This window comes from Natator depressus, chromosome 19, assembly GCF_965152275.1.
Source record: "Natator depressus isolate rNatDep1 chromosome 19, rNatDep2.hap1, whole genome shotgun sequence".
Classification (NCBI taxonomy): domain Eukaryota; kingdom Metazoa; phylum Chordata; order Testudines; family Cheloniidae; genus Natator; species Natator depressus.
This window is the reverse complement of record NC_134252.1, coordinates 17,469,306-17,540,396: the sequence shown is the minus strand read 5'-3', so window position 1 is coordinate 17,540,396 and position 71,091 is coordinate 17,469,306. Positions and strand designations below refer to the sequence as shown.

General features: G+C 49.9%; 1 protein-coding gene across 1 annotated transcript; it reads left to right on the top strand.

Annotated features, from left to right (window-relative positions):
* The first annotated feature begins 33,325 nt into the window (after window positions 1-33,325).
* On the top strand, window positions 33,326-67,512 carry SERINC2 (serine incorporator 2). Its single transcript, XM_074934392.1, has 10 exons — window positions 33,326-33,459; window positions 51,434-51,595; window positions 54,168-54,355; window positions 55,624-55,703; window positions 60,027-60,164; window positions 60,606-60,775; window positions 62,122-62,212; window positions 63,265-63,400; window positions 63,879-64,091; window positions 65,983-67,512. Exons 1-10 carry the CDS (start codon window positions 33,421-33,423, stop codon window positions 66,119-66,121), a joined length of 1,356 nt encoding a protein of 451 aa, XP_074790493.1. The 5' UTR covers window positions 33,326-33,420; the 3' UTR covers window positions 66,122-67,512.
* Window positions 67,513-71,091: the final 3,579 nt, after the last annotated feature.

Genomic DNA, 71,091 nt, shown 5'->3' with positions numbered 1-71,091 from the left:
GGATTGTTGTGTAGTCACAAGAGGTATAGTAACCGCATCACATACACCAGGAGATTAGGGTTTGTCATTGAATACAACACTGGGTAGATGCAGTAGTGGGGACACTTGGCATCAAAATCAAGGGCACTTGTTTCTGTTTGAAGCTCAAAAGCCCTCTCAGAAAGGGTATGGTCAAGGACAGAGAGGTGATCCTGGTTCCCAGGGCACAGCAGAGCTAAGCAGGAACCAGAGAATTCCTGGGAAATTTCACAATTTCGAGGTTTGTTTTCATTCTGAGGTTGAATTTTTAAAAATCTGGAAAAAAAATAATTTGGGGTCAATTAAAATGTTTTGTTTTGATTCGGCTATTGGAAAAATGTATATTATAATCTGTAATTTAATATAAAATAAATTTCTAAATAAAAAGTCATTGTGATACAAAAATCAGATTCCCCTTTGAAAATACAGAATGGACATTAAACGCTTGGCTTTGATTTATTTTTCAAAATGAAATTCCATCAAAACTGTCACATTCCACCACAAGGTTTTGATTTTGATAAGGTGGCATTTCCTGATGGAAAAACATTGCCTCTGAAAATTTTTGACCAGCTCTAGTTCATGTTATGTTTTTGACATGAACACATAGTAGTAGGATATAAAATATAGAGTATTGGGGGTAGCTGTGTTAGTCTGTATCCACAAAAACAACAAAGAGTCTGGTGGCACCTTAAAGACTAACAGATTTATTTGGGCATAAGCTTTTGTGGGTGAAAACCCCACTTCTTCAGATGCATCTTATAAAATATAGAGTATTCCTGCTGGAAGGTTGCAGTGTAACACGACTTTATTTCTTAAAATCCAGAACTGTAACTCACAAGAACCAAAATCAGAGAGAGACAAAGCAGGCTGCTCCCTAAGGCAGATCTTCACAACTCATCTACCTTGCTGTAAGCTGGTTGTCTGCAAACTGACTACTTTTGGCACACTTCCCTACAGAGGCCCCTAGCCTGCAAGCAGGACCAGAAAACCCCTGAGGATTTTAAATAACTTACACTTTTTAATACAGTTTTCCATACACTATAGTGCATAGCTCTCACCTTGCAAGGAAGGATCAGTTCTGCAAATTTCTGGGTGCCCCTCACAGCCACAGAAGACCCTGCCTCAGGGCTGGTGGCAGGATCAACCCCTAAGCCGTGCTTGGCTCTAAGAAGCTAAATTACAGACCTGAAGGTAAATTCATTCTTAAACCCTCAGCTAGAAGCAGTTCCACTAACCAGATTCACCCAAGCAATCTTTCGTTTTTCTGGTGCTATGGAAAATGATAGATTTGGTGCATGAATTGGAGTATAGGCCTCCACTCCCCAAACGTTGTTCCCTGTTCACTTCATATGCAACACGATCAAAACAAAATATAGCTCAGGTTTCTTTTTCATGCTAAAACAAAATCTATAGCTCAGTGGACCCTGTTCTCCCCTGACTCACAGCCCCATTGCTGCTGGTTGCTTCCAGGAGGCCGTACGAGGTGCAGGTTGGCACAGAATTTGCCCCAATAGCCACACACTAAAATCCAAGCAGCGGCAGGATGTGGCTGTGCAGACGGACTCAGCGCTGGGAGGGGATTTCCGTACATTGACCTTTTCCCGAGTAGAACACCCTGAGCCAGAGACCCTGCTCTGAATGTGGAGCCCCTGCCACTAACACCTCCAGAGACCTGGAGTCACTCGTCACTCCTCACTCCTGGACTTCTTTCACAGCTCACAACACACCAGCAGCGACCACGCCTTTCTCCCACTCGGTGACTCAGCCACTTAGTCTGAAGAGAAGTTCCCTAAACTCTAGGCAAGACCTGGCTTCATCTCTCTCTGTCACGTCTCTCTAATCGCCTCCCCAGTTAAATCCTCTGCAATTTGCTAAGCAGCAACCTGCTTCTAGTTGCGAGGCGCAGGATGCCAGCTAATTGCTCTCCTTCCCTTCCACTTAATGTCATCCTGTCAAGCATGAAGGCTGGAGGTAGGCTCCTTCCTGCTGCTCGTGTGGAGTTGGCCCTGCCTAGGAGAGGCCCCATGCTGAGGGCTCTCCATTCTGCTGTGGGAACCACAGGGGGCTGCCTGGAGAAGCTGATCCTTTCCCTGGCATGCTGGTAACTACAAGGACCTCTCTGGAGAGGTCTGTAATCACCAGCTGCTTTGACTGTGTGCCCAGTGGGTCTCCAGCCCTGGGGAGGCACTGGGCAGGTGTAGGATGCTGCTTTGATTGCGCTCATGCTGCTGGAGCAATAATCCAGATCAAAGGACGTGGGACAAACAGTCTCCCGCTTTGCATCGGGCCGTGGCTTCGAGGGCTTGATCCAGCCCAGCGGAGGTGCCGAGCACAGGGGCAGAAGCACCAGGCCCTGCAGAGCAGGGGAGCACAGCAGACTCTGAGAGCATTGCTGGGTCGCCTCCAGGTGACGGCTGCCTAGCAGCTGGAGTGAGGCCTACGAGGGGAGCAGGTAGCTAAGGACCCTTCTCTGTTCAGACAGGCCCATTCTCCACCCAGCCTGCCCCATGACAGTGGGGGAATGAATGCGCCGGGGGCTGGAGATTTCTCCCCACTCAGTGCCCAGTGCTTCACCTTGCCCCCGCGCCCACCCCTGCTCCCCCTAAGCTGGAGCGCTCGCTGGTGGTTATGGGAACGAAGCCATGGGCACTCACACAGAATGCCGGTTTTACCAGCTCTCCTGTGTCTTGGGCAAATACCTCCATAGGAAACAAACACATCCCCGGCTGGCGGGGCTGGAGGGAGGCAGGTCAGAGAGAGGCCGGCTGGCTGATCCCTCCATTCCCAAGAGAGGCTGGTGGGAGCTGGTAGGGTACATGGGAAAGCAGAGGGGACTGGCCGTGTCCCGGAGGTGAGGAGCTGGTTAGGGTGGCGCAAGGGGAGGGAATGACGCAAAAGGCCAATAGCAGTGGAAACCCATCTGAGGAGCGAGATGCGCTCGGCTGTGAAACGGTCTCCCCATTGCTTGAGAAGTTAAAACTTGACTGGACAAAAGGCTGGAGTACATGCTGCAGGGAACCGTCCTGCCTTGGCTGGGGATGGGCCTAGAAGGCTGGAGAATCATAGAATCATAGAATCATAGAATATCAGGGTTGGAAGGGACCCCAGAAGGTCATCTAGTCCAACCCCCTGCTTGAAGCAGGACCAATTCCCAGTTAAATCATCCCAGCCAGGGCTTTGTCAAGCCTGACCTTAAAAACCTCTAAGGAAGGAGATTCTACCACCTCCCTAGGTAACGCATTCCAGTGTTTCACCACCCTCGTCCCTTCCCAGCATCTCTGACTCTACAAGACCGGAGATGTCGCTGGGAATCCAGCTTGCACTAAGGGGTCTGTCCCTCCCTAACAGCCTGGGGAGCCTGTGTGCATTGCTGCCCTCTGCTGGCTGGAATAAGATCTGCTGCAGTACGTCTGCACTCTCAGGTGGGTCGGAAGCAATGCCCAGTGGTTAGGACACTAGCCTATGACTTAGGACACCAGGGTTCAGTTCCCTGTTCTGCCACAGATTTCCTGTGTGACCTAAGGCCAAGTTATACTACAGACCTCTATGGGTATAATTACATTGCTCAGGGGTGTGAAAAATCCACACCCCGAGCAACGCAGTTGTACCGACCTACCCCCCGTGTAGACAGAGCTATGTCGCTGGGAGAAGCTCTCCTGTCAGCATAAGAATGTCTTCACTTAAGTGCTACAGCAGCACAGCTGCATTGGTGCAGCGTGTAGACCTGCCCTTAGTCTCTCTGTGCCTCTGTTCCCAGTCTCTCCCGACAGGGAGCTTTGTGGAGATGAATACATTAAGGAGTGTGAGGTAATCAGGCCATATACGGACCTTAGATAGATGCCCACAGAAGATACAGACCCAGATTCTACTGCCCATGATGGTCGTGGTTTTAGGGCTTGGACTCTATCTCTCACGCTGGATGACTGGTTAGGGCCTGGTATCTGTGGTTTTCGGCCAGCTAGCCCAACTCTCTGCTCTGGACATCTCACAAGAGGCTGCAGATTGTACAGAAAGGCCCCATTTTCTGAGCTTGTGTTAACAATTTCCATCCCTTGCCCCGTCTGAGAGCTCACAATTCTCCTCCCTCCAGATGCCCCAGGAGGGCAGCGTCCCTGTGGCTGGGTCAGGACGCAGACCAGCTCTGCTCTCCAATGGATAACAATCGTGATGTTAAAACATCATGAACAGCAGGATCTCCCTACGTCCCTTCAGACACCCGCCACGAGAACGGGCTGGAAACTAGGGAGACTTTTCCAGTGGAAAATTTGTACTTTTTGTCAAAAAAACATACATTGAAATGTTGGGGGTTTCCCAATGACAATTCAAACATTTTCAAGAAAGCAGAAAATATTGTGCAAAAATGTTTGTTTTGGCAAAAACCCAGTTCCCCACGGAAAAAAGTTTGGATTGAAAATTTTCAACACTCTTAATCCTCTTTCAAAGGTCTGCCCAGGAGATGGGAACAAAGAGCCACGCTAGGTTCATGAGGCTTACATCTTTACTGACATGTGGGCAACACTATGACAAAGTCTGAGATCCCCTTGTCGATATGCTCCAGACCCACTCTTGGCTACAGCTGGCTGAATGCTGCAGAAACACTAAGTTTGTAAGGGGTTTCTCCATCCTGCTTGCAGACTAGGAGGTCTGTATGAAAGTGTGCAATCTGGGCCTTGTGAAGTCAGTCAGTATGCAGAGCCAGCCTACAGCAAGGTGGGGTCAGCGGTGCCTCTTTGCCTTAGGGTGCAGCCTGCTTTGTCTCTCTCTGTATTTGGTTCTTGTCTGCTCAGGTTCTGGAAAGGTCATGTTACGTTGCAACTGTCCAGAAAGATAAAAACATAAAATACTCTAACTTCGCTGTGTGTATGCCATGAACATAACACTCCTGTTAGTCATTGTTTGTGAGTGGGTGTTTGGGGAACAATCGCTCTTTGGGTGAACCCCAGGATTCACAGGTGAACAAGGGTGTTTGTGCACAGAGTGTTATTGTTTATTTGCCATCTGTTGTCCATTATTCCCCTGTTTTGAAAGCTTCTGTCACTCAATCACTGAGCAGTAACAGTACCACGTGACTTAGATGACGGTTCACACACCATGCACAGCAAATAGGCAAAGTGACCTATTGATAAACACACCACAACCTGCTACCTGTTTGCATGAGCAAGTCAGTTAATCCTTAGGAATAATAAATCTGTTTGCAAAGATCTCCATTGGCTCATGAATGATTCACGGAGAAAAAGGCTAAATTCATGGGGTAATTTATTAGCAATGAATAATTCAGCTGTCTCTAATCCCTGGTACTGCAGGATGGTTCCCTGTGGTGCATTTCCTAGAGCCTGTTGAGGTCAAGAATAATTTTTCTTTTGCCTTCAGTGGGCCAGTACCCACTGGGATCAGACCTCTTATACTTTGCCTAATTTTAGCAATGGGACTTCTGACCTTCCGCTGGGGAGATGATGCTGACAGGATGGTTTTCTACCTATTTTCCAGGAGGAGATAAATACGTAGGTCACAGAGCCAAGATCCTCGCAAGAGAGGGAAGGGTTCAGGTTACTAGGCAGCCACGGATAGTAGAAAGCATTTCTTACCACAGATACCATCTGGGTGCCTGGGACTGAGTCACTTAAGCTAACATGGTGTCTTCATTTGGGTTTAGGACAAGTCTCGAGTAGGATGGCTGGTTTGATTTCAATACCAAGAGCATGACTTTCTGGAGCTGTTCTTGCTGGATGGGATTCTCCATTGACTAACCAGCCAGCGGCTGAGTTCTTTCCTCCTTGCATTTTTACTTGTGTTCCCCACTGATCTAAAGCCCACATCTTGCGCTGTTAGCTCAATTTAGGGCTCCAAAGTGGGTTAATGCATCAGATTTCATCTCATCCCCTGAATTATAAATGCTTGGGTGATGATACAAACACCAATCGTAGATCTCCAGGCTGGATGCTCCTGACTCCAGACGGAAACTGCAGGGAAGGCCATGAGATAGGTGCTGCCTGTGGGCCATCTATCCTGCTTGCCCTGCTCTGCCCTGACCCTCTGCCTCCCTGCCTTTCCTGCTCTCAGGCCGCTGACACTCAAGCTATTGCTGCCTGCTCTCATTGGTCTGGCGCTCTCTCTCACACAGCCTCAGCATGGAGCAGGTTCAGCACACAGGTTACTCTGAATAATTCATTCCTTCAGCCCAACTGCACAAGCATTCACAGCACGAATGGATGAAGGCTGGCAGGAAATTTAGCACAGATGCAACATTTTCTGCAAGTGTCTCTGTTATATAATGTGCTCCCTCTCACGTAAAGCTTTGACTCACCACCACGTGAAAAGTCCAGGGTGCTGCAGCCCCCCATCAAAGCCTCTGAAGGTTATGGCATCTGTTGCTAATGGAACTGGTTTTGTGCACTGCACCTTTACATTTCTGGGACTCTGCTGCATGTTCCGTTCCGATGCAGCCTGTTCCAGAGGGGACACACACACCGTGCTCTCTCCTGAAGAAACTCGTTTACCTGCCTTTCCTTTAGTCTAAACGCCCTTCACACTGAGGAGAAAGAAACACAACAAAGGCTAGTTAGCAGTCTGATCCTGTGGGAAAAGTTTGGTGCATTGTCTGAGCAGCATGTAACACTGTGCACCATCAAGGGAGGTGGTGGGGTCACCGGACTTCGCTATTCTGTTGCTTTGATGACACATCACCCTTCTCTTTGCTTCTCTCCACTGGCTGCCCCTTCTCTGTTGCACCAAACACAAGACACTTGACTTCTCTTTCAAAGCCCGCCATGGCTTATCCCCACCCTACCTATCATCTCTCAGTCACTGTTGAGATGTCAACTCCTGCCTCCCATCATCCCATGATGCCAGCCCCAGCACCTTTGTGCTTTCTCCCAGGCTGCCCCATAAACATCCTCAAAGCCACCACACTGTCCTCTTTCAAATCCCACCTCAAAAATCTCCGTGGCCGTAAGGCCTCCAACAAACTTGATGATGGTGCGATTGCCGGTGTTCAGAGACCACTGCCAATCACACTGGCCAGTACTGTGTCACTGTTTCCTTGTGCTCCCCCACTGGTCTGTCTCCTTCTGTTGTCTCTTGTTTTATCCTTAGATAAGTGATTCCCAAACTTGGGACACCGCTTGTGCAGGGAAAGCCCCTGGCGGGCCGGGCCGGTTTGTTTACCTGCCACGTCCGCAGGTTCGGCGGATCGCGGCTCCCAGTGGCCGCGATTCGCTGCTCCAGGCCAATGGGAGCTGCGGGAAGCAGCGGCCAGTATGTCCCTCGGCCTGCGCCACTTCCCACAGCCCCCATTGGCTGTGCACAGCGAACCACGGCCAGTGGGAGCTGCGATCTGCCAAACCTGCGGACGCAGCAGGTAAACAAACCGGCTGGGCCCGCCAGGGGCTTTCCCTGCACAAGCGGTGTCCCAAGTTTGGGAACCACTGCCTTCAATTATAAACTCTTTGAGGTAGGTACCTGTGATGCAGCCAAACCCAGGCAGGTATATTATCCTTGTCTGACCATCTTCTCCATTTTTCACCCAAAGGGGTTGTGTGTGGTCCCTGCCAAAAGCTAAAAATGAGCTGATCATCATGGTTCTGGCAAGATATTTGTCCGGAAAATAGCTTACGACATATGTCAAATGTAGAATATTAGGTTTCAAAACTGTCAAAGTGAAACCTGTCCCCGGAGGCAAGGCGGATCTCGGGGCTAACTCAGTTAACACTAAGAACTATGGACATCCCTGGAGCCAGCTCTGTGTTTGCTGTCTAGACCAGGTGCCGGCTTGGGGATTTACAAAGACAAAAGAAGCCCAAGAAACACCTCTAAGTAGGGGACCTGTAGGGTGAGAGACATAGTCTGTAACTCTATTAAAACAGGAAAGGGCACAAGATTTTATCCATTACAGAGGAGAGACTCTGCCAGCAGGGGTGTCTCCAGAAAGGTGGGTCCAGTCTTTCTGAACCGGACAGGCGCTGTAAGAACTAACCATTGGGTGAGAATCATAGAACCATAGGGTTAGAAGGGACAACAAGGGTCATCTAATCTAACCCCCTGACAAGATGCAGGATTTCTAAGAAGGAGAAACACCTTATTAGACAGGAATGTAACTTGTAAATTAGAATAGGATCTACATTGTGTTTTATGTTTTTCTTTTACTTGTAACCTTATGCTCCCAAACCTTTATACTTGCTTTTGTTTGAATTTGTATCTAAGCTCTGTAAAATAAACTCCAGTTTGGTTTTACTATAGACTGTCCAAGTGCCTTGTGCTAAGGAGAGGGTTCAACTGAGGTGAAACAGTGAATGAGGGTGCATTGTCTCCATGGAGGCAGTGGATCAGTGTACATTGTGGGTGTACGGAAGATAAAGGGTTGGGGCACTCGAGTGTAACAAACTGGGGTGTGTCATCCTCTAATATAATGACCCACCACCATGACAACTTTCTCTAGGTTATTTCCATCTCTATGCCTGATCTGACCAACGTACGTAAGTATCCCGCCTGGGGTGCTGGGCGGCCAGACTCGTCAGAGCCCAAGTTCACAGCCACGAGACAGGAGTCAAGAGTTGGCTGAGTCAGGATACTGGGAGGCGAGGCAGGAGACAAACTGGAGATCGGGAACCACAAGTCAGATGCCAGGAAACCAAGCTGGGGCAGCAGAAGCGGGAATGGGGAGCAGGAAGCACACCACAGACAGTCCAGAGCGGGGTGGAGCCATTGGTTCAGACAGCTTCCTGGGTCTGCTGCTGGCTTAAGTAAGGCCAGGGAGCCAATCAGCTGCTCTGGCACTCCACCAATCAGACCTCAGGGGCGGAGTCTCATGCTAGGCCTGGGCTTTGTGGGTCCCAGGAGAGCTCTGGCCAGCAGGCTGCTGCATGGAGGGTTCAAGCGTTCCAGCTCCATGAACCAAGCGGGCCTGGGTTTGCGACTGTTGATTTCCAACAGCAGGGAAATCTCTCTTCTCTCCCATCCTATTTCTAAGCCCTGGTCTACACTAGGACTTTAGGTCGAATTTAGCAGCATTAAATCAATGTAAACCTGCACCCGTCCACACGATGAAGCCCTTTATTTCGACTTAAAGGGCTCTTAAAATCGATTTCCTTACACCACCCCTGACAAGTGGATTAGCGCTTAAATCGGCCTTGCCGGCTCGAATTTGGGGTACTGTGGACACAATTCGACGGTATTGGCCTCCGGGAGCTATTCCAGAGTGCTCCATTTTGACCGCTCTGGACAGCACTCTCAACTCAGATGCACTGGCCAGGTAGACAGGAAAAGAACCGCGAACTTTTGAATCTCATTTCCTGTTTGGCCAGCGTGGCAAGCTGCAGGTGACCATGCAGAGCTCATCAGCAGAGGTGACCATGATGGAGTCCCAGAATCGCAAAAGAGCTCCAGCATGGACCAAACGGGAGGTACGGGATCTGATCGCTGTATGGGGAGAGGAATCCGTGCTATCAGAACTCTGTTCCAGTTTTCGAAATGCCAAAACCTTTGTCAAAATCTCCCAGGGCATGAAGGACAGAGGCCATAACAGGGATCCGAAGCAGTGCCGCGTGCAACTGAAGGAGCTGAGGCAAGCCTACCAGAAAACCAGAGAGGCGAACGGCCGCTCCGGGTCAGAGCCCCAAACATGCCGCTTCTATGATGAGCTGCATGCCATTTTAGGGGGTTCAGCCACCATTACCCCAGCCATGTTGTTTGACTCCTTCAATGGAGATGGAGGCAATACGGAAGCAGGTTTTGGGGACGAAGAAGATGATGATGATGATGAGGTTGTAGATAGCTCACAGCAAGCAAGCGGAGAAACCGGTTTTCCCGACAGCCAGGAACTGTTTCTCACCCTGCACCTGGAGCCAGTACCCCCCGAACCCACCCAAGGCTGCCTCCTGGACCCAGCAGGCGGAGAAGGGACCTCCGGTGAGTGTACCTTTTAAAATACTATACATGGTTTAAAAGCAAGCATGTGAAAGGATTACTTTGCCCTGGCATTCGCGGCTCTCCTGGATATACTCCCAAAGCCTTTGCAAAAGGTTTCTGGGGAGGGCAGACTTATTGCGTCCTTCATGGTAGGACACTTTACCACTCCAGGCCAGTAACATGTACTCAGGAATCATTGTACAACAAAGCATTGCAGTGTATGTTTGCTGGCGTTCAAACAACATCTGTTCTTTATCTCTCTGTGTTATCCTCAGGAGAGTGAGATATCATTCATGGTCTCCTGGTTGAAATAGGGTGCTTTTCTTCAGGGGACACTCAGAGGAGCCCGTTCCTGCTGGGCTGTTTGCCTGCGGCTGAACAGAAATGTTCCCCGCTGTTAGCCACGGGGAGGGGGGAGGGTTGAGGGGGTAGCCACGCGGTGGGGGGAGGCAAAATTCGACCTTGTAACGAAAGCACATGTGCTAAGTATGTAATGTTAACAGCAAGGTTTACCCTGAAAGAGTGTAGCCAGTGTTTTATAAAATGTGTCTTTTTAAATACCGCTGTCCCTTTTTTTCCCTCCACCAGCTGCATGTGTTTCAATGATCACAGGATCTTCTCCTTCCCAGAGGCTAGTGAAGATTAGAAAGAAAAAAAAACGCACTCGAGATGAAATGTTCTCCGAGCTCATGCTGTCCTCCCACACTGACAGAGCACAGACGAATGCGTGGAGGCAAATAATGTCAGAGTGCAGGAAAGCACAAAATGACAGGGAGGAGAGGTGGCAGGCTGAAGAGAGTAAGTGGCGGGCTGAAGAGAGTAAGTGGCGGGCTGAAGACAGGGCTGAAGCTCAAATGTGGCGGCAGCGTGATGAGAGGAGGCAGGATTCAATGCTGAGGCTGCTGGAGGACCAAACCAGTATGCTCCAGTGTATGGCTGAGCTGCAGCAAAGGCAGCTGGAGCACAGACAGCCACTACAGCCCCTGTGTAACCAACCACCCTCCTTCCCAAGTTCCGTAGCCTCCACACCCAGACGCCCAAGAACACGGTGGGGGGGCCACCGGCCAACCAGCCACTCTGCCACAGAGGATTGCCCAAAAAAAAGAAGGCTGTCATTCAATAAATTTTAAAGTTGTAAACTTTTAAAGTGCTGTGTGGCATTTTCCTTCCCTCCTCCACCACCCCTCCTGGGCTACCTTGGTAGTCATCCCCCTATTTGTGTGATGAATGAATAAAGAATGCATGAATGTGAAGCAACAATGACTTTATTGCCTCTGCAAGCGGTGATCGAAGGGAGGAGGGGAGGGTGGTTAGCTTACAGGGAAGTAGAGTGAACCAAGGGGCGGGGGGTTTCATCAAGGAGAAACAAAGAGAACTTTCACACCGTAGCCTGGCCAGTCATGAAACTGGTTTTCAAAGCTTCTCTGATGCGTACCGCGCCCTCCTGTGCTCTTCTAACCGCCCTGGTGTCTGGCTGCGCGTAACCAGCAGCCAGGCGATTTGCCTCAACCTCCCACCCCGCCATAAACGTCTCCCCCTTACTTACTCTCACAGATATTGTGGAGCACACAGCAAGCAGTAATAACAGTGGGAATATTGGTTTCGCTGAGGTCTAAGCGAGTCAGTAAACTGCGCCAGCGCGCCTTTAAACGTCCAAATGCACATTCTACCACCATTCTGCACTTGCTCAGCCTGTAGTTGAACAGCTCCTGACTACTGTCCAGGCTGCCTGTGTACGGCTTCATGAGCCATGGCATTAAGGTGTAGGCTGGGTCCCCAAGGATACATATAGGCATTTCAACATCCCCAACAGTTATTTTCTGGTCTGGGAATAAAGTCCCTTCTTGCAGCTTTTGAAACAGACCAGAGTTCCTGAAGATGCGAGCGTCATGTACCTTTCCCGGCCATCCCACGTTGATGTTGGTGAAACGTCCCTTGTGATCCACCAGAGCTTGCAGCACTATTGAAAAGTACCCCTTGCGGTTTATGTACTCGCCAGCTTGGTGCTCCGGTGCCTAGATAGGGATATGGGTTCCGTCTATGGCCCCACCACAGTTAGGGAATCCCATTGCAGCAAAGCCATCCACTATGACCTGCACATTTCCCAGGGTCACTACCCTTGATATCAGCAGATATTTGATTGCGTGGGCTACTTGCATCACAGCAGCCCCAACAGTAGATTTGCCCACTCCAAATTGATTCCCAACTGACCGGTAGCTGTCTGGCGTTGCAAGCTTCCACAGGGCTATCGCCACTCGCTTCTCAACTGTGAGGGCTGCTCTCATCTTGGTATTCATGCGCTTCAGGGCAGGGGAAAGCAAGTCACAAAGTTCCATGAAAGTGCCCTTACGCATGCGAAAGTTTCGCAGCCACTGGGAATCGTCCCAGACCTGCAACACTATGCGGTCCCACCAGTCTGTGCTTGTTTCCCGAGCCCAGAATCGGCATTCCACAGCATGAACCTGCCCCATTAGCACCATGATGCATGCATTGGCAGGGCCCATGCTTTCAGAGAAATCTGTGTCCATGTCCTGATCACTCACGTGACCGCGCTGATGTCGCCTCCTCTCCCGGTATCGCTCTGCCAGGTTCCGGTGCTGCATATACTGCTGGATAATACGCATGGTGTTTAATGTGCTCCTAATTGCCAAAGTGAGCTGAGCGGCCTCCATGCTTGCCTTGGTATGGCATCCGCACAGAAAAAAGGCGCGGAATGATTGTCTGCCGTTGCTCTGACGGAGGGAGGGGCGACTGACGACACGGCTTACAGGGTTGGCTTCAGGGAGTTAAAATCAACAAAGGGGGTGGCTTTACATCAAGGAGTATTTCAGGCAGGACTTCACGGAGGGTTCCAATAAGAAATGGTGCACCTAAGTTATTGTTCTTATTGGAACAAGGAGGTTAGTCTGGCCTCTGATTGATACATGGCTAGATTTACCTCGCTGCACCTTCTCTGTGAGTGACTGCAGTGTGACCTAGAGAAATGAGTCCCCTAGATGGGGGAGGGGGGGGAAGCAAATGAGTACAAAACAAATCTGGTGTATTTCTTGTTTTGATCCACTCCATCTATCTTTTACATCTCTGGCTGGCAGCAGATGGTGCAGAAGGACTGCTAGCCATCCTCATCTCTTGCCTGCCCGGCAGAAGATGGTACAGTAGGACTGCTAGCAATCCGTATCGCCTGCCCGCTCACCATAAGACAGTTCAATAGGACTGACTGCAGGACGAAAGAGAATGACCTGGTCAAGTCACTCCAAATTCAGTCCCTGCGCCCATGTCTGCCCAGGTGCTCCCAGCCGACGTGGCCAGGAGCACCTCGGACATGACGAGGACGGCTACCAGTCGTACTGTACCATCTGCTGCCAGAAGGCAATGGGTTGCTGCTACTGTGTAGCAATGCCGTACCGCATCTGCCAGCACCCAGGAGACATACGGTGACGGTTACCTGAGCGGGCTCCATGCTTGCCGTGGTAATGGCGTCTGCACAGGTAACTCAGGAAAAAAGGCGCGAAACGATTGTCTGCCCTTGCTTTCACGGAGGGAGGGAGGGAAGGGGGGACTGACGATATGTACCCAGAACCACCCACGACAATGTTTTAGCTCCATCAGGCATTGGGATCTCAACCCAGAATTCCAATGGGCAGCGGAGACTGCGGGAACTGTGGGATAGCTATCCACAGTGCAACGCTCCGGAAGTCGACTCTAGCCTCGGTACTGTGGAAGCACTCCGCCGAGTTAATGCACTTAATGCACTTAGAGCATTTTCTGTGGGGACACACACACTCGAATATATAAAACCGATTTCTAAAAAACCGACTTCTATAAATTCGACCTTATTCCGTAGTGTAGACATACCCTAACATGGGCATTTGTGGTCTTTTCCATCCAGGAGATATGCAAAAGCAGAGGTCCACAAACTATGTGTAAGCAGTGTCAGGATGAGCTCCACCCTGACATCTGGTGGTGAGGTGTGGCAAGTTGTGGAAAAGAACTTCAGGGGCCGATCTCATTTGCATAGGCACACCCACCCCACCTAGAATGAGGCCATAGCTGCCCAAATGGTCACTTTGGCTGCTGTGGGATCCCCAGTGTCTCTGTTATTGGGGCAGGAAGAATAAATTGTTATTACCCTGATTATGGGAACTGTGCTTGGAACTGTACTTGGCCTTTTGTTATGATGGAGGGACTCACCATCAACTAAGTGGCACTCGCTAGGCAAGGGTCATGGGTTCCAAAACTCTGTGAATTGAAAGAGGCTGGGGATAAGTATTAATGCTTGGTGGTATGGGCCCCTGGGTGAGGGCCTTACATGCTAATTGCACTTCCTTTTCTTGCCACTGTGGAATGTCAGAGCTAATTTTGATTTCGTTAGAAGTCTAGTTACAGGCTGCTGAACTCACTTTAGGCTAACACTGCACCAGCACTAAGGCTCCCTTACTACAAGCTGAATTCACCAAAGAGCTGACCTGACTAAGAGCTGAAATCACTGAGCATTGTGTTAAGTAGTGGGGGAGCCTGAAGATATAGTGTGGAGCAGTTTGCAGGACGGCTGGAGTGACTTGGGGACAGGCTGGTGGAGCAGTTTGTAGGATGGTGGGAGCTGCTGGTGGGATGCGGAGCAGTTCGTGGGACGGCGGGAGCTGCTTGTGGGCCGCGGAGCGGAGCTGAGCGAAGGAGTACGTGGGGCGGCTGGCGGAGCGGAGCGAAGGCCTGTGGAGCTGTGGGGCGGTCAGCTTCAGATCATGTAAGGTGCCTCTTACCCCCGTCCCATCTCCACCCAGGTTGGGAGGTAAAGCTCCGCAGATAAACTTTCGAACTCTGGGGCTGCCCTGACCAGGGACAGAGACTTTTGGGTCATTGGACTTTTGGGACTTTGGGTGATTTGGGGTTGCTGGACTCAAGAACCAAAGGGAAAGGGGCATGCCGCAATTTGCTTGGGGTGGGTTTTTTTTGCTCATGGGTTGTGTTATGAATCCTGTGGGTGGTGTTTCCCCAACATAATGCCACATTGTTTCTCTCTGTTATTAAAAGGCTTTTTGCTACACTCAGACTATGTGCTTGCGAGAGGGGAAGTATTGCCTCTTGGAGGCACCCAGCGGGGGTGGTATATATTTATCCCAGGTCACTGGGTGGTGGCTCGAGCCGGTTTGCATTGTGTTATTGGAATGGATCCCCTAGATATTGAACCCGGCCCTTGTTGCTGCCAACTCTGACGGGCAGAAGGGTTACATATGGGTCACACCCCCCTGGGGGGCATGAAGAAATGTGCGGGGGGGTGCAGCTGGGACTGGGGCCATGGGGGCGGGAGGGAGCGCTACCCAGCTCTGCTCCTTGCCCTGGCCCTGGCTGCTGGTCCTATCCCCAGGGCTCCCGGATGCTGGCCACACACCCGCCTCCAGCTGTTGTCCCAGCCTTGGCTGCCTTACCCTGTCCACGTCCCCCCTCCTGGAGCCGCAGCTCTGCTCCCAGCCCCAGCTGGGGGCGGGCATGGACAGGGGCAAGGTGGGGCACAAGGTAAAAAGTTTGGGGACCACTGCGAAACAGTCTTCGCCAGAGCTACATGACAAAGGCTTCAGTTGCCTACTTGTCAGCAGCTACCACCATGCAAATAATTAATAATAATAACAGGGACTGTGAGCCAGGAAGTCCTGAGCTCTCATCATGTCTCTGCCACTGACTTACTCTGTGGCCTTGGGTGAGTCATTTCACCACTTTGTATTACAGCTATGTCCTCACCCAGCCACGCCCCACACGCTACACATCACCACTGGCAGCTGTAACAGGCTACATCTCCACGGCAAAAAGAGGAGTTATTTTTAAAATCAAGATAGCTCACTGGATGTAAAATCCTAGTGGAGACAAAGCACAGAGAGTTTACACCTCGATGAACCTAGTTGAGCTCATCCATGTGGCCGGCTCCTGTGGTCGACCTGGACTAGCAACGTAGGGGTAAAAACAACAGAGACTTGTCTACACTAGGCTTTTACACTGAGTCAGTGATCTTAGTGTACAAACATACCTCTCTGTGCAGTGAAGACAAAGCCCCAATCCCCTGCATCCTGTGATCAGGGGCATGAACACTCACGATTCGGCTGACCTTGCACCGATACCTGGGAGAGGAAAGACCCTGTGCACCCTCCGCCCATTTGCATGCCCAGAACTGGGTCCCTCTCAAAACCATGTAGAACTTGTTCTGGTTCTATTACTCGACATGCTGAGTCGGCAGGCTGCAGGGGTCCTCAAGCTTGGCAGACCAATGATTTCAGGTGGCTTCCATGTGGGAGGGCAGCTGTCCCATGGGGTTTGATGAGAACAGCTCAAGCTGTGGGCAGCTGAGCGCAGGTAGGTGAAATAGATGCCCCAAGATGGAATCAGAGCCAAGACAAGGCAGAAGCTAAAGAATGCAATGGAGCTGATTCCCAACAAGGGCTCGGAGTTGCCGTCACAACTGGGAAACCCAGGGAGCCCATCCATTATAATATCAGGTTGCAGGGCCTTGGACTTGCCTATGTCATGAAAAAGGATCTCTGAGGAGGAGTTGCTCTGGATTTACTTTAGCAACCTTTCTGTGGGAAGGCAAAGGCAAGAAAGTTAAGAGTTATGAGTCTGGAAGACTGGCACCATGTTTATACTCAGGGTATGTCTACATTTAAAACACTGCAGCATTTCAGCATAGAAACTATCTATGTCGCAGGAGGGATCCTGCCATCGGCGTAGGTAATCCACCTCCCTGAGAAGTGATAGCTAGCCTACATGGGGACTTAGGGCATGGCTACACTTGCAGATGTAGAGCGCTTTGAGTTAAACCAGCCTTCATAGAGCGCAGCAGGGAAAGCGCTGCAATCTGTCCACACTGACAGCTACAAGCGCACTGGCGTGGCCACATTAGCAGCTCTTGCAATGGCCACAGAGAGCAGTGCATTGTGGTAGCTATCCCAGCATGCAAGTGGCTACAATGTGCTTTTCAAATGGGGGTGGGGTGGGGTGGAGTGTGACAGGGAGTGTGTTGTGTGTATGTGGGGGGAGAGAGAGTGGGTTTTTGGGGAGGCCAAGAGCAAGTCAGCATGCTGTCTTGTAAATTCAGACAGCAGCAGACCCTCCTTGCCCCCCGCCTCTCTCTCTCACACAGCATTCCACAGTAATGGTTGCTTTGTCCCGGAGCAGATAAGCAGCCGGCTGTCAGAAATGGAGCTTTCATAGGGCATATCCGCATTCCTGCAGCGATTCCAAAACAATGAGAAGAGTGGCCACTTGACTTAAGGGGATTATGGGACGTTCCTGGAAGCTGATCAGAGTGCAGTAATGCAACACCTCGTTCACACTGACGCCCGGGCGTTTCAGCCAAGGCATAACAAGTGTTAATCCTCTCGCCGAGGTGGAGCACCAGGAGGCTCTAGCCATGGAGTCAGAGCGCTCTACGTGCCTTGCCAGTGTGGACAGGTAGTGAGCTAGTGCGCCCGGGGCTGCTTTAATGCGCTCTAACTCGCACGTGTAGCCAAGCCCTTAGTACTCGCTATACGGGGACTTCAGTCAGTTTAACCAGGCCACTCAGGCACATGGATTTTTCACACCCCTGAGTGACGCAGTTAAGCTAACCTAATGTTCTAGCATAGAGCAGGCCTCAGGGTTTGTCCCGTTTTCCTTTGCAAGGCCTTTCTTCTTTTTCAGAGGCAGTTCTGACGCACCTCTGTGGAGCTTGGCTACTCCACCCAAGTCCTTTAACTGGGTCATTAATGATACCCATCCAGAAAATTAGGTCAGTTTAACTACATCAGGCAGGGGTGTGAAAATTCCACCCCCCTGAGCAGTGCAATTAAGGTGACCTAAGTCCCCGTGTAGACAGGGCTAGATTGAAGGAAGAATTTTTCTGTTGACCTAGCTAGCACCTGTCAGGGGGGTGGATTGCCTACGCCGATGGGACATAGGTAGTGTCTACGCGGACGCACTGCAGCGGCGCAGCTGTGGTGTTTTCGGTGTAGACAAGCCCTCAGACTTTGTGCAAGGCTCTTCCTAAACCCTTCACATTTAAACCTCTTGTGGAGCTTCATATCTGACTTTCATTTCAATAATGCAATTTGTCATCCCTTTTGTTCTAACGTCGTCTTCTACAAATGGTGGGGGTGGGGGGAAATGACTCAGATCGGACCATTTTTTGGCAATGTCTGCCCCAATCAGTAAATTGTATCCAGGCTGATGAAGTGCACACTGTACTCATCTTACAATGCCTGAGAGATACCAACGTTGAAAACACTAATGGAACATTTGGCTCCCTTACACACATAATGCACATTGTGCATTAGTCGTGCCCAGTATGCCCCATTAAATTAGATGTAGTCAACAATGTGGCTCAGGCTTGTACTGAAGTGTCAAGCGTTCCCGGGTTTAACAGCAGTCATAGATCTATGATCATAAGGGGGATTATTTTTCATTGGTGAGCACATATTCTTTCCAATAAGTTGTTTTTTAACTGGCTCTATTCAGCTGAAATTATTTTTGCCTCTCATGTCTAATTCAGTCTCCCCTGCTGAACCATACATAACTTGGTTGGGAAGAGCTAGCCGATGCATTAAAAGTTTGAATTATGAAATTAAGTACTTTATTATCATTAAATGAACAAAGAAAGTCACCTCGTGCAGCCCTGAATATTTCCAGTGATGGCAGTTCTGAAACGTTCTGTGATACCCTCAGTTAATGTACACTTATAGAAATTTTACTAACATTTTAGCCTACGTTGGCCTTGTTGTAATGTAAGGATCATGATCCTGTAACTGATAGCAGGTGATAGTCCCATGGACTGTAATCCAATACATGCTCTGTGTGGGGGCACAGATCAGTCTCTATAATCCTAATATGATCCTCTTTACAACCAGCCCTTTACCGTGTTTCCTTACGTTTTATTTTGATCTTTCCCAATAGATCTGCAATTGGAGTCATTTTGGGGAAGTTCTATGGCCCATAACAGGTCAGACTAGATGACCACAATGGTTCCTTCTAGCCTGGGAATCTATGAATCTACTGTTGCCTAACTCAAGGTAGGATTTTGCATATAGCTCCTGAAATCAGCTCTTCCGCAAGTTCCCTTCCTGCTGTATCCCCTCTAACTCCATCCAATCTACAAAGAATGCTCATTGTCCCCTACGATCATAGAATCATAGGACTGGAAGGGACCTCGAGAGGTCTTCTTGTCCAGTCTCCTGCACACCTACGGGGTTGTTTCTCACACTGACTCCAGCAGGAAAGAATCGTTTATCACAGACGTTTCTTTCCAGCCAACTTTTTTCTCATACCAAGGACTTGGACGGCTGAGGAGGTAGGGTGTGTGTGTGTGTGGGTGTGTGTGTGCGGGTGGGTGGCTGGGTGCGCGCACGCTGCCAGTGAATTAATTGCTGCTGAAAGTGTTGGATTAGCAGCCCTGGGGAGGAATCCTCTGTCTATCCCCAGAGCAGGGAAAACAGCAGCGAAAGCATCACCCATACTCCATATTGCAGCAATGGGTATCATCAGCCCTGCCCTGCAGAGATGCCGGGGGAGGGAGGTCAGGCTCCATGGTGTACACAGCCCTTGGCCCTTCTGCCTAGGGGACAATGAGCACGAGCTGGGTGTTGCAAACTGAGCCCCTGCCTGCCAGGTCCTGGAGCAAGGCCCAGTAGTCTGGGGCCCACAAACCACTGAGTAGTCAGCATAGCAACAATTTTCAGCCTCTGTTGACCTAGGTCCAATACAGAGCAATGACCTAGAGATGGAAGTTTCTGTGTATCCATTTCCTAATCCCCCGAGCCAGCCAGATTCCTTCCCCTCACCACCCTTCTGAACACATGCAGCAGCCTGCTGCTACTAAGGAGCTGGGCTGGGTGTCTGGCAAGTCTGCATCAGTTCCCCTCCCTAGCTCCCAGGCTGCACTCTTTGCAGCCCAACGGCTGAGCAGAGCACGCTCCCAGATCCCAGGTGCCAGGCAAATTGTTGATGTGCTGCAAAGCTGCAGCTATGCTGCTTCTCCAGAGGAAGGCAGGCCCTGAAATGACTCTCCAGCTCCACACAGACAACCTGGAGCTGCCCTGCACCTCGGTGCCTGGGACACCAGCCAGGCAGGAGACAGCTCCCTGAGAGCAGGCCAGCCAACTGGTGGTCAGTTTCAGGGTAAATGCACCCGTATTTCCCCTCCATGGTCCTTTGATGGCATCCAGTTAAGGTTGCCAGCTCCCAGGCATCACTTCTCTTGGGTGGAGACCTGCGTCTCTCTCCCTTCTGGCTGCGGGGTGTTAAGGGTGGCTCCTCGCCTGCGCTGTGATATCACCAGCAAGCCAGGCTGCCTAAAGGCCAGTTCCTGCACATTACTTTCTCTCCAAGGGCTAGTACCCGTGTATTGCAGGCAGTTACAAATGACCATTCAGCTCCTCCAAGCAAGCACCTTTATTCTTAAGGCAAAAGCATCACTAAGAAAACATAAAAACAATACAAGTTCCCACATGCATGTTAAATGCTCACCAGAGGTCACCCATCAGCCTTATGGAGCCTTAGTGGGCCAAAGACTTTCCAACCCTTCTGCAAGGGTGGGTCCCTTGGATTGGAGGCCCTGTCCGTTTGCTGGATCAGAAAGAAGTCCCTGAAGCAGTGTAAATCCAGATTTTTTATGCCAAAAGCCCTTTCTAGGACTGTTGGTCTCTGGAAAATCCAGTATGAACCAGTGTATGCAGGCCCCCCCCCCACCACACCCCACCAGGCGGTACCTCTCCGGAGGTGTTTACAACCTGAGTGATTCTCCTGAATCACCTTCCACCATTCTTAGTTCCTGGCGGAGCTATGGCAGCCCTCTCCCCTTGAGCTGCATACATAGATCTTTCCGACACTTATGCAATATGCTCCCCAAAGCTATTGAAGGCAACACTTTCTCTTTCCTGTCCATTACCCGAGCCTTCTCAGCAATGCCTGGCTGGAGGCATTTGGCAACATGAAGTATGTAGGGATGGGGTGTTTCCTGCAGTTCTAGAATCCAGACATATTGCCAGGCAAACCCTCTTAAATCTGGATTTACTTTGGAAACAAGGCTCTGGCCAAGTGCCAAATGGATTAAGAGGATCTGATGCATCCCCTAAGGCGGGTGTGGGAGAGAGCTGGTACCTGGTGGGCTGCCTTCCCGGCAGCGTCTGCAACAGCCAAAACCAAAATTCAGAGCCTCACTCACATTGATTTTACATCAGTGCAACTCAATTGACTTCAGTGGAGTTACTCCTGATTTACACCAGTGTAAATGAGAGGCACATCAGGTCCTAAGCCTCCAGCCCTTATGACTGCAAAGAAAACATTCCACATGTGATCCAATGCAGGCCCATCTGCCTGAGTCTGCAGACAGCCTGAAACAATAGCTCAGAGAATTGCCCCCAGTTAAGTCTCACTCATCATGTCAACAATGCCCATGGTGGCTGGGATTTTCAAAGGACTGAAGGGAGCTGGGTGTCCAAATCCCAATGAAATTCAATGAGAGTTGGGCCTTTCAGGGTCTGTCTCCACTGCAGCGGAAGCAAGTCTCCCAGCCTGGGTAGACAGATTTGTGCTAGCGGGATTTGAGCTAGTGCTCTAAAAACAGGAACATGGATGTTCCAGCTTGGGCAGAAGCTCAGGCTCTCCAGCCTCCCGGCCACCTAGGTGTCAGAGCCCAAGCTCCAGCCTGATCCAGAACATCCACCCTACTTGTGTGCGTCTGTCTACCCCGGGATGGGAGGCTTGCTCCCCACTGCAGTGGAAACAGACCCTTACCCCCTTAGGCCTTCCTGCTATAAATGATTTAATTCCCCTCAGGTTAGCAGAACCACCCAGGTGAGCTGGGTTTGTGGGGGCAGTGTGAGGTTATGGGTGGTTCTTAGGTAGAGTCCCACCACTTTCCTTACTCCTGTCTGACCCCCTGACCTGAGCCAGGGACAAGCCTGATGCTGGATGCAGGCTAAATGTATTCAAAGGCCAAAATGTCCAACAGTGGCCCCTGATCCCGAGGAATAGAGTGTCTGGGAGCCCTCCCTGATGTGCCATATTGTTCAGTCATTACTTTCCTTCTCAGCACCAGGCAGCATGCCCCCATTTGGCAGGGGTGACTGGTTATCCCAAGTCGGTAATCAATTGTTAGACACATAGGGCCTAAGACCCATCTCACTTAATGCAGCTAGACTAGGTGATTGCCAGTTAACAGCTAACATTAGCTCTAGTTACCCTCGGACTCAGCCTAGCAAAGCAAAAACCCGTGTGTTCTGGAACAAATGTCTGTGTGGTGGCCAGACCAGCACTGACACACTGTTTGCTAACTTGAGTTAATTGCAGTCAATCGCTGTGTGTCTCCATTACCTCAGGGAATGAACCGGAGATCAGGACAAAGGGTAAGAAAGGAGACCCAGTAGCCAGAACACTGTTTTTAACATGGTCTAGTGGAACAGTTCTCAACCAGGGGTCAGGGAGCCCCTGGGGGGGCCATGAAAATAAACCAGAGAGGGGCTGGCCTTAGACTCGGTGGGGCCCAGAGCAGAAAGCTGAAGCCTAAGCCTCACTGCCCGGGGCTGAAGCTGAAGCCTGAGCAACTTAGCTTCACGGGGCCCCCTGTGGCATGGGGCCCTGGGCAATTGCCCTGCTTGCTGCCCCATAATGCTGGCCCTGGCTTTTAATCTACTGGATATGCAGAGAAACAGTTGTGGTGCAACTGGGCTGTGGGAGTTTTTATAGCATGTTGGGGGTAGGGCCTCAGAAAGAAGAAAGTTGAGAACCCCTGATCTAGTGATTAGGGCACAAGGTGGAACCAGGATGCCTGGGTTCTGTTCCTGGCTCTGCCAATGGCCTCTCTGACCTGGGCGGGGTGGGAAGGGAGAAGTCTCAGTATTTCAGCTTCCCGTCTCTAAAACGGGGTGGCGTGGTGAAATGTGGCTCTTTGCTGGTAGTGAAGAACAGGGAGGGCAGGCGCTAAACCAAGGCAAAGGATTGCTATTGTACTTGGAGTAAGAGAGGGCAGAAAACAGGGAGCTGTCCCTGCACAGAGAGGGGCTCCGTGGAAACCCACCTCCAAAGGAATTCACAAGCGGCGAGTGCTTCTATAATTAGTATTATGCCGTTAGGACGCTGCATCGCCAGTTAGTCATGCCAAGGCCTCCTGAGAGACCATCCCGAAAGCTGGTGCAGTCAGGCTGGGAAAGGATGAGTGTGTACAATGCCTGACAACAAAGCCATTGCTACTTACACGTGGGCCCGATCCTGATCGCACTGACCCTGGTGTAAATCAGGAGTGACTCCACTGAGGTCCCTGGAGTTACAATGCTGATCCCCTAGTGTCAGGGAGACCAGAATGAGGCCCCCTCTGGTAGGAAGAAAGAAACATGAAAATGCAAAAAAACAACCAGCTGCTCTCTTTACAAATCTACAGCATCTTAACTCCCCCAGCAAAGCCAGTGCCTGCTCCCCTGCACGACTGCCCCCTCTTCTAGGGGACCCGCAAATGCTTCCTCCCCCTGGAATTGATGTGCTCTCTTTGGATAGCTTGCTCCATTGAGACCCCAACCAGCCTGCAGGGAAAGACATTCCAGTAGCATTGCCTGGATACCGCTCCCACTTTCACCTTTGGTCCATGACCTCTTCCTAATATCTCCAAGAGCTCCTTGGCCTCGGGCCAGCCCTTTCCTTTCTATGTCTCCATGGCATCTTTGTGTCCTTTTCTCCCATTTACAGTGGCAAGGGCTGGCTGGTTTTTGTTTGTAACTCATCCACACTCAACACTTCTGTCTCTGTCTCAGCATTTTTCTTGTGACCGGACTTGTGCCTTTTGCCAGAACTAGACTCACTCTCTTGTCTAGTGACTTATGTACTGTCAGGGAAACCCTTGTTCCTATAGATCCTCCAGGCTTCTCTGGATGCACAGCTCAAAATCTCATGCGTCTTTGATTTGGGTGCACTGGCTAACAAAGAGCAAATTCATCACAGTCATTATTCACTCCCAAAGTCATATTGCTCCTTTGCCTTCTCCCAGCCTGCTTCATTTTGCATAACGTCTTTCATAGCACATGCATGCAAAACGGCTTCCCAGAGGATAAATAACCGAGTGTCAGAGTGAAAGGGTAGATACTAGCTGAGGAAGAGACAAGGGGGCTGGGAAGGGGGGAGGAGGTCTTCCAAAGAGATGATAGGGTGAAAAGATGTTCCAGATGCTAAGACTGACTCATTCAAAGGAACTAAACTGCAGTGTTTCTGGATTTAGTTGGAACTTGAGGCCTCGTCTACACTAGAAAATTAGGTTGGTTTAACTACCTCAGTCAATGGTGTGAAAAATCCACACCCCTGAGTAGAGTAATTATGCCGACCTAAATCCCCATGCAGACAGCACTAGGCGATGGTAGGAGTCTTCAGTCAACCTAGCTACTGCCTCTTGAGCAGGCTACGCCAACAGGAGAATCCCTGCTGTTGGGGTAGCTAGTGTCTTGCTATGGCAGAGCTGCTGCCGCGGAGGAGCTATGCCACTGTGGCAACTTCCGTGGAGACAAGCCCTCAGAATTAACACCCTACCCACATAAACTAGGAGCAAGGGACCCCAAGGGAGCTGTAAGATCTAAGAGGCGGAGCATGGAGACAGAGGGTTTTAGGTGAGACCAGCCCAGCACACCTTAGCTGGGGACAATTCACAGGGCTTCACTCAGGGCTGTTTTGTTCATCTGCCTTTGCCTTGAAGAAGTGGCATCATTTTAGGTTCCTGAGCCTGAACAGACGTTCTTGTCAACAGCTGGAAATGGCCCACCTTGATTATCACTACAAAAGGTTCCCCCCCCCCCCCCCCCGCTCTCCTGCTGGTACTAGCTCATCTTAGCTGATCACTCTCCTTACAGTGTGTATGATAACACCCATTGTTTCATGTTCTCTATGTATATAAAGCTCCCCACTGTATTTTCCACTGAATGCATCCGATGAAGTGGGCTGTAGCTCACGAAAGCTTATGCTCAAATAAATTGGTTAGTCTCTAAGGTGCCACAAGCCCTCCTGTTCTTTTTGTGAATACAGATTAACACGGCTGCTGCTCTGAAACCTGAGCCTGAATAGTTTCCGGAGACTTTGCACAGGAAAGTCAGGGCAAGTTTGGTGGGTTTAAATTTAGCTCAGTAACCACCTGAAGATCTTTGGACAGTGAGTAATGAGCTCAGCCAGACTCCTGAGGAGTGTAAATGAGCAACAAGACACTGCAGCTGAGAGCAGTTTCCCAGCCAGCCAGATTTTGGGCGTCAGAGACTTTGTTTGACTGAGGAATTCGCTCCCAGAAAGCAAACAGAACATGGGAACGGGGCATCAGAAAGGGAGGGTTCTTGAGGCCCCACAGCCCTGCAGAAAGCTGCCTCGTCACCTCTGGCTTTGGGGTCAGATTCTGTCACTCTTACTCCCATAGCCTGGGCACCCGCAGCTCCCATTGACTTTGGATGGAGCTGGGGGCGCTCAGCACCTCTGAAAATCAGGCCAGCGAAGGATGAAATTCCCCACTGTGCAGAGAGCCCGCACAAGGCCTAGGCACCGCTTTGGAGGCGTTGCGCTAAGCGGTTCCTTGTGTTGGCCCTCTTCAGAGGGACATACTTCACCCACCGAGTAGCACCATACGCCACGAGTAAGACTTTACTCCCTGTGAGGAGACAGAGAAGCTGTTCAGCATGGTCCTAGATCGGGGTCGGCACCCTACGGCACGGGTGGCAAAGACGGCACGCCAGCTGATGTTTAATGGCACACGGGGCAGGGTGAAGAAGCTTGGTCCTGCCGGCTGCTGCTGCAGGGCGGGCAAGTTCCCCCTCCCCCGCTTCTTCCCCCACTGGGGTCCTGCCCCTCATCCTCTCTCCCCTCCCCCGCCTCTTCCCCCAGCCTGCTGGGGTCCTGCCCCTCCTCCTCTCCCCCTCCCCCGCCTCTTCCCTCAGCCTGCTGGGGTCCTGCCCCTCCTCCTCTCCCCCTCCCCCGCCTCTTCCCTCAGCCTGCTGGGGTCCTGCCCCTCCTCCTCTCCCTCCTCCCCCGCCTCTTCCCTCAGCCTGCTGGGGTCCTGCCCCTCCTCCTCTCCCCCCTCCCGTGCCTCTTCCCCCAGCCTGCTGGGGTCCTGCCCCTCTTCCTCTCCCCCCTCCCCCCAGCCTGCTGGGGTCCTGCCACTCCTCCTCTCCCCCCTCCCGTGCCTCTTCCCCCAGCCTGCTGGGGTCTTGCCCCTCCTCCTCTCCCCCCTCCCACGCCTCTTCCCCCCGCGTGCTGGGGTCCTGCCCCTCATCCTCTCTCCCCTCCCCCGCCTCTTCCCTCAGCCTGCTGGGGTCTTGCCCCTCCTCCTCTCCCTCCTCCCCCGCCTCTTCCCCCAGTCTGCTGGGGTCCTGCCCCTCCTCCTCTCCCCCCTCCCCCGCCTCTTCCCTCAGCCTGCTGGGGTCCTGCCCCTCCTCCTCTCCCCCCTCCCGCGCCTCTTCCCCCCGCGTGCTGGGGTCCTGCCCCTCCTCCTCTCCCCCCTCCCACGCCTCTTCCCCCCGCGTGCTGGGGTCCTGCCCCTCCTCCTCTCTCCCCTCTTCCCCCAGCCTGCTGGGGTCCTGCCCCTCCTCCTCTCCCTCCTTCCCTGCCTCTTTCCCCAGCCTGCTGGGGTCCTGCCCCTCCCCCTCTCCCTCCTCCCCTGCCTCTTCCACCAACCTGCTGGGGTCCTGCCCCTCCCCCTCTCTGCCGCCCATCAGCTGCTGGCCCTTGCAGCGGGGAGGAGGCGGAGACGAGGTCAGGACGGGGCCTTGGGGAAGGGGGTGGAATCAGGGCATATCCCCTCCAGCCCCCTGCTGTGAGCCGCTCTGGGCAGGGGGCTGGGAGCACCCCCATGACCCCAGCCCCCCTCCCCAGTCCCCTGCCCTGACCCCTGCACCTCCGCACACACACCGGCCCCCCCATGCTCTGACCCCTGCTCCCCTCTCACACACACCCAGCCCTCTGCCCTGACCCCTGCAGCCCCACGACCCCAGCCCTGACTCCAGCACCCCCCCACATACCCAGCTCCCATGCCCTGACCCCTGCACCCCCCTCACATACCTCCAGCCCTCTGCCCTGACCCCTGCACCCCCACGACCCCAGCCCTGACTCCAGCACCCTCCCCACATACCAGCCCCCCCACAATCCCAGCCCTGACTCCTGCACCCTCCTCACACATCCCCTGCCCTGACTTCTGCACCCGTCACACATACCCAACCCTCTGCCCTGACCCCAGCACCCCCACACATACCCAGCCCCCCGCATCCCATGCCCTGACTCTTGCACTCCACATTCCCACCCCCTCCCTGAGCACCAAACAGGAGCTCCTGCACCCCTCGCACCAAATGGGAGCTGCCCAGGTAAGCACTCCATACCCAAACCTCCTGCCCCAACCCTGAGCTCCCTCCCTCATTCTATCTTCTGGCCAGACCCTGCACCCCAAGCCCCAGCCTGCTCCTTCACCCCCAGTCCTGTGCTCAGTGCACTCCCATCCTCACTCAGTGCAGAGAGAGAGGAAGAGAATGGGCTAGAACAGGGAGAAGGTATGTGGGCAGGCCGGGATCCCGGACTGGCAGCGGGCAGAGTGGAGCTGGCAGCTGGGACCCTGGCTGGCAGGGGCTGGCGGATGGAACCCCAGTTTGGGGAATGCTACCAGTCTGGGGTTCTGGCTGCCGGCCCCTTGCCAGCCAGGGCCCCTCTCAGCCCGCTGCCGGCCTAGGTGAACGGAACCCCAGGCTGGCAGCAGGCTGAGCGGGCCGGCAGCGTAAGATCAGCATTTTAATTTAATTTTAAATGAAGCTTCTTAAATGTTTTGAAAACGTTGTTTAATAGACTTATAGAGAGAAACCCTCTACAAAACGTTAAAATGTATGACTGGCACGCAAAACCTTAAATTGAAGTGAATAAATGAAGATTCGGCACACCACTTCTGAAAGGTTACCGACCCCTGTCCTAGATGCAAACAAAGGAAAATTTAGGCTGAATGTTAGAGAAAACGCCCTCCTTTTGCAAGCTGCAGAACAGGGTGCGCGCATGTCCCACGGTACAGCCTGCCGGTTAGGGTGCTGGGTTAGGACGTAGAGGTTTGAGGCAGCTGGGCCAAATCGGCAGCCCGAGGCAGTTCTCAGAAATCTGCTGCCTTAGGCCGCAGCTTAAAAGTTGGGGGTGGGGAGGTGGGGGGTGCAAACAAGGTTGTGGGGACAACTTCTGCCCCTTTCCTCCCCATAGTAAATGACCTCCCTGCTCCCCTCTAGGCACCTAACTTAAAGGGCTGGGCTTTCAGTGTCCCAGTGGGAGCTGCTGAGTGCTTTTGAAAATCTGGCTCTACAATGTGATTTTTCAGTATCCTAAGGAACCTAGGGGAGTCAGGAACCTCAAATCCCATTGAAACTCCATGACAGTGGGGTGCCTAACTCCCTTAGGGCCCTTTCACCACTCCTGTGATTTCACAGGTCCCAAGTAAAATCCCTCCTGCTGCTGACCCACCTGGGGATGCAGCGTTACTGAGTGGATGACAGTAATGGTTAAGCTGTTTCCTTCTGGCAGATAGGAACCCCCTCACCAAGGTCGAGGGAGCCCCAGGCTGGAGCACTCTCCTGCCAGAGCAGTGCTGAACTAGACAAACAGGGGCAATCAGTTATGTCTGGACATCTCTCTGCCAGAAGACTCTGATGGAGGGAGTTTAGAGAAAAGCAGCACACATTATATGGGGAAATGGTGAAGGGACTGGTTATAAGGAGAAATTCATGTCTAGCTTGGCTAACCAATGAGGTGTTACAGGAGGTGCGGGGGTGGGGAATGTTAAAAGCCACCAAAGACCTGAAGGATGTGAACGTCGAGGGAGAAGAAGAGTTATTCTGGCTAGTGCAAGAGCGTGTAACTAGGAGCTGGGGGGGAACCAAGAAAGGGAAAAGTTAAGATAATGAATATGCAAACAGCCCTGGCAGTGAGATTTGTCAGGGCGTGGAATGGTCGCCTGGACGGAAGGTCGCCTGGAAGGGGCAGAAGAACCATTTTTCAATAAGACTGCAGGATGGGGTGCTTTTGCAGGCAAGGCAGTGCCTTGCAATGCAGGAGACCTGAGCTGAATTTCTGACTTTGCCCTGAGTTACTGTGAGACCTTAGGGAAGTTACTTTGTCTTTCAGTTTCCTATCTGTACAGTGGGGTTAGTAAAACCCTCCTCTCTGTCATAGATGTTGGGCGATGCTCGGCAGGAAGGCAATAAGGGCTGTGTACATATCTAGTTTGGTTTGGTGGAGAGCACTGCAGTAAATGTGCAAAAGGGAACAGTGCTGCTTTGGCAGAGTCATGGACTAGACGGGATTTATCACTCTTCCATCTCTAAGTTCTGTGACTTTTTTTTAAGCCACGGATTCTCCTCTCTAGTTCAAGGGGAAGCTGCAGTTTAGCATTTCAACAGGATATGCTACACTTATAGCCCTTTTCATCAGTAGGTCTCAAAGTGCCTTACAAAGGAGGTCACCATCATTATACCCTTTTTACAGGTGGGAAAACTGAGGCACAGAGCAGTGACTTCACATGCCCTAGGCCACCCAGCTGGCCAGTGGCAGAGTCCCAGTCCAGTGCTCTAGCCAGTAGGACATACTGCCTCATTTAACACCCTGCTTTTACCTTCAGATATATCTGTTGCCTCAGGTGAGATTTTTTTATTACCCCTCCATGAATTTCATCTTGCGGATTACTCTGGAGTCTCCTTCTTTGTTAATCAGACAACTCTGGACACTGCAGCTCCTAGGTTTTTGTTTGCACAAGCAGTTTTCCAGCTTGCTCGGAATGACTCTCATTAGTCACCATTAGCAAAGTCTGCATTCTTCTCCCAGCGCTTCTAGGGGTTTAGCACTGTCAGAATCCGCCTCTCCTCCCCTTTCTTCCTGGTTTCTCTGAAGCCATCAGTCCTACCCCTGTTTTGACACCTGCTCATTATTCACCAATATCAGTTAAGGCAGACACTGCGCCAGATTCTTGGGAATAGGAACCTGCTTATAGGGCTCCCAGTTCCGTAACAAAGGACCTCTGGCTTCAAACCACCCCAGCTTCTTCTTATTACTGTTTGAATTGCAGTAGCAATAGAGGCCCTAGCCAAGACCAGGGCCCCATTGTGCTAGGTGCTGTATAGACAGGCAGTGAGTGATGGTCCCTGCCCTGAAGAGTTTACAACCTAAATAGACAAAGAACTGTTAAAGAATTAAAGGAGAGGGATAGAATTAATGCCCATCAACCTGGGTCTATGGAAAATAGTCTTGTCAAACATACCTGATTGCATTCTTTGAGATTACTGTTTCGGCCGATAGAGGTAACTGTGTAGCTGTAACATACTTAGATTTTTCTAAGGTGTTTGAATTACTGCCACGTGACATTCTAATTACAAAAATTAGCATGATACAATATCAATTAAGCACATGTTAAATGGATTGAGAACTGCATAACTGACAGATCTCAAAAAGCAATTGTCAGTGGGAATCATCACTGAATGGGGGCCTTCTTAGCATCTGCACCTGACATAAGAGCTAATGTGAACACAGGCAGTGCAGGAAAAGGGTAAAACACCCCTATATAAATATAGTGGGTTCCACTTCTTCAGGCCTCAGATAATAGGGACTGCAGGGAATTGATTTCATGGAATACACTTAATAGGGTTTTAAAACCCTTTTAAATGGAAACTTTTCAAGCCCTTGTACTGGGTAAGAGGGCAGCTAGAAGCTGAGGCCAAGAATTTAAAAGATGAGTGTCTAAAGTTTGTCTGTATAGTCTATAATCGGGTGAATAAAATGCTTTGTTCACAAAACAAATAATGAACATCGCTCTGAAGGTCAGTTGCTGACATAGCAACAATCAAACCTATTTGATGGCTGGAAGTCTGAACAAGAGAATAGAAATAAAAAGCTTCAGAATTTGCAGTTTAGTTTATGCTCAGGCTTATGCAGAACATAACCAAAGAGATGCTGTATCTGTATTTGTGTGCATTATTTACAGATTTCTAGTGTAATAGCGACTAGGGTGAGACCTTCACGGGGGACTGATTATCCCATAGCTGACTAATAACACCTAGCTCTTATACTATACTTTTTATCCATAGATCTCAAAGCCCTTTACAAAGGACATCAGTATCATTTGCGCCATTTCACAGATGGGAAAACTAAAGCACAGGGTGGGGACATGACTTCCCAAAGTCACCCAGCAGGTGGCGTTTCTTCTGCCTTCATCAGGTGCTGGCCACTGTTGGAGAGAAGATGCTGAACTAAATGGACCTCAGGTCTTATCCATTCTGGAAATGCCTATGAAAAATCCACAGGTCCCTGAGGTTTCACAGGGTGCCCATTTTACATGCTGGTTCTCCACATTCCCCATCCAGTCCCCCAGGATAGTTTTGGATGTTTCATTGCGTTCCTCGTCTGTTTGGCAGACTAGAGAAATGTTCTCCTGGGCTGTAGCCATTCATGGAGGAGAGCTGTTCATTGATAGTTTTTCACTGATTTTTTTTTTCAGCTGCAGAGGCCACATGAAAACCCATACTTCTGTGGTTAAAGCTGTTTAGTTACATTGGGACACATCGTGGCCACATCTGGATATCTAAGAAATTAATTCTACTGTACAGGGAGATGGGGAAACCATCTTCCTAGAGTACATTGTTCCCCAACGATCTCATTTCTTTAGGGCTCTGCCTGTTCTTACCTTGGGAGAAGTTTTCCATGGATCAGTCATACAACCAACTCTTACAGGGTTTCCTCATCCTAGAGTTTCTCCATGTACTTTCATTGCTTTCCTAGGAGTATGGAGGAGAATGTGGAAACCTGCATTTGACTGGATCATCTAACAACCTCATCGTCATAATAACTGTTACCCCTTTTTGATTGGAACAGTTTGCCAATTTTGGAGGCCCTGCGAGTTGTTTCCATTAGGAGGAGAAATGGGTGATATGAATCAGGTATTTCTCTGATGCAATCTTGTTTATTTACAAAGAATGTGCAAAGACCTGTTTTCCTGAGCATAGAAGGAATTAAACAGAAGATGGTTTCTTTGTTCAGAGTCCCACGCCTCTTTTCAGCTAGCACTCAGCCCCAAAGCTTTCTCTCTAGGTTTTTTCTATGAGCCATGCTCCCAGCACTTGTTCTGTTTATTCCTTAGCATTCTGCTCCTTCTCGGTGTCTGTTTCTGTGTTGCTTCTTGCTGCTTCTCTTTCTTTCTTTCACGCACAGACACACTGCTCCAATCCAATCACTCCCCTGCCCCAGCGTTTGTTAGCAGATCACAGTGGAACCCCCTTGGGCTGCCTAGCTCGGCTCCTAGTCTAGCCTTGCACATGGCTTTGTTTTGGGCAGGGGCCCCTATTATTTCAGCTACCTATTCCTTGAAGCAATTCAATTGCTTCTTACATTTATTCTGGATGAAAGGCAGCTCTTCCGCCCACCAGCTCTAATGAGTTTTAACCCCACTCATAACACACCAGTACTTAAGACTGACATAGTCCTAAACACCTTAACAGCAGCACTTCATAAACATTAACCAGTTAAGCCTTATAACACCTCTCTGAGGTATTTTCCCCATTGTACTCATGGGGAAAATGGGGAAACTGAGGCTCGGGAGAGCTTTAGGCTAGATTTTAAGGAACTGAGCTGTTTATTAGTGGAAGCAATTTTGGTTACCTACATTATCAACATCTCTGCCTGGGGGTGCTCAGGGTACGTCTACACTGCAATAAAACACAGGTTGCTGGCCTGGGCTAGCTGACTTGGGCTCCCGGGACTCTGGCTCCAGGGCTACAAAATCACAGTGTCGATGGTTGGGCTTGGACTGGAGCCTGGGTGCTGAGACCCCATGAGCAGGGAGCATCCTCAACACTGTATTTTTACACCTCTGCAGCCTGGCCCTGAGTCAGGTGACCAGGCCAGCTGTAGGTGTTTTACTGCAGGGTGGCGGTTCCCTCCTGTACCTCGGTGTGCCAGAGCCCAGCGTGACTCTCCCGCTTTATCCTGCTGGCACTAAAGCGGTGTAGACATGGGCTGTCAGTGAGCGAGGCCGTGTGTGCCCATGACTCACAGCCAGGGTTGAACGGGGATCCTGCCCGTTGATTAGCCCCGGCCCCCCGCCATCACGGACTCCTTCGCTGCCACATGCAAAACGCACCTGCCCGGGGGGATGCTGAGGGGAGCCCTGGCCAGCTAGGAGGGGGAGCGGGGCATTGCACGCCCCAGGCGCTGGCACAGAGCGGGCTGCTCTCTGGAGGCTGCAGGGGCCGGGGAATGTGGGCGCCCTTCGCAGAGCCCCGAGCCCAGGCCCGGGGCCGCTCCAGCGGGTGCATGGCCAGCGGCCAGCCCAGGGACCCCGCGCCAGCCCCGCCCGGCCCATGCGTGACTCAGGCCGGCCGGCCAGGTGCCGGGCGGGCGGGGCCCGGCGGAACGAGCCGAGCGCGGGGGCGGAAGGGGCCGGAGAGCGGCCGAGCGCCGGGAACATTGTAACCCCGGGAGCCGGCTGGAGCGGGGCTTGCTGCGCCCGGAGCGTCCTGCGCCATGGGGGCCTGCCTGGGGGTCTGCTCCCTGCTGAGCTGCGTGAGTGCCCCGGTCCGGGCAGCGCCCTCTGCGGCGTGCCCCGCCGCCCGCTCCCCTCTGTCCTTTCTCCGGGGTGCTTCTCTCGGTCTGGTCTGCTCCCGCCAGCCTTCTGCGTCCCTCTTCTTCCATCCCCTTTTCCTATCCCCCTCTCCCCTGCTGACTGTCTCTCTCTGCTCCTTTCTTTCCCTCCGAGTTCCCTTTGTTCCCGAGGGCGAAGATCTGCCTTTTTGCAAGGGCTCAGATTTGTTCTTCTCTTCCCCCTGAAATTGACTCTGTCCCGCTAAGCCTTGTTACCTGCGCCTCGCTGGCTGTAACCCTCTCTTGAGTTGCTTTTTGTTCTCTGTTGAAATATAAAGAGTCATTTGAAAGTTTGATATATTTTTCTTTAATAAATGAATGTGTTCTCCACTTCTCTTCTAGACAAAATGCTTCAATCACTATAATTTCTTAAAGAGAACAGGAGAACTTGTGGCACCTTAGAGGCTAACCAATTTCTTAGTCATCTTTCCAACCTCCTAAACCTTCAAATAAAGCCAACAGTGTAAATTAGGGGAGTGAGGTCAGAAGGAAGTCCATGTATCACCATATGTTGTGCAACATAAAACTTGTGTGGGAGCCTTTTCGTGTCTAAATATTTCTAAAGTGTCTAAAATATTTATTGCAAAACTTGATCATGGTATTTAATTTCCTGTCTACAAATTCTTTGCAAATTTTGGATTCTCCCTAATCTCCCTAAACTTAAAAGCCAGAGTGTATAAAATAATACAGAACTGTGTATCGCTTATTGTTAAAGTGACCAGTTAGTTGTTACTCAAAGCTTGCACGTATATATACACACACATACACATGCTTGGTTTTAAAATGAGAGAGGACTGTATAGCCAGTTAGAGTAATTTGCATGAAATTTGTTTCTTGTTCTTTCAAAGCCAGAAACGGCTTGTGTTTGTGGCATGCATCTTTTGTGACTGTTTATGAGACAAACCTCAAGGAAGTTCTTTATCAAGAAAGACTGTGTGGTTTTATGGCTTAAAGCAGCAGTGTAATGTTTTTACATGTTGACATTTTAAAACAAAATTGCAGATTTTCTTAAGGCAAATAAAACCATGAGGTGTAAGGAGGCAGGACCCAATCCTGCGAACACAAGAATGAGTACTCCCAATGGGACAACCCTCATGACCTCGGGTTTGCAGGATCAGACTCGAAATTGGTAAATGTGGCACTAGCATAAATTCTTCACAACAGAAAGTAAAGAACTCTTAAAAGGTTAAACACCCTTCCACTTCTCAGATAGCCAAAAAGAATCCCCTAAACCAGTGGTCCCCAACGCGGACCAATGCCATGGCGCCCACTGGGGCATTTTTGTGCGCCCACAGGACACCACGCCGTGGAAATGCCACCGCCAAGCGTGGCCACCGGAGAACCGCCCACCGAAATGCCGCCGAGAATATGCTATTCCCACAGAAAGGTTGGGGACCGCTGCCCTAAACATTACTAGTTTTTTTTCTTTAATGTAGGTATTTTAGTTAGATCAAGTTAAAATAAGTAATGTTTGTCTATTAAATACCAGGGCTTTATCAGTTTTTAGTTTTCTTTCAAACTGTGCCATGTGTAATTTTAATGTATGGGAGGGTCTTCTAGACTTTTGGGGTAATGTTTGGGAGTTTTCTTTAGCAACACTGTCATCTGATCCAGGCTTTCAGTGGCATGTCCTGTCTTCCTTGTCAAATGTTTCCAGTGCTTCAGACCTGTCTATGATAGGCACAGGAATAGAGTGAAAATGCTTAGGAGCTTGAAAACACACACACACACAAAATATATGTACAAATGTGCTCTGAATCTTCTTTCTCATCTGAAGAAGTGTTTTTTTACCCACGAAAGCTTATGCCCAAATAAATCTGTTAGTCTTTAAGGTGTCACCAGAATCCTTGTTGTTTTTGTGGATACAGACTAACACGGCTCTCCCCCCCCCCATACCTCTTTCTTATTGAATCACATGTGCCTTTGCAATTGACTCACACCCTCCTTGTGTGTGAAAGCACCAAGATATTATTAAAGGGACCTACCCAAGATGGAAGTTTAAAAACCAGTTTGTTTTCCTCTAAACACACCTCTATGTGATTACCTGTTGGAAGGAGGCCAATGTAAATTAACTTCAGAACAGGATCACCAGGGCCTACTTGTAGCCGCCAGTCCTAGTAATTATTGCAACACAACTGAGAGTAGTATCAGGTGGCCGATACTGGCTGGAACTGAGATGGTTTCACAACCTGACAAAATGCTCCAAAGGCAGTTGCAACAAGTGGCCTGCAGCCTCCTGCGTTAGGGTGTCTAAAGCTCAGTTTGTATGATTTTGAACAATGTTTGGAGGCCTCAGGTAGGAAGTGTGTCGCAGACTCTAGCTGCACATTCTGTGTGCGCGTACGTAAGTGCCAGACAATCAGTCTGTGGTCTGAGAGCATGTGTTGGCAGTTTGCAACCCCAGTTCTGGTTTTCTCCCCAAAAGCCAGAGGGTCATTCTGGGGGCAGCCTGGGGGCTGGGACTGTGGTCTCTGTGGCAGATCCACAGGTAGCAGAAATGGTTGTATTTCCATTGACTTCAGTGGCGCTGTGGCAGTTGACATCAGCTGAGGATCTGTTCTCTTATGGTTATGCACGCAGGCCCCTCACCAAGTGACAGGAATGATGCAACCTCCCTGGCATAGATTATTTGTGCTGCTGGTGGAAATAATCCATGTGGAGGCTGATCCTCTTACCAGCCGGGATCTAGTTCTGTACTGTGGTATGTGAGCACATAGCTGTGAGCCTATTTTGGAGCCATTTACACAGTGTACCAGAATTTGGCCCCCAGTGTCAGGTACTGTAATATGACAAAACACATTAGCTGCTCAGTTTCATTTTTGTCTTAAAGCAACCCTTCCTCCCAGTCTTCTGGAGGATGCACTGGTGAGGGAGGAGAGATGTGTGTAATGAGTGGGTTCAGCAGGCTTCGGTGAAGTGGTTATGGCCAAGCTTCTTCTGTCTAGAAAGTTTTTAAATTGCAAGCACATGTGAGAATGGAACTGGATAAGTTCCTGTAGGATAGGTCCATCAGTGGCTAGTAGCCAGGATGGGCAGGGGTGCAACCCCATGCTCTGAGTGTTGCTAGCCTCTGTGTGTCAGAAGCTGGGGGTGGACGACAGGGGATGGATCACTTGATGATTGCCTGTTCTGTTCATTCCCTCTGAAGCACCTGGCCATTTTTGGAAGACAGGATACTGGACGAGAGGGACCGTTGGTCTGACCCAGTATGGCCATTCTTATGTTCTCTCTTAAAGTGCAGTAGCCTGCTCTGAGAGCGAGGAAAGGCATGGTAAGATATCAAAGAGACCACAGTGCCTAGGGATTCAGTATTACACTGGAGATTAATGATATTTAATACAAAAAAACTGTTAATGCAACACTATAAAGCAGTGGCTCTCAACCTTTCCAGACTACTGCACCCCTTTCAGGAGTCTGATTTGTCTTGTCTACCCCCAAGTTTCATCTCATTTAAAAACTACTTGCTTACAAAATTAGACATAAAATACAAGTGTCACAGCACACTCGCACTGAAAAATTGCTGAGTTTCTCATTTTTACCCTATAATTGTAAAATAAACCAATTGGAATATAAATATTGTACTTACATTTCAGTGTATAGTATATAGAGCAGTATAAACAAGTCATTGTCTGCATGAACTTTTAGTTTGTACTGACTTTGCTAGTGCTTTTTATGTAGCCTGTTGTAAAACTAGGCAAATCTGTAGATGAGTTGATATACCTCCTGGAAGACCTCTGCATTCTCCTACGGGTACACGTACCCCTGGTTGAGAACCACTGCTATAGAGCACCCAGAATTTAACCAATAGGTAATGAATAGTCATGGCAGAGAATTTAAAATTAGACTCTCTACTCAGGATATGCAAAGTTCTGGTATACTCAACCACTGTAACATTGTTTACATTCTTGTAGATGTTAAATGTTATGCCTTTGCCAACCACATTATTAATATTTTGCAGGTCACCTTTTAAATTCAGAAAGAGAACTATAACTTGAGTTTCCTGGCTTTTGTGCCTGTTGATTCTTGGCAGTAATGCTGCACTTTTGGGGGAGACGGGTAATTTAATTTCTTAGGGGTTTTAAAAAGGAAGAACATGAGTGGCCACTGAAATAAATGTTTATAGATCACAGCATACTTTGGTCTGTAAGGAAAGTAATATCTGGCACATGTGTCACATGTTAACTTCCTTTATGCAACTTCTTTAAATAACTTTTCTTTTTCAAGCTTAGTAGATCACACATTCCGTAGCGAGAAGACGGTGAATAACTTTTTTGACCGAAAATCACTGTTTCTGGGCTATCCAACAGGAAGAAACAGCTGCATAAACTTTCAGCCCAGAAGTTTTGTTTGAAACTGATCTGCTGGAAACAGGAACGAAAGTACAGTCTCGGCTGTGAAGGTAGCTTTGCTGTCAGGACTAATGTCTCCCAGGCGTGTGATGGTAGCATTGCCCTGCAGTCTGGTGCTGATAGTAAGCTGGACAGCACTCTTAACTGTTCCATACTCAGGCAATGTGTTCCCTACTAAAGAGTCTGTCGCTGTGGGATAAATTAACTGGTATTGGCTATCCTGCTATAAAATCCTAGTGGAAGCTACACACCTGTAGTGCCTTCCACGAGGTCAGCCCTGTACCTGGCCCGCAGATGACCTCACCTGCCTCACGGGAAGTCTCCACTAGGTTTTTACAGTGGGGTCGCTAACACAGTGAAGATGAAACATTGGAGTCTGATCTGGCTGGACTTCAGTTGGGCTACTTGTGTCAGTAAAGTGAGCAGGACTTGGGCCTTTGTCTTGAAAGACTCTCTCTCTGAGAAGCTGCTCAGCATGCCACAGCCTGTTCATATTGTAGGTGTCTGTGACTCCCTTTCCCCTACACGGAATACCTTTCTAGCTAGAGACATTCCCCCACCACCAAGTTTGCTCTGGGGGCGGTCTGCTGAAATGAAGCCAGCTGTATTTATTTTGCTACTTCTGCCCTGCTAGTGTGGGGGAAGTGAGCTAAATGTAGAGGTAAAGCTCGACTGGGTAGAGATTCTATTTTAAAATAACAAATCTCTAGACGCCCTGGCTTTAACGCCTTTAAAGTCTCCATCTGCTCTCAGATGATACACAAAGCTGAGTGACTTTGCAGGTGGGTTCACTTAAGAAACAATTTATTCAGCTGCTGCTTTCTCTGGAGCTGAACCACTAAATTCTGACTCCTGTACCAACTGGGTTATACTTAATTGGATCCTCCTTCACCCCTGTATAAAATCTGCTTGACTTCACCAGCACCCCGCCTCCCCACTAGTTCACACCATGCAGGGTCGGCATATACGAGATTATAGGATCTTTTTGCATTTCACATCCATAGATGTGCTGGTACATGGATTTTAAAGACAGACTGGTAACATGTTTGAAAAACGTTTTTCACATTAAACCTGAAGACTAATTGGTGCATTGTTAGGCTCCGTTACGTAGTCAGAACTCTTGGGCATAAGCTGTGTGGCGGTGTTTCCTGGTCCCCTTGAAACATTTCTGAAGAAGAGTTCTTTGCAGGTTTTGAGCATGTGCTACTGACATATGCTCTTGGAAAATCCTGTGTATTTTTGCCTCTCTATTAGAATCATAGAATATCAGGGTTGGAAGGGATCTCAGGAGGTCATCTAGTCCAACCCCCTGCTCAAAGCAGGACCGATCCCCAATTAAATCATCCCAGCCAGGGCTTTGTCAAGCCTGACCTTAAAAACCTCTAAGGAGGAAGATTCCACCACCTCCCTAGGTAACCCATTCCAGTGCTTCACTACCCTCCTAGTGAAAAAGCTTTTCCTAATATCCAACCTAAACCTCCCCCACTGCAACTTGAGACCATTACTCCTTGTTCTGTCATCTGCTACCACTGAGAACAGTCTAGATCCATCCTCTTTGGAACCCCCTTTCAGGTAGTTGAAAGCAGCTATCAAATCCCCCCTCATTCTTCTCTTCTGAAGACTAAACAATCCCAGTTCCCTCAGCCTCTCCTCATAAATCATGTGCTCCAGCCCCCTAATCATTTTTGTTGCCCTCCGCTGGACGTTTTCCAATTTTTCCACATCCTTCTTGTAGTGTGGGGCCCAAAACTGGACACAGTACTCCAGTTGTTTTTAACACTCTCCAAAAATATTGTGGATGTATTTTTTTCCCTTGAGGATAACAGAAATGTAGCGAGGAATTCAAAACAGCTGTATTTAATTTTTTAATTAGTATTTGCTCCCAGTATACTTCCTTTGGAATCAATAGCAATCCATACGTTTAACATCCTGCTGCCCAGGCATGACCGAAACTGCTTACGGCCCCAACCCAGCAAAGCACTGACGCGCATGCTTAACTTTGGTCTTGCACTCTTGTGATTGTTTTGGTTAGTGTGAAGCCCCAGATGCTTGAAAAGTCACTGCATGAGAACCCCAACTGTCTTTTAAAAATGAAAAGTAAGTATCTAGCTCTCATAGTTGTGGAGAAAAGCCTGAAAATGTGAATCAAGTGTGCCCTAAAGGCTCAGAGAGCAAATAAAAAGAAACCCAAATTAAAAACAATAAAGATCTCATATTTTTTTAGGCCCTACACTTTAAAAACAAACAAAAGAAAATAAATCTTAGGATTGAAATGCACAGGACTATTTGTGCTTAAAGATAAGCATGTGCTTAAGTACACTGCTGGATCAGGGCCTACATTAGTCAGTAGCAATAAATCAGAAAATACCCAAGGAAATTACTAAGAAGTTAAATAGAGAAGCATTGCTTTGTTTGAAATACTTTCTTGCATAAATTGCAAGTTTCCTGATCTTTGCATTATCAAAACCAAACAATAGCAGTTTAAAAATTGGAAGCAATTGACGATGCCCTCCCTCTCCCAGCAAACATTAATTTGTATCTTTCTCCCACACAAATGATCCCAACAGAGCTGAACTGAACATGTCTTCTGTACGTTCGGGGTAGTGATGCTGTCATTTCCAGGGAGTGGCGTTTTGCTAATGTGAGCTCCTTCTCACTGGCCTGTTAGAGGGATCAGATCGAAAATATTGTAGGCTCAAGATGAACTTGTTACATGTTCCAAATTGACTAACAATTACTGGTGCCCAACTTGACACCTTAAGGAGATCTCATTTTCAGAAACCGTTGAGCACTTACCCCTTCTAAGGTGTCTTGTGTCTGGCACTCAAAACCCCTGTTCTTTTGAGAATTGGGGCCTTTGTGTGTCTAAGTAAGTAAATTCTCAGTGAGCAGGTAGACTATATGGTCAAGTGTCGTAAGATCTCTGGCAATATTAGATGATTCTCTAATTTGACGTTTGCATAATTTTTAATTCAGGTGACCTGTGAAGTGGGGCAAAAGTGGGTTTAGTCCATTTTTGCTTTTTAATTAGATACAAAAAAAGTCTGAAAATAGTTTTTTTTCCTTTCTCTTGTGGGTCTGGGTGGTTCTGTTTGGTTGTTACGTTAGAAATTCAGATGGTGTCAATCCTGTTTTTCCTGTTACTCTGTAAATGCCTGGGGGATCAGTAGCATTATTATGTCACAAATGCCCTGGAAGTGAAACTGTAGCCACTTCTGTACATCATAAAAACAAACAAACAAAAAAAAAAACCCAAGCCCTAATCTTTCCATTTTAGGTTGTCCTTATTGGTGGAACTGTTGATCCTTATTGATGTATGGTCCGGCTATTGTCCAACTCGTGGACATAGCAAGGCTATTTGCTTTGTTACTGCTCCAGGGCCTTGCTTTAGCAGTATCACATGGTGTTACGTTCTGTGCAGGGAAGTGTTGGGAGGGTGTCACCAGCAGCAGTTATGTTGTAATTCAGTTACACTAATTCTAACGTACTGGTTTCCTGGCTATTTTCATCCCCAAAAACATCACTTGGATGTGTCATGCAATCCCCGAGTACGGTTGTACTGTGCCCGTATCACACAGCAGGAGCAGGACGTGTCCACTAGGGTGAAGGGTGGAAAATAGTTTCTCTTCTAGCCCCTTGTTTTCAGAGACTCATAATTCTCCAAAACATGCAGCTTTAGGACTGAAATTTTCCATGGCTGATCTCTGACCAAAGGAGAGTGAGACTGTTTTGAAGCAAAATGGGAGAAACAATATTTGTGTTACTGCCTTTAAAAAAAAAAAAATCACAACTTCTGTTTTTACCCATTTAAACTATAGGAAAACTGGATGAAATTTTAAAATTGAAATTTGGCCTGGAAACAGTGAGAATTAGCATGGTCCAGTGGACTGAGTCTATTCCTGGTTCTCTCACTTGGGCAAACCACTTAATCTCTCTGTGTGTCAATTTCCCAAACTGTAAAAGGGTTGGTACTCAGCTTTTTTTGAGCTCTGTGGATGACAAGCGCTGGATAAGAGCCAGCTGTTAGTATTAGAGTATGACCTTGATTTGGAAAAAAGTTTTGATTTGCCAAAGTTATGGGCACTGGGCAAATCATGTATGAAGAATACATGGGAGAGATTTTCCTTAGCAATTTAGCTTGTGTACACTGCCATGTTTTGGTCTCTGCACTGGGACAGAACTTGAAAACCTTAAACACCCTTAAGCTCAAAATTACAGCAGTGACTTTTCATTCCTCATACTTGTCTTAATGTTCAGCTCTTGATTATATCTTAAAAGACAAGGTCATTTTTTTGGTTCCCTCGCTTCTTCCAGAAGTTTTGAGCATGTGTCAGTCAACTAAGAAGGGTGGTATCTTTCTCCTCCATGGTAACTTAATCTTTTCTTCGTGGACGTGCTGTCCTAACAAGGACCTACTACTTGTGTTAGCTTCCTTCCAGATGGGGTAGTGATCGCTGCTTAGGGATTCATAGATAACAGAAACTAATGCTTTCTATTTTTTTATTTTGCTTTTTTCTTAAATCCTCTTGTTATTTCTCCTGCTTTAAAAAACAAACCCTTTGAAAGTTCCATACAAATGAGCCACATTCAGAGAGCAATCAAGTTGCACAATGCAGGATTCAAAAAGCCAGGAAGTCAGAAAGTTAGAGTAAGACGAACACGCAACTTTAGCTCTTCCCCCTTGTGTGCGTGCAGGGTCACGCTGCCTACTTTAATACAGTACTGACCGTTTTTGTCTAAAAATGTGCAATTTAGTATCCTTTTAACTCCTGACCAAGCGAAAAGAAAAGGAGGACTTGTGGCACCTTAGAGACTAAGTCTCTAAGGTGCCACAAGTCCTCCTTTTCTTTTTGCGAATACAGACTAACACGGCTGCTACTCTGAAACCTGTCATTGACCAAGTGAAGTGAGGCCTCACCATCAGCTCTGGGAGGCATTTCTTGTCTGTAATGTGATTACTCTTGAACACCACTCGGACCAGTTCCAAAGTTTCAGGCACCAATAGGCAGAACCCTGTTGATTTGGGTGAATATTGGAAAAGCCACTTCTGCATAATGAGAAGTTTAAAACTAGGCAGGTAAATCGTGGCTGTAATATGAAAGGTTGGGTAACGGAGCCCAGCTGAGGTAAACACATGTGAGCGGGGGAATAGGCCTGCTACTCCCAAGAGGAGAAGGCGGGTGGTGGTGGTCGGGGACTCTCTCCTCCGGGGGACTGAGTCATCTATCTGCCGCCCTGACCGGGAAAACCGAGAAGTCTGCTGCTTGCCAGGGGCTAAGATTCGCGATGTGACGGAGAGACTGCCGAGACTCATCAAGCCCTCGGATCGCTACCCCTTCCTGCTTCTCCACGTGGGCACCAATGATACTGCCAAGAATGACCTTGAGCGGATCACTGCGGACTACGTGGCTCTGGGAAGAAGGATAAAGGAGTTGGAGGCGCAAGTGGTCTTCTCGTCCATCCTCCCCGTGGAAGGAAAAGGCCTGGGTAGGGACCGTCGAATCGTGGAAGTCAACGAATGGCTACGCAGGTGGTGTCGGAGAGAAGGCTTTGGATTCTTTGACCATGGGATGGTGTTCCATGAAGGAGGAGTGCTGGGCAGAGACGGGCTCCATCTTACGAAGAGAGGGAAGAGCATCTTTGCCAGCAGGCTGGCTAACCTAGTGAGGAGGGCTTTAAACTAGGTTCACCGGGGGAAGGAGACCAAAGCCCTGAGGTAAGTGGGAAAGCGGGATACCGGGAGGAAGCACAGGCAGGAATGTCTGTGAGGGGAGGGCTCCTGCCTCATACTGGGAATGAGGGGCGATCAACAGGTTATCTCAAGTGCTTATATACAAATGCACAAAGCCTTGGAAACAAGCAGGGAGAACTGGAGGTCCTGGTGATGTCAAGGAACTATGACGTGATTGGAATAACAGAGACTTGGTGGGATAACTCACATGACTGGAGTACAGTCATGGATGGTTATAAACTGTTCAGGAAGGACAGGCAGGGCAGAAAAGGTGGGGGAGTAGCACTGTATGTAAGGGAGCAGTATGACTGCTCAGAGCTCCGGTACGAAACTGTGGAAAAACCTGAGTGTCTCTGGATTAAGTTTAGAAGTGTGTGCAACAAGAGTGATGTAGTGGTGGGAGTCTGCTATAGACCACCGGACCAGGGGGATGAGGTGGATGAGGCTTTCTTCCGGCAACTCACGGAAGCTACTAGATCGCATGCCCTGATTCTCATGGGTGACTTTAATTTTCCTGATATCTGCTGGGAGAGCAATACAGCGGTGCATAGACAATCCAGGAAGTTTTTGGAAAGCGTAGGGGACAATTTTCTGGCGCAAGTGCTAGGGGAGCCAACTAGGGGGGGCGCTTTTCTTGACCTGCTGCTCACAAACCGGGTAGAATTAGTGGGGGAAGCAAAAGTGGATGGGAATCTGGGAGGCAGTGACCATGAGTTGGTTGAGTTCAGGATCCTGACGCAGGGAAGAAAGGTAAGCAGCAGGATACGGACCCTGGACTTCAGGAAAGCAGACTTCGACTCCCTCAGGGAATGGATGGGTAGGATCCCCTGGGGGACTATCATGAAGGGGAAGGGAGTCCAGGAGAGCTGGCTGTATTTCAAGGAATCCCTGTTGAGGTTACAGGGACAAACCATCCCGATGAGTCGAAAGAATAGTAAACATGGCAAGCGACCAGCTTGGCTTAATGGTGAAATCCTAGCGGATCTTAAACATAAAAAAGAAGCTTACAAGAAGTGGAAGGTTGGACATATGACCAGGGAAGAGTATAAAAATATTGCTCGGGCATGTAGGAAAGATATAAGGAGGGCCAAATCGCACCTGGAGCTGCAGCTAGCAAGAGATGTCAAGAGTAACAAGAAGGGTTTCTTCAGGTATGTTGGCAACAAGAAGAAAGCCAAGGAAAGTGTGGGCCCCTTACTGAATGAGGGAGGCAACCTAGTGACAGAGGATGTGGAAAAAGCTAATGTACTCAATGCTTTTTTTGCCTCTGTTTTCACTAACAAGGTCAGCTCCCAGACTGCTGCGCTGGGCATCACAGAATGGGGAAGAGATGGCCAGCCCTCTGTGGAGATAGAGGTGGTTAGGGACTATTTAGAAAAGCTGGACGTGCACAAGTCCATGGGGCCGGACGAGTTACATCCGAGAGTGCTGAAGGAATTGGCGGCTGTGATTGCAGAGCCCTTGGCCATTATCTTTGAAAACTCGTGGCGAACGGGGGAAGTCCCGGATGACTGGAAAAAGGCTAATGTAGTGCCAATCTTTAAAAAAGGGAAGAAGGAGGATCCTGGGAACTACAGGCCAGTCAGCCTCACCTCAGTCCCTGGAAAAATCATGGAGCAGGTCCTCAAAGAATCAGTCCTGAAGCACTTACATGAGAGGAAAGTGATCAGGAACAGTCAGCATGGATTCACCAAGGGAAGGTCATGCCTGACTAATCTAATCGCCTTTTATGATGAGATTACTGGTTCTGTGGATGAAGGGAAAGCAGTGGATGTATTGTTTCTTGACTTTAGCAAAGCTTTTGACACGGTCTCCCACAGTATTCTTGTCAGCAAGTTAAGGAAGTATGGGCTAGATGAATGCACTATAAGGTGGGTAGAAAGCTGGCTAGATTGTCGGGCTCAACGGGTAGTGATCAATGGCTCCATGTCTAGTTGGCAGCCGGTGTCAAGTGGAGTGCCCCAGGGGTCGGTCCTGGGGCCGGTTTTGTTCAATATCTTCATAAATGATCTGGAGGATGGTGTGGATTGCACTCTCAGCAAATTTGCAGATGATACTAAACTGGGAGGAGTGGTAGATACGCTGGAGGGGAGGGATAGGATACAGAAGGACCTAGACAAATTGGAGGATTGGGCCAAAAGAAATCTGATGAGGTTCAATAAGGATAAGTGCAGGGTCCTGCACTTAGGATGGAAGAATCCAATGCACCGCTACAGACTAGGGACCGAATGGCTAGGCAGCAGTTCTGCGGAAAAGGACCTAGGGGTGACAGTGGACGAGAAGCTGGATATGAGTCAACAGTGTGCCCTTGTTGCCAAGAAGGCCAATGGCATTTTGGGATGTATAAGTAGGGGCATAGCGAGCAGATCGAGGGATGTGATCGTTCCCCTCTATTCGACACTGGTGAGGCCTCATCTGGAGTACTGTGTCCAGTTTTGGGCCCCACACTACAAGAAGGATGTGGATAAATTGGAGAGAGTCCAGCGAAGGGCAACAAAAATGATTAGGGGTCTAGAGCACATGACTTATGAGGAGAGGCTGAGGGAGCTGGGATTGTTTAGTCTGCAGAAGAGAAGAATGAGGGGGGATTTGATAGCTGCTTTCAACTACCTGAAAGGGGGTTCCAAAGAGGATGGCTCTAGACTGTTCTCAATGGTAGCAGATGACAGAACGAGGAGTAATGGTCTCAAGTTGCAATGGGGGAGGTTTAGATTGGATATTAGGAAAAACTTTTTCACTAAGAGGGTGGTGAAACACTGGAATGCGTTACCTAGGGAGGTGGTAGAATCTCCTTCCTTAGAGGTTTTTAAGGTCAGGCTTGACAAAGCCCTGGCTGGGATGATTTAACTGGGAATTGGTCCTGCTTCGAGCAGGGGGTTGGACTAGATGACCTTCTGGGGTCCCTTCCACCCCTGATATTCTATGATTCTATTGTGGGGAACTTTCCTGGCTTCTGTACTACCCCGGTGAAGTGGGCTAGCAAAAGGATCTGAGTCCTCACTCCCACTTCCTTTACCCAGTGGCCTCCCTTCCCTTGAGGACTCCCCTTCCACTCTCCTGTCTGGCAGAGTCCTCGCAACCCCAACAAGGATGGGCCCAGGATTCCTGGGGGGCTTGACCCCCAACCCTGCTGTGGTCACCTAGGACAGGGGCTAGGGTGTCCCCACTCCGGGGTACTCTCTCTGGAATGGGCACTTCTCTGACCCACTGACCATTACATACACGTTAAAGCAAATGCAACTTATTTAATCAACAATTAATTTTAAAAAGAATAAGAAAAAATGGGAAAGGTTAAAGGAAACACATCACCCCGCTCTGTGGCAGGGAACGTCTCAAACAGTGTCTCTGGAATGTCCGGGCAGTTCACAGTCTGTTCCTTGTAAGTCCCAGGCCTCCTGCTCAGGCCCTGGCTGTGCTGCAGGGATGCTGTGGGTTGGACACTCGCTCTGGTGGTGGCCACAGGCTCTAGGTGGCAGGGCCCTTCTTCCCAGCGTTGCCCCTGCCCGCTCAGGGTTTCCAGTCCCCCTCCGAGTCTGGCCTGCAGAGCCTCCTGGCTGAGGGGTCTCCCTGTGCTGGGCCTACTGCCCAGGGTCCCCGCTCGCTCTCCTCAGCTGCTCACGACACCCGGCTCCGGACTGCTCCAGCCCCAGCTCCAGCTCCACTCGGTCTCTGCACTGCTGCTGCTGCTCTGCCTCCAGCTCCCTGGGCTGCTTCTCTGGCCCCTCTGGTTGCTGCAGCTCTGCTCCCAGGACAGGTCTGCTCTGCAGGCTGCTTCTGTGACTCTGCTCCCAGCACTGACCTGCTTCCTGGGCTGCTTTTCTGGCCCCTCTGGCTCTGGTTGCTGCAGCTCTGCTCCCAGGGCAAGTCTTCTCTCTCTGGGCTGTGCCTCTGGCTTTGGGGCTGCAGCTCTGCTCCCAGGACAGGGTCTGCTCTCTCTGGGCTGCTTTTCTGGTCCCTCTGGATCTGGCCCAGCTCTGCTCCCCAGCGCAGCTCGGGCCCCTGCTTGCTCCTTAGCTCAGCCCCACTCTGTCTGACCGAGGCAATTCCAGCTCACACAGAGAACGGGAGCTCCCTGGCCTCCTGACTCCCTGATTAGCCTGCCCTCCCTGTCATTCAGGCTGACCTGGAGCATTGGCCTCTCCCCATTGTTCCTGCGGGCTGTCAGTCTCAGGGTCCTGATTCCCCATCGACCCTTCCCCCTTTTAGTAGTGGGAGCTAGCAACAGTCCCCTTACGCACAGAAGCGTGCGACTCTGCAAAGAAACTTCAAAGAGGAGAACTTCCTTTCCCAGCCTCTGTCAAGCAGCAGTCAGTCTGTCATGCTAGGGGTTTTACGGGTTCACTTTTCACCCCACAAAAATGCTAAAATTTAAATCCGCTTTCAATTCCTGTAACATTCCCCCCCATGACTTAACTTCAAATGCTCTTTTTTCTTTATGCAGCTTGTCATATAACATATACACACTCCTCTCCAGGAGGCCTCTTCAATTGTGTAACCTGAACAAGACAGTACTTCCACCTCCCATATTACACTAGAGGCTGTCACGCTGTCTGGAGTGGCTCATGACTCTGAGTGCCTACCATCTGAACTCTGGGGTACAGATGTGGGGACCCTCATGAAAGACCCCCTAAGCTTATATTCCACCAGCTTAGGTTAAAAACTTCCCCAAGGCACAAATTCCTTCCCTTGTCCTTGGACGGTATTGCTGCCACCACCAAGTGATTTAAACAAACATGCAGGGAGGGGCCACTTGGAGCCCTATTACCTCCCCCCCCCAAATATCCCCCCAAGCCCCTTCACCCCATTTACTGGGGAGACTTGAGAATAATATACCAAGCAAATAGATTAACAAGGTGAGCACAGACCAGACCCTTGGGTTTTTAGGACACTAAAAACCAATCAGGTTCTTAAAAGAGAACTTTGTTATAAAAAAAATAAAGTAAAAGAAGCACCTCTGTAAAATCAGGATGGAAGGTAATTTTAGAGGCTAATAAAAAGATTTAAAACACAGAGGATTCCCCTCTAGGCTCAACTTCAAAGTTACAAAACAGAAATAAACCTCCCTCTAGGCATAGGGAAAATTCACAAGCTAAAACAAAAGAGAATCTAACACATTTCCTTACTATTACTTACAATTTCTGTAATTTTAGATGTATCGTTTCAGTAGGAGCTGGATTACCTGCTTGGTCGGTCTCTCTGTCTCAAGAGGGAACACACAGAGAGCACAAACAAAACCTCCCCCACCCCCCCAGATTTGAAAGTATCTTCTTTCCCCATTGGTCCTTTTGGTCAGGTGCCAACTAGGTTAATGGAACTGATTAACCTCTTACAGGTAAAGGAGGGATTTTATGCTACCCTTAGCTGTATGTTTATGACAGGTGTGTTCTGGAATTAGATTTCACCAAGCCGGTAACAAATGTGATCTCCTGGGTTACCATAACCGTTTTACCATGGAGTCACAGACAGTCCCCTTAGACTCTCCTGTCTATCTTGTCACCCATACAAACTGGATTTAGTGATAAATGGTCACTTACCCAAAAAACCACATCAGGTTCAGGTTGCTTCCAGTCCCAAGAGACCAGTCATTTACCCCCAGATGAGTTGGTGCCCTGGATCTTACCCCAAAGACAACGCCTGTAGCCAATCCTGTAATAAACTACCTAAACGTTTATTAACTAGGAAAAAGGAATAGGAGAGTTATTTACAGGTTAAAACAAGCAAACATACACAAACCAATGAGTTACCATCTAAATCCTAAGAGTGATAGAGTTGTAGTGATCTGTCCATTCAAAGTGTCTTTCAGGGCAGGCCAAGGAATCAGACCCTGGAGATCTTTGGTTTCAGTTTAGAGCCTCTAGCCCTTTAGAGTTTAAACAGCCAAAAAGATGGAAAATTTTCCTGTGGCTTTGTTTTTATTTTCTTCATTCAGCTTCCAAGCTGACAGAAGGAGCTTCCTTGCAGGTAGCACTTCCCAGGTGCAATAGGGCCGTGAACCAACCGATCATTCTTTATGGGCTGTTTGATATCGAGAGCCCTTCTGGGTGGGCAGGGTGATGATTCCGGAGCCTGAGTTCACAAGTTCAGGGCAAACATTTTTTAAAGTTATAAACCAAAACGTATGTGTTTTCTTATAGCCTGGAATCCAGACGTTACAAGGGAGATAAACGCAGGCAGCAGTTGACAAGCATTTCACAGAGTCTAAACACTGAATACATTCCTAGGAGACTAATACCTACTTTGAGCAAAACTAACATACAGGTGACCTGCGCTGGTCTCCAGCTACGAGGCTGTTAGTTCTTAGCGAATGCCCGCAGCCTGGGCAAGAGCTGGCATCTGGCCTGTCAGCAACACAGAGTCCTTTTCAGGTATCCTCTCAATCCAGTATTCAGACTCTGTTTGCAGTGCACGGCCCGAAGGGAGGAAGGATCCCCCTTGGCAGTGGAATGACCATGTAGCTGCTCTGCTGCCACTTCTTCAGCCTATGCTGAGTTAGCTAAGCCACCGCTCCGCACTCTGGCGCCAGTGGTGCTGGCAGCCTGGGAATCCAGAGCAGGCACGGTCTGACTAGGTGAAAGTGGAATAGGTGCAGTGGAGGCAGTATGGCCTGGTGGCTAGGGCACTGAACTGAGACTTGAGATCTGGGGTCTATCCCTGGCTCTGCCACTGGCCTGCTGTCTGATTGTGGGCAAATCACTTGACAGCTCTGTGCCTCAGTTTCCCCATCTGTAAAAAGGAGGTAACGATACTGACCTCTTTGTAAAGCACTTTAGGATCTACAGATGAGAAGAGCTAAGTAAGAGCTAGGGATAATTATCATCTATACAAGGCAAATTGCCATGCAGAAGCCCGTTATAGTTTGACCAGCCAGTGTGGTTGGAAGCAAACTGTAATAGAACTCACTAAAGCTCTGTGTCAGCACTGGCCTTTCCCCTAGGATTTCCCGCTTGGGACAGCTCTCTGGGGGAGCCCTGGTGTAGCAGGCTGGGAGTCCAGTGCTGTTCACCTGTTCAGAGCAGAGTTGGACCACATGGTGGTGAAAACACTGACTGCTAGTCCACACTAGTTCTTCCATCCTCATTGCTACCCCTAGTGCCCTAAGGCACTCGGGGCCAGACTTTGACCTCATTCTGGTTTAACTCCTTTGATTGCAATTGAGTTATTGCAATATTTGATCAGTGTGAGACCAGCATCAGGTCCACAGTGCGCTAAGGGATGGTCTTGTGGTTATGATACCAGCCAGGGACTGGGGAGTTCTAGGTTCAATTCCTGGCTCTATTACAGACTTGCTATGTAACCTGGAAATCAGCTCCTCTGAGAGGAGACTTGGGGGTGGATGCTCAGCTGGACATGAGCTTCCAGTGCGATGCTGTGGCCAGAAGGGCTAATGCAATCCTGGGATGCGAGAACAGGAATCTCGAGTAGGAGTAGAGAGGTTCTTTTATCTGAATTCAGGGCAGTCCTCAGGCCTGTGTGATGCAGGTCGGACTGGCTGAGCACAGTGGTGACTCTGGCCTTAGAATCTCTCAGCCTGGGCTCTGCCCATCCCACTGCTTGTCAGCCAAACCTTTTCATACCCTGGGTCTCTCACCGCCCTGCCTAACCTGTACCTTCCCCTTTGTATAATGGCCCCTCAAGGTTAGGTTTGGGGTGGCAGAGGGAAGCCCTCTCCTTTTAGGCAACCAGGTGCCGTTTCTTCATGGGGGCAGGGACTGCGGAGTCCAGGTTCTAGTCCCGTGGCAGGAAGCAAGTTGGCCACGGCACCCAGTACCATCTCTTGTTCTGCGCTGTTTGCTCAGTCTGACTCTTCCGTTGCCAGGTGTCATGTCTGTGCGGCTCAGCTCCCTGTCTCCTGTGCGGCTGCTGCCCCTCCTCAAGGAACTCCACCATCTCCCGCCTCATCTTCACCTTCTTCCTCTTCCTGGGCACACTGGTATCCATTATCATGATCATACCCGGTGTGGAAGAACAGCTGCACAAGGTAAGCAGCATTTCCAATGTCCCGCCCTACCTCACTGACGTGGGACCTCTGAGCAAAGGCAGAAGCAAAGCGTGAACTGAGGTTGTGGGGGTGGGTGTCAGAAAACATAACAGGGGAAAGAGGATTTAAATAATGAAGCCCTCTGACATGTTGAAGAAAGGAAAAATGATATTAATACTTAGCACTTAGTGTTCCCTTCCCACCACCCAGAGATCCTAATGTGCCTTATAAAGAGAGGGTGTTATTAACTCCCCTTTCTGATGGGGAAACTGAGGCACAGTGAGACAATGTGACCTATCACCCAGTTCTCACAACTCGCTGTCCATTGGGCCATGCTGCCTCAGTCCCGTTCTGGCATTGTAACTGGCTGAGTAACCAATGGGTCACGAAGACTGAATTAATAGATTAAGTCTAAATTATGCTGTTAGGGGGCTTATTCCTTCACCCGCTTCCTTCCCTGGTCCTTCTCGCATGAACAGAGAGCAGCAATACACGAAGTCCAAAGGTGCAAACAATTTGATGTTTATTGGGGTGAACTTCCAGCAAGCATGTTTCCTTCCTTAGTGTCCTCCTTCCCAGCTCTGACACCACAGAGCCTTACACCTGTGTCCTTGTTCCCATTCCTGCCCTTAGCCAAACATGATTCCAATTTTCTTACCCCCATTCCCTGTTCCCATCTCCTCCTTTAGCAAAACATGATTCCAATTTCCTTACCCACATTCCCTGTTCCCATTTTCCCCACACACACCCACCCCCTCACTTCCTGATTGTCTGCAGACTATATAGTAAAACTTAAGTTCAGCTTAGCTATACCTTAACCAATCATTTTCCTGAAATTTAACTAACCAATCCTAACATATTGTAACATGATTATGTAACCAATTATATCCCACACCTTAATTAGTTTACACCCAGCAAAATTAATTATACAGCAGACAGAAACAATCACAGAACCAGACAGATTATACAGACAAACAATAGCAAAGTGGGAACTATAATGACAAAACAATACAGAAGTGAGGATTTCACATCCCAGCTATTGATAAGTGAGTTCTTGCCAGACAGGATGCTATCAAACTAAGTTTCCTTTTACATTTTCTAGGCACTTCCCTTTCTCTGGAGGTGATAGGCACTATCAGGACAGGATTGTATTCCCAACAGTCCAATAGCACCTTCTTTCAATGTGACTAGTTTGGAATGTGAGGAGGTGACCGGTCGCTTCCCAGCTTATGGCTGCCTCTGCTGCTTAGCCAAAGGTCTTAGCCTAAGCACAGGGCCTCGGACTGTCACAGTAAGAGAAGGCCCTTACACCGGCAGACAGTGATTTTGATTCTTTCTTTTGTACCTCTATAACTAGCCAAGTGATAAGAATACACCTAAATTCTTAGAGTATAGGCCTTTACAGACAGGCCTGAATATCTATATCCTAACATATGCTAAACTAATTTGCCCTGTGTTATGCAGCTCTTAGAATGTCACCCCATAATTCCTGTGTGGAGCCCAAGGGCGTGTGGTTCAATGAGGGGGTGTCTTTCAGGACCACAGCCAGTCTTCATTTAAAGATGCCCAGGGATGGAGGATCCACCACATCCCCTAGGAAGATGTTCCAGGGATTGAAGTGTGCATTTTAACCCCCCCGCACCATTGCTAGAAGTGGTCACTCCATATTAAGGCTGAGGCTCACTGGTGGGAGATGATACTCCCGCTGCTAGAGCTGTCTGTGTCTTGCGACTGCACCCTTGCCAGCAGCACATTCACTAAATGTTTTCCCCCCAAGAGGAACAGTTACATTTCTGGTGAGAACTCGGTGAATTCTCGTCAGTCCTTGTGTACAAGCTACAAAGAGATGTTGTGAGACCAGTCAGACTCTGGCTACCAGCTCCCTTTGCCTAAACTTGTAGAGAATTAAAGGCCCCTGGTCCTGCAAATAACTCTGCCTTTGCACAGAAACCGTAAAGGGTTTGCCAGCACAGAGCTGCTTGCAAGACTGGGACCTATTTCCCCTGAAATCCCAGTTAAAAAGGAAAAATAATTACCTAGCATGGTGGAGTGACTAGAGTACTAGACTGGGATATGGGAGGCACGGGTTCTATTCCTGGTTCTGCTGCTGGCCTGCTATGTGACCTTGGCCAAGTCACCTCACCTGTGCTTCCACTCTCACCCCTTTGTTTTGCCTATTAGCTCAAGGGATGGACTGAGTCTTATTCTGGGTTTGTCTACATGGGGAGTTATTCCAGAATAGCTGTTCCTGATTAACTCAGTTCCAGAATTAGAATGCCTTATTCCAAATCAGCTGAATGCACTTATTTTTTGGAAGTTGGTTAAGCTAATTTGGAGACACTCGTTCTGGAATAAGAGCATCCACACATACAGTTGATCAGGAATCATTAATCTACTTCAGATTCACACCTTACTTTATTCTGGATTAATTTTCATGTGTAGACAAGTCCTCTGTATAAATTCAGTGCCTAGCGCAATGGTCGTGATCTTGGTGGAGTCTCTAGGCACTGCTCTGAGATAATGTTCTGAGGTGCTCACAGAAGTGTTTTCTCCCCATCTCTCCTTGTAACAGCTTCCTGGCTTTTGTGAAGGAGGCAGTTCAAATCTAGGCATCCAAGGTCGTGTCAACTGCAAGTCCTTCCTGGGTCATAAGTCTGTGTACCGCATGTGCTTTGCAACGGCTGCGTTCTTCTTCCTCTTCGCCTTGATCATGATCTGTGTGAGGAGCAGTAAGGACCCAAGAGCAGCAATTCAGAATGGGTGAGGCTACTGTGATTTATCTCACCTCCCTGATGTTAACAGGAAGCGCTTCACTTAAGTCACAATTATTTTAAAATGTTCTTGGCATATTACTAACCAAGCCACTGATTGTTCACAATGAAGTAATTCAAAAAAATCTTGTCTGCTTTATATTGCGGATGCTTTTTCATCTCCATGGTGGGAATCTGCTTTTCAGTTTTCAAGACCAGAAAGGGATCCTCTGATCTGACCTCCTGACTAATGCAGACCACAGAAACACACCAAAGATTTCCTGCAATGAAGGCAATTAGGATTCACCCCCTTTGTAGGGAAGGATATTGAGTCCAATAACTAGGCAGCGCCCCGTTTTGTTTTCTGTTTCTCATGCTCTAGCCCAGAGGGTCTCAGACTTTTGTACTGGTGACCCCTTTCACACAGCAAGCCCTGAGTGCGACCCCCCCCTTATATATTAAAAACACTTTTTTATATATTTAACACCATTATAAATGCTGGAGGCAAAGCAGGGTTTAGGGTGGAGGCTGACAGCTCGCGACCCCCCCCTGTAATAACCTCACAACCCCCTGAGGAGTCCTGACGCCCAGTTTGCTCTAGCCCAATTGCATTGTTTAGTTTGCAAACCCTGCAGGGGAACTGGTACAAAGGTAAATCTCGTAATAGAAGGTATGTAACATTTCTCTTAAAATAAACAAACACTCAAATTTTGGCCCTGAATTCCCTGCAGCTCTCATGGTCGAAGCAGATGTTACTGCAGGGTAATGGCCTCCTGCTGCTAGATAAATACTGCGGTTCTTACTCATTTTAAAGCAGGCGTCACTGATCTGTGACTGCTCTATTCCATAAAATGCTGACTAGAGCGTTAATTATTTTCCCTAGTGAATGCTGGTGCAAGAAAGGAACAGTTCTTCTGTCTCGCATTATTTATTAGCTGTATTCTGATTGGCTGCTGCATGTAAACATTCTGTTTTCCAAGCCAATCACAGAGCAGCTTATCTACAACAGCAGATTTTTTTTTTTAAAGGTAACTATTTTCCTGACCAGAGAGAGGTGTGGCTTGTTTTTGACTGGAAACAGGGCAGCCGGCCAACACCTGCCATGGATTCCATGCGCTATAAATAGCATGAGTCAACTGCACTTCTGCTCGTTGGTTGAACTCCAAGTAGAAGTAAAGAGCGTCAGTGGGCGTAGGACTCGGCCCAGATGGGCCTCACCAGCTTGCTTCCCTTCCTCGGTCTCAGATGGCTTTTCTTGGCTCTTGTCTTCCCATCCAGGTTTTGGTTCTTCAAATTCCTGATTTTGATTGGAATCACAGTGGGTGCTTTCTATATTCCTGATGGATCGTTCACGTCAGGTAAACACACGTACATGTATAAACACATCCATGCCTGTCCGCGGGTTACCTGCGACCTAGGCTGTGCCTTAATACAATTGTACAGTCAGTGTTTAAAGGCTGCTCTTGCTGTTGGTCCTTGGAGTCTTGAACAAATATCGGGACGTTCTCAGGCGAGGTCATAGAATCACAGAATATCAGGGTTGGAAGGGACCTCAGGAGGTCATCTAGTCCAACCCCCTGCTCAAAGCAGGACCAATCCCCAATTTTTGCCCCAGATCCCTAAATGGCTCCCTCAAGTATTGAACTCTCAACGCTGGGTTTAGCAGGCCAATGCTCAAACCACTGAGCTATCCCTCCCCTCTAAGAGGTCCCGGCCTCTTAAATCCACTTCCCTTGGTGGTCTGCTGGAGCCCAACTTTAGCTAGCTCAGGGCCTTGATGCACTGCTGGTTCACGCAGGTCTTACACCTGGGGTGGGGTGCGTGCCCTGGGGTGCCCATTGTAGGACAGATAAAAGAGCCACGGAGCGTGTCTTTACCAAGTTGCCAAACTTTTGAGCACTGCTCATTTCCCCCAGCTGAGGGCAGTGGTGCATATACAAGTGGGACTGACTAGCTACAGAAGCGTGGTATTAATGCCTTATTAACTGCTCGTGCGCCTGGCCTTCCAGGGATAGGAAAGTCGCTGCTGGTGGGTGTGCACCCTGCAGAGCCAGGACAGGCCACAGAAGGGAAGTGGCACTCTCCTTGTGGCTGAGGCGGGTTTTAGGATAGCTTAGCTGACTAACAGCAAGAAATAAGTTATGACGCAAACCCAGTACTGATGCTGTTGTAATCCAGTGGCTGTATTCTGTGTCTTAGCAACAGGTCCTTGTTTGTGTAAGGGCTTGTCTGCACAGGGAACTTAATCCAGATAAGATAGGGTGTGAATTTGTAGTACTAGAAATATTCTGCTATAGCTGTGTGGGTGGACACTCTGATTCTGGAATAGCTATTCTGGTCAGATTCCCTGCGTAGACAAGCCAGAAGAGTTAACAAGGGGGAACAACATGGTGTCTTGCAAGATCCATAGCAACTGTAAGCTGGTTGATAAAGTGTGTCCCTTTACACCTGCCTTATGGCTCCATGTTCTTGGCCCGGCCCCATCGCACTCTGCCCAAGGCATTCCTGTTTTGCAGACACAGTTATTTGCCCCTGAAGTTGTTACCTAGAGCGCAGCTGCCTTCTGTGGTGGGAGTAAATTTCCCAGCATCCCTCTCTACCAAGAGAGCAGGGCTTTTATGGCTCCAGCAGAGTGAGATCTTGTTGCACGGTAAATTGACAAATCCGGCTCATTATTCTGGTGCAGCAGTTTTCAGTGCTGGGAGAAAGCCCTTCAAGGTGGGAGTGGGGACCAACTCTGTCCTGTGTATACTTTCCATGCCACACTGCTGCTGTGTCTGTTACAGCATTGTCCTCTGGCCCTGGATTTGTCATGCACCCTTTCTGTTCATGCTTTGTATTATGGTTCTGTGTATAAAGCGTTCATCTATGTTTGAATCAATTGCAGATTGTCCAGGGGGTCACTAAGTTGCTTATAACCATTTACAACAGCTTCTAATGCTGTGCTTATAACCCTTTGTAATACGCCCTCACTCCTGTCTGCAACATGCTATAACAGTGTCCTCAACCTTTCTTGTGGGAATAGCATATTGCTATTCCCAGAAGACTGTGGCGGGCGCCAAACACCCCGCCGCCGAAATACCGCAGAGAAAAAAGCAGCTGCGGGAAGAAGCGCCACCGCTGAAATGCCGCCGAGAAAGGGCAACGCTTCTCAGCAGCATTTCAGCGGCAGAGTGCCCTGCGGGCACATAAAAACGCCCCGAAGGGCACCATGGCGCCCGCGGGCACTGCGTTGGGGACTCCTGTGCTGTAATGTCTATTGACCCATTCTCAATGGGGAGCCTTCATGCAAAGTGTGGCCCAGTTTCCCAGGTAGTGGCCACGGATGGGAATAGTCAGAGTGCTGCTAGAGGAATGTGAAGTGGGGGAGACACCAGGGGAGCTTTCCGGGCCACCCTGGGGTTGCTCGTGCCGCCTCCACAATGTGTGCGATTGCTTCAGAGCCGACTGAGCAAGGAGACGCGGGGAGAACACACCCAGAGCCCATAGTGACCCTCCCCCAGGGCGGCTGTGCTACAGCTTCTGCTCTCAAGAAAGAGGAATGGTTTTCACTCTTCCAGTAACCGTGAATTTGTTTGCCCATTATATTCGCTGGAGTTGTTTGCATTGTGAATCAGCAAGTGATGACGTATGAGGGTGTGATATAAGTATAAAACCAAGCCCCTCCATTAGCTGGGGTGGGGACAGAACGTCCATTAGTCCCTCCATAGGAAATTATCTCCCATTTCTCTGCCAAAGCAAAATTCCCATTTGGGGGAAAAAATCTAACTAGCCCCTGGTGCAGCCTGAGCCTTTGGGAGCAGACTGGGATGTAATAGGATCAATACTGTGTGTCTGATCACATGGGCACGCTGGCAGCAGAGCAACATAAGAAAATGACTCTCCAGGACAAAAGGGTTTGTGTGTTTCCTGATCTGGTTCATCCGTGCGGTTAGCGAGCTTGTGCTTGGCATAGCAGTCACGTGCTTGCAGTCTCACGACTGTGAGAGAAAAAAAGCAGAGATCTGGGAGGGAACATCCAGCTGAAAATAGAGCCAGGAGCAGAGTAAGAAACCAACACAGCAAGGCTGTGAAAAAGAAGCAGGGAGGGAGAGAGCTCCATTAAATGGAATAATGCGGCATGGTGAAGGATCCTTCGGGTACCAGCCTGGCTGTCTGTTGCAGGTGAGAGGGGGTGGCTGTCTCCAGTGCGGTCTCAGGCGAGGTTAATTGATTGTTACAGTGACTCTGTCGCTGGGCTGTTTGATCTCAGACTGGCAGATCAGTCTGTCTATTGCTGGGTGCTCTTTGAAGAGGCTGCGAAAGATGGCATCCGGAGCATTGTATGGAGGCTCTTCAGCTGAGTTTTTACCACTCTCTACCGGAACAGCATAGAGAGGGAGAGCGAGCTGCTCTCTAGCTTGAGACACGTGGTGGTTTTTTGACTCTCCCTTGGTGGGTGGGTTAAGATTACAGGTCAATAGGTTCACAAACTCAAGCTAGTACTTCAAACCCCAGAACAGCAGTGTGAGGCATTGCCCAGTCCTGCAGTTCCCCCAGGTTGGCCCCATCCTCCCCTGACCCTTCCCGATCCTGCCACACCTCTTTGCTGGGCCCAGGTCTTAGGGCTTATTTGTTTTTGCTGATTAACCCAGGTCTCTACAGACATGTTAACCACCTCGCCCCAACACTCCCTGAATGCTTGTTCCAGGGCACAAGCTCTTGGGGCAGGGATCGTCTTTCTTTTCTGTTTGTACAGTGCCTAGCACAGTTGCGCCCTGCTCCGTGACTGGAGCTCAAAGGCTCCAGTGCAATACAAACAATAACTAATGCTCTAAGCTGAGCCCTAGGATACCCCATGGATGTTTGGGGAGTGCCAAGCTAGCCTTGTTAGATGTGTTCATTACCCTGAATTAACTGGTAATGGGGTAACAACTGATACGGTGTTATCTACACTCTCGAGAAGTTGTGTCCTTGACTCAGGTTAGCTAAATCTGGTTAAAATGGCATTGATGACATGGAAATTCTGCTTTTAACTCAGGTTAGCAGCATGAGTTCATCTCCTGCCTCCCATGTAGGCTTTAACCTGTGGTGCAAGACAAGTGGCTATGTCTTCATTGCTGTTTTAACCCCAGTTAAGAGCACACCTCTTTTGTAGTTTAGTCAAGGTCCCAGCATGAGCCAGTATGTGGGGTGGGGGCTGAGGGAGAAGAGAAGCTAGCCGAAAGACTTATGATGAAGTCTTAAGCACCCCTTTCTGCAATAGGAACCTTCCCTCGTATCCCAGAGGACGGACAATTGCCCATAAGGTCTCCTTGGAGCTGATCTCAGTAGGATGCACTGTGGATTGCTTGCTCAGAAAGGATGCATCACTGACATGCATCACTGTCCCCTCAGCAGCTCATTGCTTGGGCAGAGAAGCTAGGAAGAAGTCTCATCTATTGGCTTCATCCCCAGGGGACTCATTGGTATTATAGAATCATAGAAGATTAGGGTTGGAAGAGACCTCAGGAGGTCATCTAGTCCAACCCCTTGCTCAAAGCAGGACCAACCCCAACTAAATCATCCCGGCCAGGGCTTTGTCAAGCTGGGCCTTAAAAACCTCTAAGGATGGAGATTCCACCACCTGCCTAGGTACCCATTATCAAAAACTTATAAAAATTCCCAGCATTAACTCCTTTCTCTCTTTCTCCCCACTCCAGTGTGGTTCTACTTCGGTGTGGTGGGGTCTTTCTTCTTCATCCTCATCCAGCTCATCCTTCTGATTGACTTTGCCCACTCCTGGAGTCAGATCTGGCTTCGTAATGCGAACGAAGGCAACGCCAAGGGCTGGTATGCAGGTCTGTACAGAGCGTATTTTGCTTGATCCACCCAAGTAGATTCCTGTCTCTTTGTGAAATGGGGAAGATAAGTTGATGGGGCCCCTTCAGTGTTAAAATCCAATCAGCTTAAAAGTTGGGTAAGACCCTGCTCCTTCCCGTTGTGGTGGCTTAAGGATCACGTTTCCCTGCCGGTAGCGTTTCTCTTCCCTACAGCTGTGGGACCGTGCAGGAAGACAGCGAAAGTGACTACACACAAGCTACAAAAACAGACTAACCCCTTTCTGTGAGTTCTAGGGATCTCAGCAGTAACCTGTGCCCATAGCAGGTCAAAACTTCACAGGGTGTGAAACCCATGCAGGGCGTGTGACTCTGGGCTGGTGTCTGGGCCCAGCCAGGTTCTGCCCCCTGTACGGGCCCCCAGAGAGCACTGCACCTAGTTCCATCCTCTCTCCTCCCCAGCCCTCTTCATCTTCACCTTCCTCTTCTATGCGGTCTCCCTCGCGGCCGTGGTGCTGCTGTACGTCTACTACACCAAGCCTGACGGCTGCACGGAGAACAAGGTGCTGATCAGCCTCAACCTGATCTTCTGCATCATCGCCTCTGTCGTGTCCATCCTGCCCAAGATCCAGGTGAGGGGGGAACCGGGCGGCTGTTGGAAGCCTGCCAGGGCACAGGCTGCTTCGCCCCCTGCAGCTCGCACGCCATCTGGTGGCTGAGCAGGGAACAGCGGCTGAGCTGCATGCCTGGGTTAGGCCCAACGGCAGGCCCAGTTTGCAATGGCGGTGAGTTACTGATGCTGAAGTCGGTTCAGCCCAGCCTCTGTGAAACCGTCTCTGCTGGACTGGCTGACATGAGGGACTCTTGAAAGCAGAGTTAATATTCAAGCAATGGTCTGCAGCAAGGCTGCTCAGATCTTGGCTCACAAGCGGCATGTGGCCATATAGAGCGTCTCAGCAGCTCCAGCAGGGTGTGCTGGGCTCCCTGCACTCTGCTTGTGTCTGTCCGACAGAGTGCTGATCACAGGAGCACTCTCTGTGCTGCCTGATATGGGCAGTGCAGAGTGACTGGGCCTGTAATACAGGGCCCTGCTGTGGGATCCTCTCGTTCCTTGTAGCAGCCAGGAGAAGGGGAAGAGGCGAAGGGAACTTCTGCCGCTCCTCCTGGCAGCCAGCTTGGTGAGATGGGGAAGGGTGGAGATGCTCTGAGGCTGTGCCATAAGCTGGCATTGGTAGGCAGCACTGGTCCAGCCTTCCAGATTGCTGAGCCAAGGTCACCTGCTGCTTTTTGGTCCCTCTGGTTGCTCAGCACTGAGGACCCCTGGCTTGCGGTGTCATCAGGATTGGGAGGGGACATCTCGCAGGATTGTTTGATGCTTCTAATAACCCGGCACAAAATTAACCTGTGGAATTTGCTGCCACAAGACCTCACTGAGGCCAAGCACCTAGCAGGATTCAAAACGGGGTTAGCCATGTCTATGAATGATGAGCATATCAACAGTTACACTACATAGGGTATAAAACCTTCTGCTTCAGGGCATAGGCCAACAACTGACTGTTTGGGGTCAGGAAGAAACTCTTCCTTCGGGCAGGTTATCCCAGAACTGCTGCCGCAGGGTTCCTTCACCTCTCTCTGAAGCATCTGGTGTTTTCAGTTCAGATTTGCTGGGCTTGAAATCAGTGGCTTGTCAGGGCCTGTCTGGGACAGGGGGCTAGTCCAGTTGCTGGGGGTCTGTTGGGCAGGGGTCAGGCTAGCCCTAGCTGTGCTGGGGCATACTCAGCAGCAGTAATGGGAGGAAGATTTTTTCCTTTCCCTCCAAATCCCCCAGGAGTCTTTTGCTGGAGTTGCCCTGGGCTGGGCTGGTAGCGTGTGGTGCTTTTCCAGTGCCGGCAGTGATGCTGCCTGCTGGTCTGAGCCCTCTGGTTGGTTGAGCTGGGGACCGGGCCGACCTTGAATGACCCACTCCTCACCTTTGCAGGATGCTCAGCCTCACTCAGGCCTGCTGCAGGCCTCCATCATCACCCTCTACACCCTGTTCATCACCTGGTCAGCCCTGGCAAATGTACCAAGTAAGTGACACTGGCGCTCGAGGGCTTGCAGCCGGTGTCTCAAGGGTGAACCTCGTGAACCCTGCCTCAGCCTCTGGGGAGACCCTGCCCATGGAGCTTGGCAAACCAGCTTCTCTGACGAGCAGGGGGAGGTAGCATTCGAAGGCGCGGATGCTGGCCAGCAGAGGCTGCAGGTAGCCTTGGATCAGCCTGGGATGGCACAACACCATCCAGAAAGGCTAATGCAGGGGGTGTCTGTCTCCTAACCCCCCTGACCAAGTCCTCTCCTTGCTCATTCCCCTCTCCCAATGACTATGTGACCTTTTACTGTCTGGCATCCAGCTGGCTTCATTGCCCCTCATGCACCCAGCTCCCCTCACTGGCGATTGTTACCAGTTACCAACTAGAACCGAAGCCAGCGAGTCCCAGGAGCCGTAACTGCTGCTTGGTGCTGACCCTTTCCAGCCCTGCAGTGGGTGGGTTGTAGCTATAGGCCCCACTGGCTGGGCATTGTGACGCGTGCCCAGATCCAGGCCAGCCCAGAGGGTGCGGGGTGTGCACCAGCCTGGCACCCCAGCCAGTCCGGGGCTCGTGTGTGTGTTGCATGAGGATTGTTGCCCCCACTCCAGCGTGAAGGGGGTCTGAGCTTCAGAGGCCGGGGGGTGGGAGGGGGGAAGTTCAGTAGTGTTGGGCATTCCCCTTCAGGTCTGTATTGGAAAGCAGACGTGGGGGGAAGGGACACTGGTCTCTGTGAAATAAGCCCGGTGCAGTGCACACCGAATACCTTTGCCATTGGCTCTCACCTCGACCTTTGTTAGCAACCTCCGCAGGGCTCCCTGAGCTGGGCAGTGCGTTGCTCCTGACCCTCTCTCCCCGCAGCAGGGGTCCTCCCAGGGCCGGGTTCACTGGGATGGCGGGAGGAGGAGCAAGGAGTTACTGCGCTGCTGGTTGTGCCTTTTCTCCAGCCGCCAGGGCCGCCAGCCCAACGCCTCCCGTCAGAGCCGCAGTGACCTGCTGGCCGAGCGGGTGGAAAGTGCCTTGCTGCTTACGCTGGCTTTTGAATTCCTTTTCAGACAAGTACTGTAACCCGACGCTCCTGGTGAGGAACAGCACCGCCGGCCTCGCGGCTGACGGGCAGGTGACTCAGTGGTGGGATGCCTCGAGCATTGTGGGATTGGTCATCTTCCTCCTGTGCACACTCTTCATCAGGTGAGGGCTGAGGCTGCTGCGGCTCTCCTGCCGTGGCCGACGGGGAGTGTCTGCCCGAGTCTCTGAGCCATGCGGGGAACCCCCTGGCTCCTCCTCCCCAGCGGTGCTCAGCGTCCTGTCCCCTGCCGTGGAGCAGCCAGAGCAGGGGGACTCCGGAAGTTGGCATGAGGCGTTTTAGCAGTGCTGGCTTAGGAGCTCCTGTGCAGTGTCCCCCCACGCAGGGCTTTCTCCTGAGGGTCGTGCAGCCCGGGCTCGACAGAGACGTCCCCTGAGTGAGATGTAACTGAGGGCAGAGCCTGGCCTGTTGTGGCATTTGGCTAACGACCCATTCGTCGTGAGTGAGCCAGAGGGATGGGCAAGGAGGGGAGGGGAGGGGAGGGGAACTCACCTGCAGGCAGCATCCAAAGCCGGCAGGAGTATAGAGCTTCTGAGCCTCTCTACAGTGGACTTAACTTCTCCCTGATGTCTCTGCTCTCAGCGTCCGTTCCTCAGACCACAGCCAAGTGAACAAGATGATGCTGACTGAGGAAAGCCCAGCCATGCTGAGTGGTGGGGCCCCGGGCGTGGAAGATGGGGCACATCGGGCCTATGACAACGAGCAGGATGGAGTGGCCTACAACTACACCTTCTTCCACATCTGCCTCTTCCTGGCTTCCCTCTACATCATGATGACGCTCACAAACTGGTACAGGTAGGAGCTGCCACCGCCTCCCTCTGAGTCCGCACTGGGGTCCCGCTGCGAGTGCCAAGAGCCGGTGCTTCTGGCTGGGGGCTGCAGGGCAGAACAGGGGGCCATGCCTGCATGGGATCAGTCTTGCTTGGCAGCACAGCATAGTGCCCCAGCAATGACTGGCTGTGCCGAGGCATTTCCACGGTGATTTGGGGTGGAGGGAGCAGTCAGTGGAGCCTCTGTGTCCCCAACCCATGGTGTGACTGTTCTCCCTCCCACTCATACTGGGCTAAGGAAGTATCAGACCCCTCATTACTGCTCACAGAAAAGGTTAGGCCTGCAGTGGGGTTATCCCTGAAGCACTTCAATCTCCTCATGTTCTTGGGTTGATGGGTGAGGCACTGGGCTGGAAATCAGGGAACCTGGGTTCTATTCCCATATCTGCGTCGCAAGAAAAATACTTCATTGCTCTGTGCCTCGGTTTCCCCATCATTCAAACAGCGATGATGCCACTGAGTCACCTTTGATTTCAATGGCAGGGGAAGGCTCCCCCAGAGGCAATCTGTGTTGTAAACGTGCCACTGAGCCCCCATCGCAGATACTGAAAAGCACAGGGACAAACACTCCCATCTATTTAACCATAGCAAGAGACCTCTGAAGGCAAAATTCACGCCAGGCAGAGCCCTGTGAGGCTCCAGCAGGACTTGAGTGGTGCATAGGCCTTGCGCGGGTCCTCTGCCCCAGGAGAGTTTCACCCTGGCTGGCTCCAGAGCTGGTAATACGGCCCAAGGCTCCATGCCTTTCCCCGTCCTGTCCCTGCCGCTCCCCCCAGCAGGCCCATAGGGCGAGAGGCAGAGGAGTATTAGGCGCTCTTGGCCTGGTGTGACTGACAGCTTTCCCAGCTAATCAGCAAGCCCTAGCTGCGTGCAGCCTCCCAAGCGACTTTGTGGCTCCGCTCTGAACGTGGAGTTTGTGAGCTGTGCAGCTCGGCTCGCTGGGGGCATGCGGCCCATGGCAGGCTTCCCCCCCCCCGCCCTTTTTGCTGCCACAATAGCAGGGTTGCCTTGGTAACCAGTGCAGAGCGGCAGCAGCAGCCGTGCAGGCTGGGTCCCCTTGGAGGTGTCCTCAGCTGAACTCTGCCAGACCTGCGAGCAGGGAGCTTGCAATGGAGTGTAACCTCTGGTGAGAGTCTGGAGATCGTTGCCTGGTGGGGGCTCTGCAGGCTCCATTGAAGTCAGGATGATCTGGCTGTTGGAGAACTTCACCTGGGAGACTAACTGCCCCCTTTATCTGGGTCGGTCTGTCTGTCGCTGCCCCCTGTCCTGCCCCTCCCCTCTCTCCCTGGCTATTTATAAAGCACTAGTCACTCAGCCACTTCTCCTGTCCCTGCTCTGGCAGCACAGTACAGTGACTTTGCCCTCAGCTCCTCGCTGACAGTCTGCCTTGTCAGTGCAGGCATCAGAATGAGCTCCAGTTTGCTCCCCAGCAGCTGTGCAGTGTCCAGCGTGCTCTCCCCTTAGCTGGGCCCGTGTCCGGCTCTCGCTGTCCATGGGGCAGCCTTGGTTCTGCAAGGGGAAGTGGGGGCAGGTGGTTTCAATTGGCAGTAACGCAAGCTGGTGTGGAGTGACCCTTGTGCTCACAGGGTAGCACCCATTTAACTAAAGGTGGGAATTTAAACTGGTGCACGACTAGTTAATGGAATCCCCCACACTCCTTGCCCCATGCATGAGTGACCCCTACAGTCAATGTATCCACTTGGGTACAGGATTTCAATTCCTTATTTCTCCCCCAGCTACAGAGCTGGGCACAGGGAGGGGAATGGGCAGGAGATACCAGTTGGAACTAGCCTACCCGGTACGTTGCAGTGACCCGATTTCACCTGACTGCGGGAGGCTTGTGTTTGGTGTTTCAGGCCCGATGAAGGTTCCCAGACAATGACGAGTCCGTGGACTGCAGTCTGGGTGAAGATCTCTTCCAGCTGGGCTGGTCTCCTCCTCTATCTCTGGACCTTAGTGGCCCCCATCCTACTCCCTGGCCGAGAGTTCAGCTGAAAAGGACCTGCAGACCACCATGATCCAAACCTGCTGGACAGCTCGGACTCTCCAAGCCAAGGAGCACTGTTGCCAAAGGCCAATCCCTGTCCCTATACTTGTGTCTGTAGCTGGGTTTGGTTCTCATGGTGGGGAAAGCCTTAGCTACGGATGAACCCTGGACTCCTGTTTCTGCACGGAGACCTGTTCCTCGGAATTGTGCCTTTCTTTGTTTATTGTTTTAAAAGGGAAAAAGTGCCAAGCAGGGAAAGTCTTTAGCTTGTGAGTGAAGTTGGAAGTGTCTGAGGAAATGGGTTTATGGGTTGTTTTACTATTGTAGGTCTCCAAGTTTGTTTGGTGTTTCAGCGTGGCCTCCATGCTGCTCTTTTGCAAGGAGGCAGTTGAATCACCTTTGAGAATTTTTGTTTTGAATCAGATGCTTGTACAATGCATTCTTTGACTCGTGTTACCCAGGGAGCATTTTGTATAATTCTTGCAGAGCCCATTTTGGCATGTACCTGTCTATGGACCTGCAAAGATTTAAATAAATGGCCAGAATTCAGAATCAATTGGCATTGGTTGAGTATCAGCCATCCCTGTATAATCAGCGATCGGCGCAAGGGAATATTCTAACTTCATAACCCGGCTTTCAATAGATCAAACCATCTCACTGTTACAAGTCTCCAGACACGTGGCTGAGGAAGAGCTGTAGCCTTGGAAACATAGCGGAAACCTTTCACAAATTACACCGGATTTACACCATCCAATCGCATCAGCCTTTCTCCACACAGGCCCCTCCCATGAGCAGTCAATGCACTTGAAAGCCCCTCCCTCCAAATCATTATTCCCTGAAGCCCCGAGTCCAAACTGACAGCAATGGCCACCGCAGGGAATTCTGTGATGCTCACAAGCGATTGCCTTGGAGAACAAGAATGATATTTACGATATGCTGACACCTCCTTGCCACAGTGCTCTCTGCTGTTCATATTATCCCATATGTGCTTGGCCCTGCACAGGTTGTACAAGGACAAAGTGGGGTGAAATGACATGCTGAAATCCATCCGATCTTTCCCCATTAGCGTTCTAGGATGAGATGCTTCAACAGAACTAGGAGCAGAAATGAAAACGGTTGCGCTGTGACTGAAAGAGTCTTGCCTGCCTCTTCAACCCCATGGCACCGTAAGGTCCCGATCCTGTAACTGGATCCGTGTAGGAGCAGCCTACACCCTGGGTACTCCAATGGGAATTCATGTAGGTGCAAGGATCCTCCCTCTCTGGCTGTTTTCAGGATTGGGGCCGAAATCCTGGTTCCTGTGTCCTATGAGGCAGGTTTTCCTTTTGGCTGTGAAGCGTCTTTGCTTGTTTTGTTTTGTTTTGTTTTTTTTGAAAAAGGGAGATTGTGCTGCCAATAAAAGAGTGGTTTGAATTTTTTTTTTTTTTTTTGCAAATCCCTTTGTCCAGCAACGTGTGATGTGTACGGTACTTAATGCCCAGGGAGCTCTAGAGTAGGCAGCATGTCCAAACGCAGTCCCCATGGAAGAACTGACACTAAGGTCACGATGGGCACAGGTAGCAGCTGGCAAATGGAGGTGTGGTCAATGTGGCTGGAATGCTTTGTGCAGCAGGTGAGTTCTCGGAGGCAGGAGAGGCGGTGTGGGCCTTTTGGACAGCTCAGTCGTAGAACTGGGTGGGAAAGAGTTTAGAGATTTCTCCTCTGGTATTGAGAGCTTTCACTGTTGTTTGACAGGAGGGCAGGGGGCAGAGAGAGGGAGCAAGCCCGCTCCCTGGAACAGCCAATCACCTGCTGGTTAGGGTACTCGTGGGATGTGGGAGACCTGCGTTCAGGTCTTACACCCCCCCAAGAGACACAGCTGTGCCGAAGTAAGTTGTCCGTGTAGACCAGCCCTAGTCACTGGGATTCGAGAGACCTGGCTTCTCTTGCCAGCTTCGCCCCCGACTTGCTGTGTGGCCTTGAGGCACAGAGTGCGACCTACCTCACTTCCCCATCTGAAGAAAGGAGGAAGATGGGTGCTCTCCTTTGTCAAGTGCTTTGACAGCTAATGACAAGTGCTGCTTCAGTGTGGTACATTATTTGGGACACTGTAAGGGTCACAAGGCTCAATGTGACCTAGTGGATAGAGCACTGGGTTAGGACTCAGGAGACCTAGGTTCAGTTCCTAGTTCTGGCCTGCTGGTTACTGCCCCATGCCTGTGTTTCCCCATTTGTAAATGAGGCTAAAGATACTAACCTGTTTTGTAAAGTGCTCTGAGACCAATTGGAAAAAAGTGCCATGTAAGAGCTAAGTATTTATGTTAAGTGTAGAAGGCAGCGGAAGGCTGAGACCGGGAAAAGCAGACACAGGAGTTAAGAAAGGAGTGGGACAGGAGGCGAGAAAGACATTAACTTAGGCAGGTGTTGATTCATGGGATTTTTGAAGGTGACCTTCATGCAGAAGTGTCTCATACTTCATCCCAGCGAATGATGTCTAGAGCAGGAGGCAATGTTCTCTTTCCTGTCTGCACAGGCCTGTTTTGTTCCCCCAAAGGGGTTTCTGCAGGTATGGGGAGAACTGACCATGAGGCAATATCTGGCTTAGTCCTAGTTTTTGCAGTTCAGGAAGCCGAGGAACTCCCAGCTCTCCTCCCTCCCTCCCATACTCCGGGGATTCTCTCACCATTCTTACTCGGTGTTGCAGGATCCTGCAGCCTCCTTGGCTATAGCTTTGGGGGGGATTATACAAAAGATGATAGAATCATAAGTATCTTGTGTATAAAAAGCACAACCATAAAGGGGTTATGAAGCATCACAGCTAAGTTAGTGAACTTCAGCTGGGCCCATTCTGCGCACAGAAATATCCAGGGCCTGATTCTCCCTTGCTCTGCAACTTGTATCATTTACACCAGGCAAAAAAGGTGGAATGTGCCCCCCATGCAGGACAGCTAGTGCTGTGCCCTGGTGGCAATGACAGCACAAAGTACAGGGAGACAGGATCTGGCCCACAAGCTCCTCAGCGGATTCAGAGCAGGCCAGTGCTGATACAGAGGCCCAAGTTCACGTGTTTGTGCTGGCTGCTGCCCCATCGTGAGTTCTCTCCATTGGCCTGGTTCTTGTTCGAGGCAGAAGAGCAACCTGAGGAACTGCTGAGAGCCTTGTGCTCCCTTTGAGCTGCAGCCATTCCTACAACACGGCCGCAGTGATTGCATGGCTGCGCTTTGGGGCCCAGGACTGGAAAGTCCCAGGCCTTCAAAGCCCATGACCGCTCAGACTCTGGCAGTTCCTTCTGTCTTGAGGGCATGTCTACACTACAAAATTAAGTCGACCTTACTTACGCTGGCATATAGCCGCCGCAGTAATTGCATTGCTTGTGGCTGTCTATGCTTTGCTCCTTGTGTTGGCGGTGCACATCTTCATCAGCAGCACTTGCACCAACTGAACTGCCAGCGTGGGGCATTGTGGGACGACTTCTGAAAGCCAGCAACAGTTGATGTAAGCAATGCATTGTCTACACTGATGCTGCATCGACCTAGCTACATCGACATTTACTCTGTGTCTCTCATGGAGGTGGAATTATTGTTGGCATAGCAGGCAAGTTATGGTGGCGGGAGCAAAATTTTACTATAGACACTTCCATAGTTAGATGATGTAAAGCTGCCTTTGTCGACCTAACTCTGTAGCGTAGACCAGGCCTGACAGGGATTCTCTGGAGCTTTTGTTGCTTGGTGCAGAGAGAGTCTCTTGTATAGAGCAGAAACAGCAGGAATCTGGGCTGGGGGCCTTAGCCTAGTGGCTCTCAACCTTTCCAGCCTACTGCACCCCTTTCAGGAGTCTGATTTGTCTTGCTTACCCCAAGATTCACCGCACATAAAGACTACTTGCTTACAAAATCAGACATAAAAATACAAAAGTGTCACAGCACATTGTTACTGAACAATTGCTCACTTTCTCATTTTTACCATATAATTATAAAATTAATCGATTGGAATATAAATACTGTAGTTCCATTTCAGTGTACAGTAGATAGAGCAGTATAAACAAGTCATTATCTGCATGAAATTTCAGTTTGTACTGACTTCGCTAGGGCTTTTTATGTAGCCTGTGGCAAAACTAGGCAAAGAGCTAGATGAGTTGCTGTCACCCCTGGAAGACCTGTGCGTACCCCCAAGGGTATGTGTACCGTGGGCTGAGAACCACTGCCTTAGCCTACCCTAGGGCTCTGCAGCAGTCCCTCCTCGCCCCCAGGCAGTTGGCTGGAGTGCTACAGTCAACTCTGGATGTTCTTGTTCCAACGCTGTCACCAGCACTGTTCTACCCCCCACATACACCAGCCCTAATCGTGGGCCAGGACCCCATTGTGTTAGGATCTGTACAAACAATAGAGGACAGTTCCTGTCCCAATAATTTTACAATCTTAAATCTTGTCTATCTAGATTGTACGCTTCAGAGCAGTCTGTCTACTGCTCTGTGTTTGTGCAGTACCTGGCATGGTGGGGCTCCAATCTCGGTTGGTCACTCGTGTAATAAAGGTGATTATGTATAAGTGCCTGTGTTCATCCCAGTACTCACAGACAACGAACAGCAGGAGCCCGTGAATCAGAGTGAACCTGAATTCGTGCTGTTATTTATGGAAGTATTAATGAACAAGGGTTTTTACAATTCACCCAGCTCTAATCCAGAACACTTTATTAAACAGAGGCAAGGGAATGCGAGGAACCAGTTGACTCTTGCTATGGATTGAAGGCAAGTATGAGTTCCATGTTCTTGCCACCAGATGGTGCTCTCAACCTACCTTTGTGAACCCCTGTGTTGGCGTCCCCCGCAATCAGCTAATTCCAAGGGAGACTGGAATAAAGGAAGATGTTTTCGTGCAACACGCTTCAGTGATGCATAACAAATTCCATCAGCACTGGCCACATGCTCAATACAGCAGCACTCCACGCCCTGCCATAGCAGGGCTTTCTGCTCCAGTGGTGAAGGCAACTAGTGTGAAACG

Coding starts and splice junctions, on each gene's coding strand:
- SERINC2 (XM_074934392.1), top strand. CDS start 33,421: ATGGGGGCCTGCCTGGGGGTCTGCTCCCTGCTGAGCTGC. Junction 51,596..54,167: donor TGGAAGAACAGCTGCACAAG/GTAAGCAGCATT, acceptor TCCTTGTAACAG/CTTCCTGGCTTTTGTGAAGG. Junction 64,092..65,982: donor ACGCTCACAAACTGGTACAG/GTAGGAGCTGCC, acceptor TTGGTGTTTCAG/GCCCGATGAAGGTTCCCAGA.